The sequence below is a fragment of the Alosa sapidissima genome, chromosome 5 (assembly GCF_018492685.1).
Source record: "Alosa sapidissima isolate fAloSap1 chromosome 5, fAloSap1.pri, whole genome shotgun sequence".
NCBI classification, from domain to species: domain Eukaryota; kingdom Metazoa; phylum Chordata; class Actinopteri; order Clupeiformes; family Clupeidae; genus Alosa; species Alosa sapidissima.
In genome coordinates, this window is record NC_055961.1 from 28,597,269 (window position 1) to 28,669,357 (window position 72,089).

At 42.7% G+C, this 72,089-nt stretch overlaps 2 protein-coding genes and 1 long non-coding RNA gene across 3 annotated transcripts; 1 reads left to right on the top strand and 2 right to left on the bottom strand.

Annotated features, from left to right (window-relative positions):
* Positions 1-9,603: 9,603 nt before the first annotated feature.
* LOC121709196 (short transient receptor potential channel 7-like) lies at positions 9,604-20,352 on the bottom strand. The gene is made up of 12 exons (XM_042092382.1): positions 20,290-20,352; positions 17,317-18,085; positions 15,128-15,310; positions 14,696-14,860; positions 14,211-14,427; positions 13,668-13,901; positions 11,299-11,563; positions 11,015-11,210; positions 10,692-10,913; positions 10,473-10,556; positions 10,224-10,299; positions 9,604-9,899 (listed from the first exon to the last, which is right to left on the bottom strand). Exons 2-12 carry the CDS (start codon positions 18,082-18,084, stop codon positions 9,763-9,765), a joined length of 2,547 nt encoding a protein of 848 aa, XP_041948316.1. The 5' UTR covers position 18,085; positions 20,290-20,352; the 3' UTR covers positions 9,604-9,762.
* A 22,649-nt stretch (positions 20,353-43,001) lies between these two features.
* LOC121709393 (avidin-like) lies at positions 43,002-44,034 on the top strand. Its single transcript, XM_042092714.1, has 4 exons — positions 43,002-43,159; positions 43,410-43,620; positions 43,745-43,865; positions 43,957-44,034. The coding sequence occupies exons 1-4, from the start codon at positions 43,025-43,027 to the stop codon at positions 44,009-44,011; spliced, it is 522 nt and encodes a 173-aa protein (XP_041948648.1). The 5' UTR covers positions 43,002-43,024; the 3' UTR covers positions 44,012-44,034.
* A 23,974-nt stretch (positions 44,035-68,008) lies between these two features.
* Positions 68,009-68,962, bottom strand: LOC121709264. The gene is made up of 2 exons (XR_006031882.1): positions 68,814-68,962; positions 68,009-68,172 (listed from the first exon to the last, which is right to left on the bottom strand). It is a non-coding gene; the product is annotated as an uncharacterized LOC121709264 (long non-coding RNA).
* Positions 68,963-72,089: the final 3,127 nt, after the last annotated feature.

Sequence of the window (72,089 nt, forward strand, 5' to 3'; positions counted from 1 at the left end):
ATGCCCACTTCATTGTACGATAAAATTCGACCAAACGCCAAGCAAGGAAAGAGAGGAAAGATGGCATAGGGACGTGAGTAAGTGGGGACGCATCCCACTCGACATACACGCACTAGTGGTGGCCAAGGAAGGAGTGGCCGCTGAGGTGAAATTTGCGAAAGGATGGGATCTAGGCTTGATCTTCGACATGCCCGGAACAAGGCCGCACATTACTCTAAGAGTGGCCAGAGGTCACAGAGCAAGAGAGATGGGCCCAGTGATGCTCAAGGCCCTGTGCGTCAAGTGGAAGGACACAGGAAATGATCGACTCCAAACGGCTATCAGTAAAGGAGGAGAGCCAATGTTCAGGATAAAATTGGACAACCAAGTCACCGTGTGGGGAGTCCCACAGATAATCGAGATCATGGACACAGAACCGCAGGAGAGAGAGGAGATACCCTATGTTGAAGGATGTCCATATGGGAATCAATTTTGCCTCTACCGCCTATTCCCAGGAGCGGGGCGCCGCTGCTGGGACAAAACGAGACATGTACCGTTCAGCAAAGAAGACGCGGAATGGAGCATGTACATGCGGCATCTGTCATGGTGCCCAAAGAAAAGGGAAGCACAACCAGCAGTATATCTCCCGGAGAAGGTTTATGACATACCCTACGTCAAAGGATGCCCCTACGGCAACCCATACTGCATGTATGGCCTGCTGGGAGGAGCAGGATATCGATGCTGGGATAAGGAGAACCATGTGCCCATCGACAAGTCCGACCTAGAATGGGAGGAATATAAGAAGTACTACCTAGACGGCGAGGCGGACAAGAAGACAGGGAGGCCGGGACCGACCCCCTGGAAAATGATGATGCTGCAAGAGGCGACAGAAACAGACGCCGAACGGGCAGAGAGAATATTGAGAAAAGTGCCGCCTGCGGTATGGTCACAAGGAGATGGGGACATAGGGCTGGTCAAGTCAGCAAGCCCTGTGGAGTTCAGGCTGAAACCAGGAGCGACGCTGCCTTTCCAGCCACAGTACCCCATTTCAGCAGAAGCAGCTGAAGGGATAAGAGGGACAATTGAAGACCTCCTGGGAGCAGGAGTCTTAGAGGAAGTCCCAAGTGCAAGGTGCAACACACCCATATTTCCCGTGTTGAAGGCGGATGGAGTGCGATGGAGAATGGTCCAGGACCTCAGACCCGTCAACGAGCGCATTGAGGACTATCCGGCGGACGTCCCACATGCTAACGTACTAATGACCAACATCCCGGCAAGTGCAACAACGTTCTCCGCCATTGATCTGGTTCAAGCATTTTTCACAATACGGGTGGCCCCTGCAAGTAGGGAATTTTTCGCATTCAAATATCAGGGCAAGACGTTCCAGTACACAAGGCTCCCACAAGGGTTTAAGCACTCACCACACATCTTCAACCAAGCCCTCAAGGAGGACTTAAAGCACATCACCTGCCAAAGCACGATTCTGCAGTATGTTGACGATGTCTTGGTATGCTCACCGGACCAGGAAACGTGTGAAAGGGATACGGTCCACGTGCTGACCGTTCTAGCCGAAGGGGGGTACAAAGCATCAAGGAAAAAGCTACAATTCGCACAGCCCCAGGTGATCTACTTAGGTCGCCGGATCTCACATGGGCACAAGGGCATCGCCCCGGAACACATTGAGGCAATTGCCAAGGCACCGAAGCCAAACACGGTGAAACAAATGATGTCGTTCATTGGACTCATAGGTTTCAGCAGCGACTGGGTGGAGTGCTATGAACAAAAGATAGCCCCACTACGAGCCATGATCGTGCAGGCTGGAACCAGCCACCTGAGGAATCGTCTCACATGGACAATGGACGGAAACGAGGCGTTTGAACGCATCAAAGGAGAACTACAGCAAGCACCGGCACTTGCACTGCCGGATTACGGAAGACCCTTCTATCTGTACGTATCGGTCAGGAAGGAAGCAGGAAAAGACGCGTACATGACCGCAATTATGGCACAAACACAGTGCCATGGACGCGGCAAACAAGCCATTGCCTACTACAGCTCAAAGCTGGATGCGGTGGCCCAGGGCTACCCCCCATGCTTCCAGGGTCTTGAAGCTGTATATTCGGCTTACGTCAAAGCCTCTAACATCACCATGGGATGGCCAGTGGTGATACACACCAGTCACGCAATAGCACAGTTGGTGGAACAAGGGAAATTCTGTGTGACGCCTCAGAGGCAATTGAGGTATTACAACCTGTCACTCTGCCCAGATGTCACCATAAAAGCATGTGACACCGCGGGAAACCCGGCGGATCTCATCCCGCTTGAATATGAGGGCGAGCCACATGACTGCGTGGCTGATTCAATCGCCTTCTCAAAACTGAGGGAAGACCTGCAGAGCGAGCCATTAGGACAGGGAATCACCTACTTTGTGGACGGCTCTAGCCATAACTATGACAACAGGACACATGCAGGATTCAGCGTAGTGCAGATGACAGGTCCAGAAACATTTGCGACAATTATGAGTGAGCCATGCACACAACCATGTTCAGCGCAACTAGCTGAATTAAAGGCGCTGACAGCAGCGTGCTCTCTGGCGGAGGGACGGGATGCAACCGTACACACGGACAGCGCCTATGCCCACAACGTCTGCCATGTGCATGGCGCTCAATGGAAACAGAGAGGGTTCAAGAAATCGGATGGGAGCCCCATCCAGCATCTGGAGCAGATTCAGTTGTTGTTAGCAGCGATGATGCGTCCAAAGACGCTGGCAATATGCAAATGCAAGGCGCATTGTAAGGGACAGGACTACATTACTCTAGGGAATGCACAGGCAGATGAGGCAGCAAAGGAAGCGGCATTGGAGGCTAGAAGGTCAAATGCCGCCCCTAAATCTCCACAGAATAACGAACCACATAAAATACTGCTCAACAGGACGGGGCACAGCGTGCCCTGCCCTACAAAATGCCCCTACCCTTACAACACATGTATGTGGTGCTCCCGATGGTGCGATGACGACCACAAGCACCAGATAGATCCCGTCTGTTGCGCGCTATGCCAGAGGGCCAGTTGCCCCGAGTGCGGGGACAAGCCCTGTGAGGCCAGGTACTCGCCAGGCGTAATTAATCGTTTTTTTACGGCAACCGACACAGTGATACAAGCCCCAGTGGTTCGAACCTTGCCTGACGGACGAACGCTTAGAATTGTGGATCCCATGCTCACGCTTAGCGCTATCAAAGACGCACAGAGTGAGGCACCGCATGCCGAAACACTGCTGTGGGAGGAAAGGGGTGCGTCAAAAGGCAGGAATGGGGTATGGAGGAGTCATGATGGAAGGGTGGTGGCCCCAAGTAGACTCCTTGATCTCCTCATTCATGATGCGCATGATGTGGATCATTGCGCAAGGGGGGAGGTCAAGCGGCAGATACTTGACAAGGGGTTCTGGGCCCCATACCTTCAAGATCGCATCAATTACGTGCTAAGAAATTGCCACACCTGTGCCACGCACAATTACAGAAACAACATAACAATAGGCATAGGACCACGGCCCCTGGGACACGTGCCACTCCCAGAGGGACCGTTCAAACACCTGGTAATGGACTACATCGACATGGGTCGAACGGTAAACGCGTACAAACACGTGCTGGTGATAATATGCCGCTACTCACGATGGGTAGAAGCCTGCCCAAGCCGAGGGCAGGACGAGAAAACGGTGATTCGATTCCTAGCAAGGGAAGTGATACCCAGGTTTGGGATCCCAGAAATAATCAGCAGCGACAATGGCCGAGCGTTTACGGCCAACACATGGAAAAAAATTGCGCAGGCGCTGTGCATCAAGACTCGGTTTGGTTGTGTTTACCACCCGCAGTCCCAGGGGATGGTTGAAAGGGCGAACGGCACGCTGAAAAATAAGATAGCGAAGATCGTCCAAAGCGCACATGACGATCCAAATCTGCCAAACTTAAATTGGGTTGACGCGCTGCCAATCGCGCTGATGAAAATGCGTTGCGAAAAAAATCGAACCACGCATCTGACCCCGCACGAAATGGTGACGGGGCGGGCAATGCCCACACCACGGTTCAGAGGGGATCAGAGGCCTCCGCTGGAAATTCTAGAACAGGAAATAAGCAGTTACATTAAACAGCTCTCTCAAGTTCACAGGGCAGTTTTCAACGAGCAGAAGAGAAGAGAAAGAGCTCGGGAGCGGAGGACTGAGCCCGGACCGATCCAAGTGGGAGACTGGGTATACCTGAGGGTGTTCAAAAGATCGTGTCTCGACCCCAGGGCAGAAGGGCCCTACCGAGTGACCCAGGCTACCCCCCGGGCGGTAAGAGTGCAAGGATCAGATTTGTGGTATCACCTTAACTCTTGTTACAGGGCGGTGCCACCAGAAGGAGCGAGAGGTCCAGAGGAGGTGGAAGACGATGACAGGGACCAGGGCCCGCCAGGACCCCCACCAGACTCCCCCGGGGAGGATGATGGTGGTGGGGAACAAAGGGGAGGACCAGGTGCGCGTAGGAGTACGAGGCGGAGGATACTGCCGGCTCCTGCTGATGACCCTGGGCGGAATGTACCTAGGGTGCCTGCTGTTTTCCCTCCCCTATCTGTGCCTACAGGTGCTGGCGATGCTGGAGCCGAGCCAGGCTCGAGGATGGGAAGGCGACATCCACCTGAAGTGGGAGCCACTCCCGAATCCCAAGTATCCAGACCTGCCACCGCTTCGACCAGCGGTGATCCACCAGCTGACCCCACAGCCCACTCTCGGGCCGCGACCACACCCGACCTCACGGAGAGTGACGCCGAAGAAACGCCGAGGTCGAGGGAAGAAGCACCGCCACCGCCACACCAGCAAGGGAACGACACCATCGACTTTGGAGACTTCTACGCCGACTGGGATTACCCGTACCCAGCCGACGCCCCCGCCGACGACCAGACTGGAGCACAGCCATCCGCCGCAGAGATCGCTGAGGCCCTCGACGCGCTCAGGCTACCCGCTGTCCTTACGCCTCCCCCCCGGACACCTCCTCAACAGGGCTCGCAACTTCCTGCGGAGCCTGTGGAGAGACCGACGGACTCAGGGCACACCACGGGTGGCCCCCACTTCGGGGACAGCCACCCAGGGACCAGCCAGGAGACAAGACGAGTACTCCGAGGGATCGGCCTGGACGACTCCCCCGATGCCCACTGGACGGGGGGCTTCGAGGAGGCCATTGATTGGCCTCTTCGGAGAATCCCAGAGGACGACGAAAGCGACGAAGGGGGCACGGACTGCTACCCCCAATGACGCTCTGCAATGGGACGGAGAGGAGCTGCTCGGCGACAGAGCCCTGGACACGGACAATATTCTGTACATAGGGGAATCAGGAGATGGGGCGCCCACCCCAGAGTCAGAAGCATCGGGAAGCAACGAATACATCCCGGTGCTGGACAGTGCAACGACTCCAGGGCTGGACAGTGCAACGACTCAAAGCAAGAATGAGAGCAAAAATGTAAATAGTACAAGCACGCTTCTAGAAAACCCGTCAAGCAAGAATGAGAGCAAAAATGTAAATAGTACAGGCACGCTTCCAGAAAACCCGTCAAAGAACCAGACTGATGGGACTCAGGCCAAAGAAAGAAGAAAGAGATCAACAAGCGCTCTGGAGGCATGGGAGGACAATTCATGGATGCAATGGGCCAAATACACAGCAAAGACAGTGAAGCCAGAAGGAGGATGTTATGTGTGCTCAGCAGTGAGACCCAAGCTGGCCATACTACCAGCGCCAGGAAGTGGAGAAGAGGATGCGGTATATCGAGCGTCGGGAAAGCAGTACAAAGAAGACAAGCTGTCTCCCTTTGCATGTCTTGAGCAATTAGGAAGTGAGAAGTTACGTAAGTGGGGGACTGGCATAGGCCCCTCATCTGCAGAACTAAGAGAAGGAAAAGAAAGGCACAATACCCAAGAAAATGAGGCGAGATGTGCAAAAGACTACCCAGGCATAGGAGCCAGGGTAACGAGGAAAACACACCGCCTCTATGAAATACCAGAAGACGTAGAGTTTGAATGCTTTGAAGTACCCCCCAATGAAAACATGGCCAAGGGGGGCCCGAAGGATGTAGGAGCATTTGAAGGACGCTGCGCAGCAAAATGGGTCCACGAATCCAACAACTACCTGTTTCGCCTAGTAGAGAGGAGCGAAAACGGGAAGAAGATTGGAATCGAGGCAAACACCACGATGTTGGGTGTAAATTGGGTGCACGAACGGGATGTTCCGCTGGCAGACTTATGGTGGGCCTGTGGAAGAAAATGGGGACTGCGAAACACCCTTCCGAAATACTGGAGGGGAAAGTGTGCCAGGGTCACCCTGGCCCAGCAAACCTACATAGTCCCCTGGTCAGAATGTGACTCAACGTTGAACTCGACCGGCCCAGGGCACAACCAGCAGACACCCGTAGAAGGGAACCTGAGGAGAAGTCGGAGGAACGCCGACGATGGAGTATATATGGACATGTTCGGACAGCCCCACAACGTCCCGAGACAGTTCAAAGCACGAGACGAGGTGCTCGCCGGATTTGAAGCCGCCATCCCCGTCTACGGAGCATCCATAGGCATCGCCAAGAATGTTCAATGGATCAACTACATCCACTACAACGCCCTACGGTTCATGAATGCCACCATAGATGCGTTCAACGCAGTTGACAGAAGGCTGAACGCCACCACAAAGATGGCAATGGAAACTAGGATAGCAGTGGACTGGATACTGGCAAAGGAAGGTGGAGTGTGCGCAATCGTCGGAACAGACTCATGCTGTACGTACGTCCCAGGTGAAGGCGAGAACATGGATGACTTCACAAACGCGATGAACAGGCTCAAGGCCGTCAACAAGGAGGCCCACGAGAACTCTGGATTGGCACCAACATTTGCTGGAATCCCGGATATTTTTGCCCCCGTAACCCGGTGGCTAACGGACACCTTTGGGTCATGGGGGGGTAAGATTGTAGCATTTCTGGGAAAGTTATTGTTTGGAGCAGCCTTAGTGGTAGGAATGTTTTGCTGTATTACTCAATGTTGTGGTAAGGGTTGCTCCAAAGTGGTCGCTAGACAACTAGTGGTCCAAAACATAAGGATGCCCTGGGACGAGGAGGATGCGAGTGAGAGGATCCTTTTAGTACAAACTAGCGTGGGACAGATAATGGAAAGCGAATTCAACGAGGGTTATATAATGGAGAGCGACTTCGTCGCCCGGATGCGGGGGCAGGAGTTTCCTCCTCCGGAGTTTCCTCTCCCGGATAGGTACGAGTAGGGGTGGGGTCCTGCGAGTCACCCACCTCTACACACACACACTGACGCACGCTCACATACACAGCACTGACAGGTAATTCACAAGGCACGTGACTGCACGCCCAGGTGACAGAGTCAAGATACTAGAGTCAAGGGGTATTATGGGCTGTGACCTGATACGAATGAGTCGCCTTAAGTGATCTTGATTCAATTTTATATCTTAGTGCTTCGCTATACATAGACAGCAACTTAGGTTTTATGGAGGTTTAGCCCTCCACTGCAAGGCCATCCAAATCTGGATAGACGTAACCAAAGCTTGCTACTAGAAGCGATCACCTCACCCCAAGTTACCGCACGCCGGACCTGGCCCGCCTAGTGGTGTGGCAGGTGTGTGGCGCGGTCAGCGCTCGAGGACGGGTACGACCCCATTGGCCAGCAGGGGCAACCTAAGGCAGAGCATGGCGGCCCGTCCCCTCGGTGTAGCGCGCCTGCGGCCAGTGTGCTCACCCATTCTCACGCTAGTGTGAATGCCCGGAGGACTCCGGAGGAAAAAGGGGATGACGATGCGAGTAACAAAGGGGGGTGTAGTGTGACGCCTAAAGGCCAGAAAAGGGCCATATATATCATATATACTAAAGGAGCCATTAGGGGATGGGCAAGTGACGAATAGGATCATGAAGTTGTTATGTAATTCCGATTTGGCACCGATGGCCGTTGCATGAAATTTCTTTTATGCTCAAAGTGACTAGCACATTAGCCGCTTTGGGGACAAATCCGTCTCGGGTCCTAGCCATATGTTCATAACAAAGGAATTGGTCTTTCTGTCACTTGATCTGGGCGTTCAGGGCTTGCTTACCAATGTTATTTACTCTCGTAAAGGCAATGATGCCAACACATTGGTGTCAGAAGTTATAAGGTTTAAGATTTTACGTGCGCGATAAGATTTGTAGTAGTAGACACTATTCCCCTGTAACTCGCTCATGTGCACATAGCCTGAGGTGTCATGACAATATACGAGGTTATGACACACTCCTTTGTTTAAATGATGCTTATGCTGCATAGCGAGGCTAATTTAGCCTCGAAGGGGGGAATATGTGGTGATATTATCTAGACATTTAATAATAATGCTTGTGTGTGTGTACTGGTCTATTAAGGAGACCTTCCATTTAATATGCAAACATGTACTGGAAATAGTTTGTGCAGCTGTTATGCAAACAATGTACTGGAACATGTAGTCTGCCTGTTATGCAAACATTTACTGGAAGTCATGAGACTGGACGGTCAAAGGCTAAGAGTGGAAGTAAACCAGACAGGGCCTGGGGGAGAAAGGTGCTTACCAGAAGGGCATAAAAAGAAGGGGCTAGCAGAAAAGGAGAAGCAGGGACTTCCAGAGAGAGGAAGTGAAACCAGATGTTGAAGTGACACATAGAACCAAATCAAAACGTACCCTGCCTGGCAACAGATTACACATAGAACCTGGACACATGTATTCTGCCTAGCAACACACATTTTTTAATGTCTATATGAGGAGGAGTTTCCACCAATATCTCAGGTCCCAAAACGCTCTGATTGGCTAAAAGGGGCCTGGTGACGTTCCTGGGGATAGGAACGCCTCTCAGGCCCCCGAGAGTATAAAGGAGAGAGCTCAGGCACATTCAGATCAGATCTCATCGGGGTAGCAGCTGCCACTCACCACTCTATTGCCTGACGGTCCAGTCCTGACTCTGTTTGGATTGTATTATCACTGCAATACGGTGAATAAAGGATCAACAGTCTTCAGCTTCTCTCGTCTTGGTGTTCTCCTTCGGGTCTTTGACATCAGAGTGCTAGTTGGATTGGAGGTTTTGGAAGTGGATAGATTTCCACGACAAACGTCTCTGGTAAAAGTCCCACCATGTATCGGTTCTGTGCACTTATCACAGGTGATTTCACTAATTAGCTCATCTACCTTTCTGAAGCCAGACTTTTACACCTCTGGTTAAATATGTGAACTTAATAATCTTCAGCATAAAATAGTGCCAGCAACACATGCTTGCTTGTGGATTTTTGGTATAACTGTTCCCATGTTTTATAACTTTCATATTCATCTTACTAAAACTGTTTATTCTGCTGGCTCATACCATCAACAACACAGGATATCAGAGTGCACTCATCCACCTAGGCCAAATGCCCTGTCTCACAATGTTAATGGAGGTGAAAAATAATTCATGTATGCACTCCAAAATGCAATGGGTTCTGTTACACCCCTCCTATAAGTTTCATAAATGTCAAGAAGACTGACATGACAAATAAAGAAACAGACAGAGAAATGGCAGGAAAAAATAACATAACCTCCTTGGCATAGGTAACAACAGTGAATAATAGTGATTAATCATTGGCCAATAAATCAGAGCATGTCTAACATATTTTGTGAAATGAGCTTTGTGTAGAAACAGTAATCTTCCTCTTTATCTCTCTCTCTCTCTCTCTCTCTCTCTCTCTCTGTCTGTGTGTGTGTATGTGTGTCTCTCTCTCTCTCTCTTTCTCTCTCATGGTGTGTTGGTTTTGCTGATTTTGTCACTGAGCTGCTGTATCAGGTCAGCCAGTTCTCCTGTGGCCTGTGACTTCTCCTCCAGCAGCTCATAGCGTAGACTGGAGATGTCCTGTTTAATCTCCTTCAGCTCACCTGCAGGACAAATAGCATATTTAAAATGGGTTCACTTTGATGTACAGGAAAAGCACACACACGCACACACACAAATGCCTGCATGCACACACACATGCACACGCACACGCACATGCACACACACACACACACACACACACACACACACACACACACACACACACACACAGTAAAGTGTGTCTGTTTCATCTGGACCCACAGCAGCAGCGTTGCGGGGGTGACTCACAAAATTACTGTCTGTCTGACTCAGGGGGATTTGGATGCCCGCCAGCTGTCTGATGAAGAAAGATTACACACTCTGAGAGTGCAACTAGGTGGCCTCACCTTCGTTGACTTCGTCGTTTTCACTGTCGACTTGTGCCTTCAGGACATAGCGCTTAATGAGCCGTTTCATCAATTTCTAAAAATTACAACGAAATCAATGCAACGAGTCCAATAAAAAAAAGGAGATTCACATTTAGTATGAAAAGACACACACTTTCTTTTTATACTGATTATAAAAAAAACAATAAAATAACAACTTGTATTCATTTTCTAATAAGTAGAACAATATGAATTGTCCTTAGGCAGTACCTGGTAGCGTGTTGGGTGTTTGATAGGGTTTTGCACTGTGAACTCATCTTGTGCCCGATCCTGAGCTCTGAATCGGTTGAACTTCTGTCATGAAGAAAACAAATACAAACAAACAAAATTAACGAACACATCAACAGAAAATCTTGAACGGCAAAACTGAATCATGACCTAATCAAACACAAATCCCTTTTCACATAGACCTGAAATAAAATATCAGACCTTTGAGTGAGAGTTGACCTTGTCCATTTCGAGCTGATTTTCATGGTGGAATGCCTTGGACTTGCAAAGTCTTACAAGACAAGCCCTGGTATGCAAAGCCAAGTAGTAGAAAGACTTTGGACTTGGTACCAGGTTAAATGGTGGTGGCAATGTGCGTCCATCATCAAAGTACGAGAGCCACAGCTTGGCACGGGCAAACTTCCATTCCACATCTGCATCCTCCTGTTATGGTAAATGTTGCAAAAAAATCAGATCAAAATTGTCTGTTTATTTTATAGTGAAGTTATAGTTAATATTCAATCATATCAAAATAAAGGCCAAACCTCAATTTCTTGGTATGAATGGTTGATCATGGCTATCAACATGTTGAGCAGAACCACAACCATAGTGACGTTGTAGACACCGAAGAGGATATAGCCGATATTCTCAATAATCTTGTGATCGTACTTCAGAACCACAGAGATGACTTCAGACAAGCCAAAGATGGACCAGAAAAGGGTTTTGAAACTTTCCTCCACCCTGTAATAAAAAAAAAAAAAAAAACATTTCATAGATGCCACCTCAGATGGCCAACGTCCTTCTGAATAGAAATCTTGCCAGGACTCACGTGGTGAAAGCAGGGTTGTACTTGGCTCCTAGATAGTGCGAGTACAGATTGAACATGCCGATCATGAAGGCCAGGAAGACCATAATGAATATGACCATGAACTTAAATATGTCCTTCACTGTGCGGCCCAAGGAGATCTGCAGTGGTCCAAAGCTCTCATTTGCAGGTAGAATGTAGGCTATTCTTGAGAAACTTAAAACCACAGCAATGGAGTAGAGACCTTCAGAAATGAGCTGAGGGTCAGAAGGAACCCATTTGATCCTGGCTGAAAAGAGAACACAGGCAGTCACATACAACAGTCATTATAGCCACAAGGTGGCAGTATTTTACATTTTTACTCTCTCCCCTTCAGTCTTTTGCAATGATTTTGCTTTTCACTTACATTATGTGCCTGATCAATCATATAATGAAAGTAGATTTTTCGAAACAACTAATATTGTCAAAACATTAAAACAACAGCAACTAATCAAATCAAACAGGGCAGTTCCAGTGTTATGGATGTGAGTGTTGGCATTGGTAAACAAAATGCCTCAGAGCATGGACAAAATTAGTATCAGTGAATTCATTTGCATAACTTTTAATGTAACCTCTGTCCTCTGAATACTGACAGATCCTCAAATTTCATATAATCATTTACATCCTAAGAATACATGGCATTTTATCAGCGTTATGGATCTCACACTTTTATGAGAGATTACAGGTTTTCTACAAACTCTGAATTTTTAAGGAAACTGCCGAAACCATGATATATGTACCATGAAGTAAGTAGTGAGAAAAAAAACACAAACATGTATGCGCACGCATGCACAAACACACCCACACGCACACACACGCATCCACACACACACACACACACACACACACACACACACACACACACACACACAAACACAGAGAAGCACACATATACACAAAAGCAAACGCACACATGCACACACTCATTTACATACACAAAAGTTGCAAGATGGAGTAGGAGACAAATTGACAAGCATTAATTATTTTTGCGGAGAGAATGTGCAGGACTGAGCGGTGGTCATATTCACTTTCATGCAGATGTCAAAATGTTTCTATTTTCGTATTGAAGTGAATTAATGTGTAGATCCGAAATTCAAACGGTAGCTGTGACCCCAGCTAACAATTTATAGTTCCCAGAACATTCTGGGAAAGTGTTTGTTTGCAGGAACGTTCCTGAATGTTCCCTGAAGTTTAGGTTTTGGTTGTTTAATGGCAACATTCCCCTAACATACGGGGCAGTCACCTGACATCACCAAATTAGAGGATATTTCAGAACTATTAACGTGGACAGCTCCTATTAAGAGCATCTTAAGAGCAGTGCACGCGCGTGCACGCGCGTTCACGCTACAGGCATGTTCAGGAAACAGTCGGAAAAAACAACGATCTTAAGATGAATCGTAGAAAACCCTCGTAAGTGCATGTATCCATTGCTATCGGGAAACCGGGCCCTGAACCGTTGCACCCAAGAAGACAACATGTTTATGGTATATTAGTGTCAAGAGCCCGCATCAACCTAGCCCATACCCACACAGGCAAGCACACAGACATAAACACACACAGGCAAGCACACACACATTAACATAAACACACACAGGCACAAACACACACACACACATAAACACACACCCACACAAACACACACACACACACACACACACACACTCATTTACATGCACATGAGTTGCAAGAGTATAAGGCTCATATAGTTTATTGCTGGTGTTACTCATGTTACTCTGTGGGTATAAGCTAGGATCTGACTATTAGGATCTCACTTCAAATGCTGGCACATCGTGTTGTAAACCTTTGTAAATAGTAGAGCGTCATATTTCAAATTACACGTTAATGGTAGGTTGAACACATCTGCAACAGAAGGAGGTTGCTACGTTACAGTAACTCCAGCTGCAAAGTCAGCTGTCCTCTCCAGCCAACACGATAATCCAGTTAACAACAGTATGTCAGATGATAACAATTTGAGTCCATTTATCCCCTTTTTAAATATGTATAATATTGCTATGTGAAACATTTTGTTTCTGTATGGTTGCACACCAAAATCATTTATAATGTAAAAGGAGTGTAATTTTCCATTAAATTCAATCAGATCAGTTACAAACAATAAAATATAGACCTAAATTAACATTTTAACAACAGTTTTATTTGTGTGTGTATGGTAAGGATGGTCTTTGCATGGAATTGCCCAACAACAGCAAACTAAAACAATATAAAACATGGCACAGTGTTTTGTGTGGCATTACTGTTGCACTGCACTGCTCTAGAGTAATATAGCAATCCATCAACATGTCTTATTCTATTATAATACTATTGTGGTTGTGACTAGTGTGATTGGGAGTACTCACCAAAGGTGAAGTAGGCCACTTCCTCTGGCAGAGAGGCATTACTTAGGTCTGTGTCCAGCACATGTTGGTCCACATACAGCTGTGCCTTGGAAGCCCTTAGGAAAACAATGAGCCTCGCTGTGAAGGACGCCACAAAGATGGATAGCATGCCAAAGTCCAGAATGTTCCAGAGGTGCATGGCATACTCCCGTGGCCCATCGGTCCAAATCTCCTTGCACTCTGACCAGATCATTCCTTTTACAGACAGAAGACAGGAGTTTGCTCAACTGAATGGAAATGTAAATAATGTGAAGTAAAACCAGGAAATATCATGAAGGAAAAAAAAAACAATTAATTCATGTTAAGTTATGTGTGTGATATAAGACTACATTGCAGTAGTTTTCTGTAAATTTTGTTCTGAAAGTAGAGGTTGCATGCATTCCCATTTAGAATGGAGACCACAGCAAATACAGTGATTTTGGCCAAGAGATCAGTTGGGCTTGTACTGAGCTAAATAGCACAATCTGGCATTACACATTACACAGAGTCCTGGCACTCACTTACCTAGGACCCATTTCATGATAAGCATCTCTGTCCAGGAGAACTGTGTTGTTTTCACACGGAAGACTTGCCGAGGGTGGTCAGTAATGGTCTCGTTGGGAAGGTTTTTGACTCCCTCGAATCGGTCTGACGCATTGACCACAAGCAGACCGAGGAAAATGGTAAAGGACACTGCGTGGGCCACAAACTTCATGAATGGGCTACGAAGGATCTGGCCAAGCTGACGAGAGCATCAAACACAGACCATAAACACACTAAAATGGAATGCAAAATTGTATCCTGATATGAGAATATTTATATATCCACATCTTGAATTTGCCCTTGGGGATCAATAAAGTATCTATCTATCTATCTATCTATCTATCTATCTATCTATCTATCTATCTATCTATCTATCTATTTGACTTTCCACACAAAATAAAAAATGTGCTGTATTGAAATCAGATATTTGGGGGTGCATATGTCAGGTTTGTGAGTGTATCAGCTACCTTGCTGCATGGCATGATCCAATACGAAAGAGCGAGGAAGGGAAGCCCCACGGTCACACCCAGGACCGTCCAGCACTTGACCCCGATGGACTGCTGTCTGAGACCCTGCAAGTTCTCATACCACAGCGTCAGGAGCTGCTGCTGGCAGTTAGGATGGGCTACAAACTGGGCACCGATCAGAGCAGAGCAGGTAAATAATGAAATTAACTTATAAACAGCAATAGTGGTATTTTTAAACATTAAACTCTTTTCCAACACTTAGACACAAAATCGTTGTACATTTTTTGTTTACAGGAGGCATTGTTTTATCATGTAAGACAGAACAGATACTCCCTCACAGTCTCTCTCCCAGCCTTTTTCAATTAAATTCTCACTTGTGCACATCGTTAATTGTGTTCTGCCAAATTATATATTCTCAGCTGTGGGCTTTACCTTTTTGACCTCGTACTTGATGGCGAGCTTGACCCGGCTCAGGCAGGGCCGGTTGTGCTCGCTGGCTGGATTCTGGTCCACATCTCCGTTCAGAATGGCCTCCACTTCTTCAGTGTCTCTGCAGAGGTCCAGCACCCCAACCACAAAGTCCTTACACTGCATGGACAGCTTCCTGTAGTCATTCTACGGAAAGAACAATTAACACACACAGTGACATCAGTATAGCATTGTTACTATACTGTTGCAGCAAACAAATAATGGAGAGTACAGGAGCAAAATGTATTAAACAAAGGAAAAGCAAAGTACAGTGACACTGCACTGCAGGTTGTCTTCAAGCAGTCAGTCTACATCATATAGTAAAGTGAATTGGTTTGTAGGTGCATCGCATGGGGGAAGCATATGTGTGAATGCAATGAAAATGAAACGTCTCCCCTGGGTCACACCTCACAATGATGGATAGATGTAACACAATGGCTCTGATCGTTCCATCCAGAGCCTACAATCTCAAAACAACTCCAGCGCTGATGACGGGAAATCCCACCAGAGTGTCAGACACTTTCCGTCACTTTCAGTGATGTCAGGGAAAAGACACAGACAAGGCAAAAATCCATCTTCATTATCCCCAAACAGGAGAATTTCTTATTCTGTAATTATGCCTCAGAATGCACACGTATCTACCGCACAGTGTTTGAACACAAGAGAGTTGTCTCTGATTCCCTGACTTGGTCACAGGCGTGCGTGGGACGGTTATCAATCAAATGCTCAACAGCGGGGCAATTATACAAGGCTCTCCCTGGACCCTTTTCAATTAACGGCTTACTAATACAATGCGAGAAGTCAACAGACTGGATAGGAAAGTCCCGCTCTGGCCCTCCCTTGTGTGAATGGCTGGCGGAGAGAAATGAGACGGCCACTTCAGAGTTAGCACACACTTATAGATGGCAGAAGAGCAAAGGAGAGGTAGAGCGAGTGAAAGGGAGGGAGAGTGAGAGAGAGAGAGTGAGAGAGAGAGAGGCTTGGAGAGGATGCGTTAATGCTAAAGAGATTAAGCATGCATGGGCAAGTTTTAATGAGCTGCTTCAGGGATTCTCAGTTTGAATGGATGTTCCCACAAACAAACATCAAAACCACAGAAGACCCACTTGTTTAGTCAATTCATTTCAAGTTGTATGGATAAATACCCTTGACATGAATAAAAGTATCTGACACATTTTGTACAACATTCCCACAGCATGGCATAATTGTTTTGAGGATTTACGCCACAGATGTGTGAACTTGTCTGAATATATGGTTATTAAAAGGACACAGGGCACTATGGTGTCTTTCAGTTGCATAAGCATGGATTAGTGTCAAAATGAAAGGTCTTAGTGCCCCCAGATAACCCACAACAAACCTGTGAATATTACAGGTAAGCTTGTGTTAAAGAAGACCAGGCAGCCTCAATCAATATTTGTCTGCATCAGTTGCAAAGACAGAAATCTGTTTTTGAGTAACATTTCAAATAAGAATAATGAACGTCATTCATGATTTTTGAGGACATGACGTCTGTTATATTTCTGGTGAACAGGCAGTAGCGGAGTGGCAATCGGGAGAGTTGGGAGGATTCCTGGTGGGCCGGTGGCGTTTTGGGGTTGGGCTGATTACTGTAAAGTGATCTCAAAAAGCGCATGCTATTGCTGTTTGAATATTTTCTTTGCTGTGCTCTCCAGCAGCTTGCACTGTGCGACTGCAGCGCTTCACTTTTAACTCCCCGCGGCCCCTCCCCACAGCCCTGGAAATGACTACGATGACCTGACATGCAGGCTACCGAACCAGAGCGCCCTATACACTATCACTACCCACATTGCGTAAAGATTTGCCAATTTATCAAGGCCCTTCCTCCCTCTTGCATCCAGTTAGCGAAAGTTTTATTTATTTTGTTGATGAGAAGATGAAGTAGAACACTATCTGGACATGAGAAAAGAAAAGAAAAGAAAAACTGGATGTGGCAGATTCACAACCTGTCTGTCTCTGTCTGTCTGTCTCTGTCTGTCTGTCTCTGTCTGTCTGTCTGTCTGTCTGTCTGTCTGTCTGTGTCTGTCTGTCTCTGTCTGTCTGTCTGTCTGTCTGTCTGTCGTTCTTTCTGTCTGTCTGTCTGTCTGTCTACTTCACAGCTTCACCTAACACTGCACACTTCACATTCATCTCACCTTAAACTCAGTTTCGATGTTGGCCAGTTGTGTGAGCTCGTTGCTGAGCTCTAGGGCGGTGAGCACAGGGTCCTCGCTGGACAGAGACAGGTAGGCTGCGCTGGCCAGGCCCTTGTAGGCGTTCATGCGTGAGCGCGAGTGGCTGAAGGAGTCACGCCGCTGCCTGTCCGCGCACTCGCCGCACTTGCAGAAGTAGTCGTGCGGCTTCTCGATGCGCGCGCCCTTCAGCAGGAGCGTGTGCACGATCTCGTACTCCTGGCAGTGTGCCGCCAGGATGACCGGCGTCACGTCCTGCGAGAAGCGCGTGCCGTCCTCGTCGTACGCGTAGAAGTCCTCGTCGTCGCGCAGCGGCTCTTGCTCCAGGGGACTCAGCGTGAGCCGCAGGCCGCCCTCGAAGGCCGGGTGAGCCAAGATGGCCTCCACGATGCGCACATAGCCCTTGCTGATGGCCAGCAGGAGGGCGTCCCCGACACGGGCCAGCCCTTCCCTCTTCAGCAGCAGCTCGGTCACCTCCAGATGCTCGTTGCCCACAGCCAGCTGCAGGGCGTTCTGGCCCATGTAGTCCACGCAGTTGACATTGAGCGTCTTGGACTCCTCGAGCATCTTGCGCACCACAGGGATGTTGCCGTACTCTGCAGCGTCCAGGAAGCGCTCTTCCTCGGCCGTCAGGCTGGTGGCACGCTCATTGAACATGTAGGCCGGGCCGCGGATCGCCTGCCGCCGGCCCTTCTCCCTCAGGGTGGTGTGCCTCCTGTTAATGGCCTCCATTCTATGGGGAAAAGCATTGTGGGGAAAATTATATTTTGCATATTCATGTGGCTCATGCTTTCATCTAAAGTGATTTACAGCACAGCACAGATACACATTTTCTTTCTTAGAGTTTCTCTCAGTCGCTTTAGCACATTTTTTCAGACAATAATTAAAATGTACCAGTACAGAATTAAAAAAAAGAACTACCAGTTCAACCTCCACGTACATCATCTAGTCCCTTGTGCACATCATAAAAGCAATTTCTCATTAATTCTACTACTTCTCATTACTTTGACTTACTTACTTCAACAACAAATGTTTTCATACATCCATGAAAATTGCATTGTTTGTGTACAATTGTCAAGGAGTGATAAACCAGGCAATGAATGAAAGCATCCATTGACAGCAAAAGATGATGCATCAATGTTATGGTTATCCAACTGATGATTTCAGAGATGATGTGCAAGTTAACACAGTCGACCAGAACACAATGGAGAAGATATTGATTAGGACAACACCAAGAGGCACTAAGCAATTCCCACATGTCATAAGAATGTCCTCCCCTTCTGATAGTGCTGTGAATGAAAATCCCTCAGTGGAAGAAAATGTCAGCTTAAATATGAATTGGTCAAACTGTATGAAGTGCATTGAAGGTCTTTGAAAGGCAATTCAATCAAAACATTTTTAAAATGCACACATACACTGGTGATATAATGTAATACCTACAGTAAGCTCCTAGACAAGACAAATTCAGACACTGAACTACAACTTGACAATTGAAATAGACCTACAGTAGGCATTATAGACTTCTGTGTATAATGTAAAGATGAAGATCACATGGATCCTAGTTTCATTAAGTGCATCTTAGGAATGGAGTGAAATGTATGGATTTTTAAATATAATTAACCTAGGGGAAAAAAGTAAAAACAAAGTAATGCAAAAACGATCATGCATACAGCAGCTGTGTAAAACAAAGGACTGCTATGGATTTATAAAGACAAAATGAGAGCATTGTTTTTTTGACTATGTTGTTTTCATAATTGTTGAAAGTCATATTTCAAATTGATTCGATCAAAATGATATTTGCACAGCCCTAATTAGGCATATGCATAAATATTAAATACTCATTCATCTAATCCATTCTCACCTCATCTGGATAGCTCCCAAATAACTTCCAGAAACTGAATAAGAATCACTCATAAGCTATAATAACAATTCCACACAAATATATCTGACCCATGAAGTGAAAACTGATGAGCTTCATGTCTTTTTATGACCAGGTGAAACCATGAACTGAATGACTGAAAGGCTACACCATTCTGAGTGCAAATACAATACAGTACATGTTGACTCATATGGTCCAGGTGTATAGGAACTGATTGTCAAATTTTAATTTGAGAATATCTTCGAAACACCAATGTCTCCTAAAGCAAAAATCCTTCACAATGAGATTTACCAATTGAAAGGCTGCCGAGGCAAATGAGATTTTGTATGTGTGTGTGTGTGTGTGTGTGTGTGTGTGTGTGTGCGTGTGTGTGTGTATACGTATTTGTGTGTAAATGTGTTGATAAGTCCTGAAAGCGTAATTATACCTGGTAAAATATCACACTCTGTATCCTATAGTAAGATCAATGTGATATAATAATAATAATAATAATAATAATAATAATAATAAAAATAATAAATACATGTAAAAAACTCTGAGAAACTCTGAGGGATATAGATGTAGTTCTTAAAGTTCAGAGCCAGAGGACGGATTTGAGTTGACAGACTGGTGAGCCAGAAAATGGGAGTTAATTGACAATCCAGGGGAAGTTCCAACTTCATCAGTAGTGCATGCAGCCGCATAAGCAATCCACTTTCCCCATCACAGTGATGTATATTCATGAAATGCTACTGGTTGTTAGATATGTGCCTTTCCCATCCATCCTCCCTATGTGTGTGTGTGTGTGTGTGTGTGTGTGTGTGCGTGTGAGTGTGTGTGTGTGTGTGTGTGTAAATGTGTATGATTAATAGATTTACCCAGAAATACATTTAAGATAATTGCACTGTCTTGGAAATATATCATATGCAGATTGAATATAAATACGAAAATTAGCTGAATAACTACAATGGCTGCTAAGTTATTTGAATATGTATTTATTTTGTTTTATTTTTAGGGAGAATGGTGTGAACAGTGAACAGAGTAAAGCTAATGCTATGAACAAAAAGAGTTGCACTTACGTTTGTGGAGAGCCAACCCTTTGGGAATCCCAATGATTATATGAGAAACTGTGAAGCACTTGTCCTGCCTGGCATCGTTTCTCCAAAAGTTCAGCCACCCCGCCCGGTTCCTCCGTGGTGGCCGTTATTGCGACTGCTTGTAGCGCGGAGTTGCTAATGGCACCGGCAATACCAAATTCAGTTGTGCGGCGCGCATCTGCTTTCCGTCGAAACAGGGCGCCAGGTAGCGTCATACACCGGTTGAGCGTGGGCGGCTCACCGCGCCGTGTATGTTCCATGCTATTGCCATCAATTATGAACGGGTGGTCAGCCAGAGGAGATCCAGACTCAAGCGGCGTGGGACACCTCCAGACATACTCTTTTTTAAGTTGAGGAGGGACAGCTATTCATCAGGCAAAGGAAAACACGCAACCATCATTCATATTGAAGGATTTCTCTGAGATTAAATTTCTGAATTACCAGCCCACATTTCTGCATACACAAGCTAGACATAAGCGTTCATAGATACATGCATGAAGTTACTACAAAGACATATAGCCAACAAATAGCATTACCCATTGGTTTGCCTTGGAGGAAGTCCAGAGCTTTTCACATCAATGTGAACACAATTTGCAAAAACTGAATCCTGGCTCTCCCTGTGCCTATAGACCAGTCTATACAGATCCCAGAGCAAAGTGAAGGCTGGAAGACCAATACCTCTTAAAAGATCTGAGAGAAGACTCAAGGCTTGAGGTGTGTTGTTGCTCCATATAAAATTACATTAAGATGCCACTTTCAATGCAAGCACATATCCTGTAAATCTCCTCATCGGTTTTCTGATGGATGGGTGGCTGTCTCTGAGCTTCACAGATCAGCTGTCAGGCTGCTTTGATGCACATCAAAGGGCCAGGCTTACCTATCTGAACTGGGAGACAGGGATGGGGTGTGCATTTTTAATCTAATGTGAACCAGGCCACAAACACAATTGTCCAATGTCCAGAGGAGAACGTAACTCAATGAGCCACCAGACCAAACGCTTTCCAGGGAAGGCATTAGGATGACATAATGTGCTCACTGGTCTTCTCCACAGCTGTCTGGAAGCTACATGATTTTCATGTTATCATAATTATGCATGCAATTGGCATATGGTTGCAATTGGTGTTCATCACCATAAATTACATCAAAGCCACGGGAACTGAAGCGGTGACAAATGTTGAACATATAATATGGGATTTAAGATACATCTGTTTTGCTTTTTGCATGGCATGACTACTGTAACATGTCATTTCTGTAAATGTTGTGAATCTAACATTACAGACATTCCTTCTCCGGTGTACCTCATCATCCGATAGCCAAAGCACACTGGAGCTCAGTGAGGGGCCGCCATGTTTATCCAGGTGGGCTCAGCAAACTGTTGCTTGTGCAACGAATCCCCCACAATATGTGATGTCCTTTGGGGGTATCTGAACAGAAGCCTAGCAGGTGTTATATAATACAGCAGTGTCCCAAAATGGACAGAGCTCATTTCCAGAATTCATTTCCAGATGTTGTTTATAAAATAATTTTTACCAATCTGTAAGGAAATCAGTTGTATATTTCATTTGTAAACTGGGATTGCTGCCAAATGATAACACTGAATCCGGGAACATTTAGTATGCCATATTATGAGCCATATTCTGTCACTTGCACACATTCAACAACAGAGTTATCAAAAGATCTGTTTGGTTATCAACATAGTAGGGTGTGTAGTGTGTGTGTGTGTGTGCAGAAAAAAAATGTCACTGCAATGTTGTCAGAGTAAGTGATTCATCACTGATTTACATTAGAGCTAAAAGTGTGAAAAACACTGTTTTTTAACTGGAGGTATTCACAACACCAGAATATAACATGACAGATGAGCTACAGGGATTATATACCTGCTCAGACAACTTACTTCCACCCCCAGCACATGCTTCAGCACAGTCATAAAACACTACCAGTCATTAACAAAGCAGACAGATTTGTCCTAATCCACACATGGGAGGAGCATGGGGTGGTGGTGGGTAATGGGACAAGGACAAATGAAATAGAGACCAAATGGAGACCAAAAGGAGACCAAACTGACTGGCGAGGCGGAAGGACATTGGAGAGTGTTCTTTCTATTACTTTCTTGTAGAGGAAAGGGGGCAGATGGTTTATAGGCTGTACTGTGAGCACTCTGTGTGGAACGTCAGAGTGAGAGCTTAAAAGCTGGTTCCACTCTCCCTGTGCCTTGATGGGCAAAACACTGCTTTTGGTCTTAGTGCTGATTGGATATGTCTGCTATTTTCATGGGGTTTGGCTCCCTCTGCTGTTACAACTGAGAAAAGAATGAGATCATTTTCTTGATGCCCAAATCGTTTCATGTCTTCAGAATTGCCTGAAACCAGAGTCCTCTCTTTAAATCAGGTCATCTGTAGATTCTATTTATTTGTCTAGTCAAGTTATAGGCTTTAGAATATCATAGTGTATGGGTTCATTATTGAACAGCATAATTTAACGACAACATTAGAATCATGAACAGGACCATGTACAAAATACAAAGACAGCCATAATGATTTCTCACATATTTATTCAACTTTCTGTCTCTGATACAGCAGATACTCAACAACATAGCATGACCTTGAATTATACTTCATAGATTGCTTAATCAGTGACTGAGCTCTCTTGCCCTCTCACATTGGGAAAAGTAGGAAGCCTCCAAAAGTATTGTGATTGTGTGCATCGTCATAGAGCTGGTAGTTGTTCTCCAAGCTAAGGTAGATTGTGTCGCCCTTCTCCAGCTGAAGAACTGCTCCGCTGGAGTAGTGGCGAAGCTGCCCGTTCTTGTCGTGGGTGAAGATGTTGATCACCTGCTCTACGTTCTTGTACAGAATGGCACCGCTGCTGTATGAAGAGGTCTCTGTGCCGACAGTGAACCTGAAGAAATAGACTCCTCTCACAGGGGCAGTGAAGACACCTGCGTGGATGAACACAGATGGACAACAGTTCTGTCTGTGTAAGTCCAACATCTGAGCATGTATATCCAGGAACAGTTTTATTTAGATATTACCTGTTGATGGATTGTAAGCATTGCCAATGTTTGCAAGGACTTTCTTGTAGACGATTTCATTGATGGTGTACGGGCTATTGAATGGGCCTAGTTTCCCATTTATCCCCAGAGCTGCAGAAAAGGCCACCTTTGGCACGTCTGCGGACACAAAAGATTAATTGTCAAACTATTTCGTCTTCTTAGACATCACAAAACCTGAGAAGCAATCCTGAATCCAGAGTTGATATATCATTCCAATTGTGTAATTACAAATGTGTCAAAGCAAAGCAGATTTCCTGTAATGATGTCAGTAAGATGGCCAACAACTATACTTCTGATGTGTTATACGTTGGCCGTCTTTCTCATTTCATGCTCTCCACAAGGCAAACAGCATATAAGCAGTGATGTAGGTAATACCTCCATTTTCCTTTAGCTTGTCTATCACAGTATTCAGATCCACTATTTCGGACAGAATTTCACTGATTTGGACATCGGTGGAGTTTGACCTGTTTTCGAGAACATCCAGCACAATGTCCTGGGCTGAAATCACAAATGTGTAAACATTAACATGAAAAATAAGAAAGATGTGTATTTCATATCTACCTCTAACTTAGTCCTTATACTCAATGTGCTGATATTGACATTGTCTGTGCCGAAACCCAGTTGACACACCTATCCCACATCTATCCCTATTACCTGCATTCTCCCTCTTCAGTCCATCTAACTCAGTCCTGAGCTCTCCCATCACAATTTCATGGTCGTCCACCTGAGCCTCGGTGGTGTTTGACCTTTCATCAAGGGTCACCAGCTCCTGGTCTTGAACTGAAGTTAGAAGTGGTTATTGTCAATGTGTGTGTGTGTGTGTGTGTGTGTGTGTGTGTGTGTGTGTGTGTGTGTGTGTGTGTATGTGTGTGTGTGTGTTACCCAAAGGCTCAAAGATAGATAGATTGATAGATTGATTAATTGATAGATACCTTTGTTTTGTTCCCTTAGCTTGTCCACTCCATCCTTCAGGTCCTGTACCGTGGCTGCCTGTGCTTGCAGCTTACTCTTTGTGGAGCTAATCTGCTCACCAAGGACATCCAGCACCGAGTCTTGAGCTGATATGAAGGCACAGATGAGATGAGACGGTGAGGGTTTGTCTTATCAAATAGTTCAATTGCTCTGCTTTTTCTGCTATCATATAATAGTCTGGAATCCAGGACATTAATGTCACGTCCCTACGGGTTAATGTTACACGTGTTTGTTTTGATCTGTCTCGCCTGTGTTTGTGATTGTATGTTTTGTGCTTCGTAATACTGCCGATGAGTTAACTGACGGCCAGACGCAAGTAATCAGGACTGAACGACCAGCTGATCGGCGAGGGATGTGTGCATTGGCTGACTGTGGTATAAAATCCCAGGTATGACTCTAGTGCGGTGGTCGGGCAGGGCTACGGGACGCGCCACTGCGGGAGAAGTTTTGTTTATGTGGACTATTAGCGTATAGTCATAGCCCATTGTGGTGTTTGGTCCTGTCTGTGTTCTTTCCCCTGTCCCTCTTTGTTTTATGCTGCCGGTGCCGACGGGACTGGACTGTGCTGGAGCTGAGAGCTGAGGAGCTGATGTGCCAAGACGATCCATAGTGGAGGGACGTAAGAGTTTTGAGTGAGTGACTGAGGCCGGCTACTGAGCTGGCGATTGGCTTAGCGATCTGTTTACATCCTCCTCAGGCGGTGGTTCGTTGAGGGAGATCAGCGGCGGCGGAGGAGATCACACTTTGAAATGGATACGACGTACTCAATCTGATTCCAAAGGAACGTAATTATGCCTAGCAGTGACTGTATGAGTGAGTTTAGCAGCATTGTTGGCCTCCGGTGCTGAGCCTGTGTATTCCTCTCCCTCTAGGCTGCAGCGAGTGGGAGGAGCCTCCTGGTGCGTGCGAGAGTGCTCCCCGGCCTATCAGCGAGCAGAAGAGGACGTGGGAACGTTCGGACTGAGTCTGCCAGTGAGCGGTTCGCTCGGCGCATAGGGAGAACTACTGGCCGCCAGCTAAGTGCAGGGATGTGCAATGGACATTTAATATGGACATGACTGTATAATTGTGGTGGTGGGTTGTTAGTTGATTTTGGTTGTGTTTGGTATTTACTGTTATTTGATTTTGGGGGATTCCATGGGTTGGCTGTGGCAGGGCCAATAGATTCCCCCATGTGTAAGATTTAATTTTCTGTTCTGTCTGTCTATTTTTAATGTGAGATTTAGCCTCCCTGCAGGAGGTGGTCTGAGGGCTGCAGCAGTAAGCCGTATGGGGATTTGCTGTGCTGATGTAGCTAGCCTTGTGGTGTTCTCTATCTTGAGTGGCTTGTACTGTAGTTTAGCCTAACCTTGTGGTGTGATTTATGCAACTGTTATACTTCGTAGCTCACTTGAATGCTGTGTATTGTTCCTGGTGTTGTAATTGCGTACTGCTGCAGAACGTGTGGTGGGAAGAGACTGTGGGGAGGTTATCTGTAATAAATATTGATAATCTGCACTTGTGTGTCCATGTTGCTTGTGGTCAGGAGGTCCTAAGTCCCTGTTAGGGGAACAGAAAATTGGGTTGTGTTCAGACTGAGAATCCCCCCCCCAAAATCAAACAGGCCTTGTTCGGTCGCGACATTAACCCTAAAGCACACAAACAGATTCCATCACATATACTTAACCATTAACTCACAAACACACTGAGTTATTAGGCTTATAGGTGTGAATAAAGTTCTAGAGATAGCGAACAGCTTGAATGACAGGTGGATATAATTTCTCTGTTACTTATGTATGTTTGCATTTACCATCTTCTTAAAAGCCCCTGAACACAAGCAATACATCATGTTTCTCTCACCATGTATTGCTTCTGCTTTGTAGACAAAGTGGCTGCAGTAAGCCATGTGTGTTACCTGCATTCTTTGCCTTCATCTCAACCATCTCATTCTGCAGCACCACCACTGCAGTTTCCTGTTGCTCCACCTGGTTCTCAGTGGAGAGGGACTTGCTAGCAAGGGCCTCCAGTTCTGTGGCTTGGGCTTATATTAGAAGACAAATAACAAATGACAAACATATATACCCATCCATCTGTCTATCTGTCATCCTTCCATTTAAGGCAGGATGTCTAGCCCAGCATATATGAGGCAATTCACTGTACTATACACTATACATCATCTGTGTGCATTGGGAATAGTTTAATAGTTTAAAAGTTTTATTTGTTAATTTTGTTATTCATTGTTAATTTGTTATTGGTTGTTAATTTACTGCCAACTGTTACCGTCCGTAATTCACGTCTTGGACCCAAGGACATTTAGAAGCTGTATATTGTCCATCTATACTATCGTCCTTCCTTTGAACCCTGCACCTCTGACTGTCTGTCTATCTGTCTGTCTGTCTCAGTGTCAAACACATAACACAGTCTCATTTGGTCCAGAGCTTAGGCTCAGTATTTTCATCCTCACTGCAGCCTACTAGCCTGGGTTTTCCCATGCTGCCTTGCGCGCGCGATTTAATTCACGCTGCTAGGCAGCCTGGATACCATGGAGCAAATTTTCCCGTCAGTTAGGGGACCAATCACAGAACGGAGGGAGGGCAGTAAGACGATGACGACACACCGTAGCCGTTATGAGCCACGTACAGACGCATTTGATAGACATACGTAGCGCCCAATAAACGGCTCTGGGCATTCGTAAACCACGTTTCAAATACGAGAAAATGAATGCCTAGTTCCCAGACCCCGTCTCATTTGAGACGAGGGTATGATGTTAGCCAGGCTAGCAGCCTACCTGCATTTTCTTTCTTCAGTGTCTGTACTTCAGAGTCCAGTGTTCCCAAAGCAGTCTGCTGGTCCTCAACTTGGATCTCAGTGGAATTTGACCTCATGGCAAGGTCCTTGAGCTCGGAAGCTTGGACTGAAATCGGATAAGAAAATACAGCATTTGATATGAAGTAACTTAGTGTTCACTTTGACATAATTATACCTTAGTTAAGGTCTGTCTCTTTTGGCCCAAACATAAATTATCACATTCATCTAATCTTTCCCATCAGCAGGCCGTCAAAAAACGTGTTTCTGTAGGCAGCCTCGGCTCAGAGATCTGTACACAAAAACAATTCCTACCAACAAGTCTTGTCCACCACTCAAAGGCAAAATAAAGTGTTCCAACCAATAACCGACGAGACGCGCGTTTAGGAGAGTTTCAATTGCACGGGAGGGAGGGAGTAGCGAGTTAGCTCTCTGTTTTGTTTGAACATCAACAGAAGTGACGTTACCCCGCAATCGCTGATACAACCTTTAAAGTGTTTATTTTGGCTATAGTAACAGCTACAGCTAAGTATGTAGCTCATTTGACCTCTGACCTGCATTCTCCTTTTGTATCTCCTCCACCTCTCCTGTCAGGTCCACCAGCACAGTCTGATGCTGCATCATCTGCTCCTCGGTCTTGGATGATCTCACCCTGAGCTTCTCCAGCTCATCAGCCTGAGCTGAACCAAACACAGAGGGGGAGTGTATACTTAGAGCATATTCAATACATGCTTTAGAGGAGAGTTAATAAGCTCATTCGGTACCTTCATTCACGGTCTTCACTTGCTCCAGCTGGTTTTCAGCAGCCTTCAACTTGGCCTCCAGGTTTCTCAGCTGTGTTGCTTGGGCTGCAGAGTACATTAAGTATTTTTTTTGTTGGAGAAAGAAAGAAAGAAACACACCACTGAAACAATTCTGAAAAACAGTGTCAGTGTTTCGTAATAATAGTGATAATTATGGCAATGTTTTTGTAGCATTGGAATTTGAGATTTAAAATAATTTGCCCTATAATAGCATCATCATCTAAAATGGCTCTAATGTTTATGACCATTATCAAGGCTCAGGAGGAGTTATTTATTTTGAGCAAAGACCTGATTGATTATTTATTTTTCATAAATGTTTGTTTCCTACCTTTATTTTCCTCCTGCAGACTGTCTACCTTTTTCTTGCCGGCCTGCAGCTGCATCTGCGCGACCTCCAGCTTCATGCCCAGCTGGGCGATGGTAGTCTGGTGCTGCTCTGACCTCCTCTCGCTGGTCTCCACTCTGGACTCCACTCCTCTCATGTCAGAGGTGACCGTGTTGAGATGCAGCGCTTGCTCGGCCGCCAACTTCCGCTGATCTTCTGCCTGACGCTCGCCGGCCCTGAGCCGCGTCTCCAGATCGGTCACTTCGGACTGAGCGGCCGATAGGCCCATTGTGTGCCTTACTGCCACCTCGCCCAGTTTCTTCACCACAGCCTGCAGCTCTCGTAGCTGAGTTTGGATGTCTGCTTGTTTAACTAGGCCATCCTGACTCTGCCCACTGTTAGCTTCTGTCCGACACCCAAATATTAACAGCACCAGTGCAAATGTAGCTATCATTATAGAACAAGGTTTTCAGTCAGTGAGCTGAATGGATTAAATCATGGTTGGTTCATCTAAATATATGGAGGGAAATATGAAAGAAAAGAACACTCTTGCTGTTTAACTGCGATAAGGCTTGTTTGCTCTTGATGATATGAACGTTCAGTGAACATTGCTATCAAAAATATATGTGTGTGGGAAGCTAACATGCTGATACAATTCTGTTTCCAAGCATAGTTAAACATTTGTATGGACATGTTGTTTCAAAATTGCCGACACCAAAGTGTTAAATTTCCCATGACCTTGCCCAGACATTTGGGGAAAAGGGCAACCCTCATTGACACTTTGCCTAGTGCTCTGCACAATTAATGACACCCCTTATAAAGATAAGGGTCATACAGGATTATATAAAAAACACTTTTTGATGAATTGGTTTAGCTTACTCCAGCATTCAAGACAATCTATTCAAAAAACAAAAAACTAGGGCTGTCAAAATAACTGATTAATTTTGATTACTTAATTTGAGAAAAAATAACTGATAAAAAAAAATAGCGAAGATTAATCGATTCTGTATGACCTGAGCCTTTCTAGTAACCATTAGACTGTAAAATGAAGGAGAGAGAAGAAAATGTGCTGCCTAGATCATTGATTGGAACATTTACTTTTAAAAAACAGCCTAATGGTGTTGATAAAAATAAAGTGTTGATTAAAATGAAGTCCTATGCGATGTCTACAGCAAGGAATTGGTATATAACTGGAGTTCGTCAACTCTAAAGTCGCACATCAATGCAAAGAAATAGTGTTGACATTGAGGGGAGTGTTAATTTATTTTCTTTGTGTCCCCTAAGTTATATCTGTGGCCTGAAATGCCCTGTATGTGAAAAAAAACTTCTTCCCGAAGCACTTTTGAATTTATTTCCTCAGCATATTAGGTCATATCATAGATTATTATGGCCATTATTTGAACAGTGAAAATAATAATAAAAGAGTTTTTGAACTTTAATGTCACTAATGCTGATTATTCAATGATTCATTTGAATTTAAATATTTAAAATACTTTCACAGCAAAAATTATATATGTGATTAATTTAGATGAATTAATCACAGAGACAGAGTATGTAACTAATTTAATTACATTTTTTAATCGATTGACAGCCCTAAAAAAAACTTCAAATCATTAAGTAAGTAGTTTCAACATGAATTTCCCCTTGGGGATCAATAAAGTATCTATCTATCTATCTATCTATCTATCTATCTAAAACCAAGTGTGATACAGTATTTGTACTTTGCTACTGTGCCAACCACCCTTTGCAAAACAAAAAAACAAAAACAACTCTTCTCCCATCATGTCTCATAAAGTTAGAGAATGCGAAGTAATGGGTATGAGACCATTCCTTTATAAGACAGAATCTACCAGATTTCTAGGTCGTCTCTTGTGTATTCTCCTCTTTAGCTCACGCAACTGTTTTTCCCTGAAGTTCAGATCAGGGGACAGAGATAGCCTAACCATGGCACAAACTTAAATTTGTATTAAAGCTGCAGTTGGCAAGATGTTTTTGACCATATTCACTGAAACCGACACTATGCTCTGACAAAACAACATAAATCAGCCAATTTTTTTAGAAAAAAACTCACACTTCTACCTCCACCTAGAGCTTGTTATTTGTTTTGCAAAAATCCACAGCTCTCGGTTCTTCTGATCCAATCAGAGCAATCCAGTCCCCTCAATCTGTCAGACTAGCCAACTGCAGCTTTAAGCATATCAAAACAACACAATTGCAATTGTATTAAATAGCATGGCTCATTAATGGTTTTAATAATGGAGATATAGCATTTTGGAACCGTACTCTTCATATTGTACCCTGAGAAAGCTCTCAAGGCCTTTGGAGGACAAAAACACCACATTACAGACCCTCCACTATACACGACAGTGGGCATCAGAGCCAAAACCAAAGCCATACTGATTGTTTTTAGCCAACAAGCTAGGGGGAAAGCATGTTGTTGTTAGGCTAAAGATGTTAGGCTTATAACAAGCTTCAACAGGGATTGTTTTATTTTAGCTATATCACCCCACTAAACATTAGACGTCTGATGGACGTGCAGATCATGTCTATATTGCAAAAACAACATTGAAAAGATATCGTTTGGACGTGTCTTTGAACAGTGGGACACATCAAATCCTAACCCTTGCAAGGCCTCCTTGTCCTTGCCAATATGATAAGCAAAATACTGCAGTAATACAACAAGTTTAAATTGAATGTCCCACCGGTAGAGGTTAATATCGGTGTTTTTGGAATATAAAATTAATTATGTCATTATCTCTGGAAAACAAAGTTTCATCATCTCAAGATAATAAGTCAAGATCTCAGGAAAACAGGGGTCTAAAATAAAGGACTTTCATTCTTAATGTTCTTGTAGCCTAAAATTTGATGGCTTTGTCATTACATCCTGAATTATGTGTAATCCTTCTGATTGAAAGAAGTTCACAGATATTACAAGGCCATATTACTAAACATATTTATAGTCACCTTTATTGTTGTGTGGAAGAAACTGTAGATTGTGAAAATATCAAAATTTAGCCGATAATTGTCTACATCGAAAATGTCTGTATGACTTGCACCTGTTTTTGTAAATGACCCATACATTCAACATACATGAGTGTAGGCCTTGTTTAAAGAAAAACTACTGCTGCAACTCATTGTAAATGGCATGTCACACTTTCAGTCCTCTTCATCCCCTACTCCTTTAACTCTTTGTAAGTATAAAGCCTTACATACAAGATACAAGATACAAGGAAGTTTATTGTCACATGCATATAGTTACTGGAAGTAAGAAATGCAGTGAAATTATGTCTGGTGTCAGCCTATTTGTGCATTTATGGGGGGGGGGGGGGTAAAAAGTGCAGTAGAAGAGGGGATTAGTAGATTAAGTGGCAAGGGCTGCATAAGAAAGGTGGGGGAGGATTGGGATTGGGTGGGGGGCACCAACAAGGAGCACCCAAGAGCAACAGGGGCAAGGAAAAACTCCCTTACCAAGGAAGAAACCTTGGGCAGATCCACGGCTCAAGGGGCTAACCCAACTGCCAGGGTTACATACTGCCAGGGATACTTACATGCTACTTTATCAGTGTTTAACAATGCAAGACAATGCAATACACAGTCTGAACTGATTGGAAATCAAGTTCAAGTGTGTGTGTGTGTGTGTGTGTGTGTGTGTTTGAAAGAGAGAGAGAGACAGAGAGAGAGAGAGAGAGAATAGGTGTGTGTCTGTGTGCATGCGTGTATGTGTGACTGAATTTTTGTGTGCACTGCTTCGATAAGACAAGTCTTCAACAAGAGAGAAGGGATACCATGGTAAAACCCTGATGCATGTCAGTAGCATGTTTCTGTGTGTATATATATATATATGTGTGTGTGTTCACCTGCATGTAGCATGTGTGTCTGTATGTATGTCTGTGTGTCTTTACAAGTTTGTGTACACTGTCAGTGTGTGTGTGTGTGTTTGTGTGTGTGTTTGTGTGTGTGTGTGTGTGTGTGTGTGTGTGTGTGTGTGTGTGTGTGTGTGTGTGCGCGTGCGCATGGATGGATTGTGAAATCATGTGTGAGTATGCATGGATGGATTGTGAAATCATGTGTGAGTATGCATGGATGGATTGTGAAATCAAGCGCCCCTGGACACACAAGCCTTCTGGAATGAAATAATAACATTCAAATATGACAACCAGTCATTCATACCCTCCTGAGTGGTCCTTAAATAGACCTCTTTCTGGGAACAAGAATGACACTCACACAAAAAAGGTTTCAATAATTCATATATATGTTTTATTTATTGTTTTTAATTCCCATAGATTTATTACCATTTTCAGAGTGGTGACACCAAGAAACCACTAAAGGTGCTAACATTAAAATCGTCATGGCCATAGATTCTGAAATTCTGGGGAAGCCACATGTAGACAGTATCTCCCACATCCAGCTGCAGGACAGCTGCGTTGGATGCATATCTGAAATAGTTATGAGTGTCCTTCTCAGACACAAATGTAATGGCCTGGGTATTTTTGTACAGGTAGGCCCCTACTTCTTGATTTGAGTACAGCTGTCCGCAAATTGTAAATCTGAAGTAATAGATTCCCTTTACTGAAGCTGTGAAGATACCTGTGTGAATCAACACAAAAAATGTAAAAGAAGTTAAAGACCCAGTGGCTATTATGTATACACAGTGCAATTAACACACACAGCCTATTTGTGCTTGCTGTATGTTTGTAACCATCATTGTGTTTTAAAGACCCACTACAGGCATCAACTCACCCCTCCTCAAAATTGCATATTCAGATTTGTTAATGAAAAACAAAACATCCCTTCAAGGCCTTGAAATGACTTGAATGTAACTGTTCACCTTTGCTTCATTTAGTATTGCAGAGCTATGCCAATACAGACACACAGGCAGGCTATACCAGGCACATAACTGAAGCTTTCTTTTTAAAATAATGGTCTAGTTTTAGTTTTAAAAGACTGGTCTAGTTTCAGTTTTAAAAGACTATAATGCAGCCGGCGTTTTCACATCTGGTGAAGCCAGTTCCATTAATTACAGTGAAAGCTAGTAGTTGCAGCATACACTCCACCAATGGATGTGCCTGGTGTAGTCTGCCTGCTACTCACAACTCATCACATAAGGATGCTTTGGGCTAAAGCCTGCAATTTACCAGGATTGGCTGCTTGGCTATGTGATGTAGGAAACCCACACAGTCTGATTCTGTCTTTTTGATACTAAAGTTTAAAGTTAAAATTGCCTGGTATTTAGCAGATATGTTTATCCAAAGTGACTCTACAGCAAATATAAATATATAAAATATACATAAATAAATAAAATATCTAACAAAGTTGTTCCCTGATTATCTGTTTATTTGTATTGTATTCTAACTTGTATCTTGATTAGAGGTCTACAAATCTGCAAAATGACTGTAATCCTCTATATTACCTGTTGCTGGATCATACTGGTTTCCGGCGTTTGCGAGGACATTGTTGTAGACAAGTTTCATGCCTGAAGAGAAGGGGCCCAGATATCCATTCCCGCCCAAGGTGGCTGAAAATCCAACCTTAGGTCTTTCTGTGATTTTCAGGACACAAGTGAAGCATCAGTCACAAAATCACAAAAAAAGTAACCTTGAATCTCATTTCTGTTCTCTCCAGTGTTTTACCATAATTTCTCACATGACTTGAGATGACCATAATTTCTCACATGAAGAACATCAGACACATCACCCACAGCATGGGTTATTTTTGGCAACTGCCATTATGAATACCAATGGTCTTAAAATCAAGTAGCCAACGTGTCCTCTTTACTCGTAACTGAAAATGGCAGTTTAATGTCATTTTACCGGCATTCTCCTTCTTTAGGTCCTCCACGGCTGTCCCCAGCTGTGTCACCAAACTCATCTGACTGCTCAGCAGATTCTCAGTGGTAGTGGATCTGATGATAAGGGCTCCTAATTCCTGAACTTGAGCTGCCATCACAGAAGCCACATAAATCATTCAACACATGCAAAGGACTTGTGTATATTGGTACACAAACAATATTGTGATCAGGTGTGCACCAGAGGCAAAAGAGTATATATATATATATATATATATATATATATATATATATATATATATATATATAAATATGGGAATGAAAAGTGTAATTAGTTGCATAGCAGGTACATGGGATAATTATTAATTGGCTTTATGAATACACATAATGGTAAATGGCATATTGGCAAAGTGAAGTACAAGTTCTGTTTGCTTGTTAAACAGTGCCATCTATTGGTTGATTTTAATATTCATTATATAAACTGAAATGAGGTTGGATTGCAACTAATGAACACTCTCATTAATCTGATTGTTTGTTTTGTGTTAATTGCTGCCTGATTATAATACAGTCTCCTCTCACCTGCATGCCCTGTGTTCAAGACGTCCATCTCATCTTTCAGTTTCTGCACTGCAGTCACCTGTGTTTCCATCTGGCTCTCCAAGCTGTCTGATCTTTCACCCAGTGCTGAGAGCTCAGAGGATTGAGCTTACATGTAAAAATGGGCCAAAGTGGGAAACCAAGTGATAGTTCTGTGATACATGTATGTAGACAATCTCCATAAACAAAAAAAGCATATCGATTTTATATATACACCGGTATATAACATTACATATATTACATATATCACATATACACAGATTCTCTGACTGCATTATAGTCTAAAGAACATTCTAGCTACAGTATGCATGTAATACCTATTTGACTGGTAGATATATGAATACTACATAGCTTACATTTCATCTTCATACAGTCTAGAAGCTGACAACATTACCACATCATCTTGGCACTGTGGTCAAACCAGCACAATGAAAGAATTGGTATTTAGCTGTTGTCAATTTTCAATGTAGTAAGTACCCCTTACATTCATTTGTCAATGTGCTTGGCACCACGAAAGTCTATCGCCACAGGCAGTGCATCGAAAAGTGACGAAAAGTCATGTTTCCTGTACACCAAATATCAGGTGTTCTAGCTGCACACTGGTCATAACAGATTCCATTCCCTGTTTAGTGTTGTGTCAATAAATTACCTGTCAAAAATGTTGGTTTGCTTACTGTAATACTTATAACATCACAAATCTGTGATATACAAAAAAATGTCTGTCGAGTCTTTTTAAGAAATCTGGAGTTATGCTGAAGGAAATAAGTTCTGCATGTTGTGGAAAATGTATTCTTATATACCTGAATTCTCTTGTTTCAGTGCCTCCACTGTAGACGTCACCTGCACCACTACTGCCTGCTGTTCCTCTAACCATGTCCCTGTGGAGTTGGATATGTCATGCAGGACTAACAATTCTATGCTTTGGGCTGACAGCAGGAGAGAGCAAGAGAGAAAGAGAACACATGCGCACACACACACACACACACACACACACACAAAGAGAGAGAGAGAGAAAGAGAGAGATGATTTCTTAATGACATGTAAAATTCTAAATGTCAGATGAGCCCATATTTGGTTATTGACAATCCCCTGTTGTAATCAATGGCTAAAAAACAAAGGATACATTTATATAAAGGGCATGATCTGAAACATAATCTCTATGAGGTAAACAACACTGTTGCATTCTGATCCATGTACTGTGCAGGTCTATACAGCTTGAATAGTAATACGCCTGGACATTTTCATCAATACAGGGGCCTAGTCATGCTAAGAGAAGACTGCTAATGACTGCAACAACATTGACTTGTGCCCCTTGAACTGAAGCTGGTCCTGAATTGTTTTTATTTATTGAGATCATGTTTTTAAACTCACACTGAAATGTCCTTGATAATGGCTATGGGGGGGGGGGGGGGGGGGGTAAACATGTATAACAGCTTTTACAATATATCAGTGAAAGTTATGCAGTAACTTATCGTTTCAATATCAATACAAATATACTGCCCTCCTCCAATATAAATTAGATACTTTTCTTCACTATTGAGGTATTTATTCAGACACCAGAATTTTTTTTCTCTATTTCGATTCAACATTGTCATGTAGATTTCACATCTTACCAGAATTCTCCATTTTCAGATCCTCCATCCTGGTGGTCAACTCTAACATTTTACCCTGTAGTTTCTCCATCTGGCCCTCAGTTTCTTCACATCTCATGTCAATGACCTCAAGTCCAACAGCTTGGTCTTGATAAAAGAGAAGGAAGTATAGTATACTAAATAGAAGTTTAGTATGGTAGAAGTAGAAGTATAGTATGGTACAATGTACTGTAATTTGCATGTCATTTGTGTGCAATGTTGTTTTGTTGAATCTCCATCATCTATCATTGTTCATTATCATTACCATTATGTCAGTGATAAACCATTTTCTTTTTACATTTTGACTGGCTCAATAAATATATGAGGATATACTGTATTACTCTAGGGAGTTGCCTGAACCAAAGTTATCTTTACACGGCCAACATAGTCTTCTGATACTATTGTTTTTGTGTGTTTACCTGCATTTTCTTTCTTTAAATTCTCTACTGCAGTCTTCAGGGCTACCACCTGACTCTCCTGTTTCTGAACCAGTATCTCAGTTGAGTTTGATCTCATTTCCACAGCCTCCATATCCAATGCCAAGCCTGTAATGAATAGGGAAACAGAATCCTGATATTCCAAAGGAAACATGACATAAAAGACCACATAGTATATAATCTGCATGTTGCTTCTTAGGAGACCCCTGCCATTCTCATGAATGAGATCCCTTTGGAGGGTTTTAGGATCAATATCAGGGACGGAAAACAGTATGATTTTCATTTCGGTTCATTCTGAGCAAAGCTCATTCAATAACAAGGCTAACTGTTAAAATCACTGTGCTTCAGGCATGGGGTGAGATTTGAAAGTAGGCAAGTAGGCCTATATAATATTAAATCTTAAAAAAATGTCTGAACTTCAGGCACAGAAAATGTCCTTGCTTTAAGCCCTGTAATACCCTAACCTTAACCTATGAGTGGTGCTACCAACTGGATGACAGGCCTATAGATATTTTCCTAGTGTCTCTGGTACCCTATGTTATATGTAATTTTCAGTTTCAGTAATTTTCATGTTTCAGTAATTTAGGCTACATACTTTGAAAAGGCAGTTAGATAGTGTTGGATATGAAAATCCTTTTATCAACTAGTACTTCTAGCTTATTATAGAGGGGAGACACTGATTCATAACATCTGACTGAATTCACCATATAAGGGGTCTGGGGAATATTGTGTGGGCAGGTCACTTTCCAAGTCTATGGACTTTTGAATAATATTCAAATAAAGGTTAATCGGAACGATAAATACCGTTATTAACCGGTTATCTAAAATTCAAAATAACATTTTCACTCCGGAACAGGTGAAATTGGTTTTGTTCCCGTTTCCAGTTACGTTCATCTGAAAACTGTGTTCTTTTCCGGTTATCGTTTTTCGTTCTTTGAACCGTTTCTAATCCTTGATCAACATTAAACCTCACTATTCTGTTTACAATACAGATATACTGATTTCCAAGATGGTCCTTTTACCATTGCATATGAATTGACTATTTGTCAGAAACGACACTGTTTTACATCATTCTGTCTCTCTTGTGTGCGATTTACCAGCATTGTCTTTCCTTAATATAGCAATCTGAGAATCCATTTCCATCACTGCTGTCTGATGTTGTTTCACCTGACCCTCCACAGTGTTGGACTTGTTCTCCAGGGTCTCTAATGTGAATTCTTGGGCTGGAACAGTGACAGAATGGCAGAAATCTTTATTCAAGCAAACCAATCATTTGCCATGTGCCTGTGCTGTAACTTGTGACACCAATAAACTCTACCTTTCTGCTGTCTTTTAAGCTGTTCCACCTCATCTTCACTTCCTCTCAGTCGCATCTCCATGCCTTTCAGGCAGGCAGCTTGGGCTGCAAAGAAACACATTCATATTGTTCATGTGTTTTGTGAGTTGATGACTGTTTTGTTTACCGTTACTATTTTTTGGTTCATTATCAACATTACCTTCATACATTTTCTTCATCTCATTAAGGAGACGCTCGCTATCTTCCAGCCTGGTTTCCATGGCTGCAATTATATTAAACACAGTGATTAAAAGAAAACACCAGTGCTGTGATTGTATCACTTTTGACTTTTTTCAGCCTTCTTGAAATAGTGCTTGCATTCACATCAAAAGATCAAAAATGATGATCTGTTTTTTTCCCTGAGAAGATCGGCATCTCATCTCATTTGGCAAATAATGAGCTCCTTTCCATCCAGGTTTTGATAGCACAGGGCTGATAATGATCTTTATTCTGACAATAACCAATAGTTACTACAGCAGTAATTTATAGCAATTCATTCATAGTAATTCATCACCTATAATCCTATTTCTATCAGAAGACTGACAGTAGCTGTTAAAGGTCTGGTATCAGAATTAGTTTGGTCATCTTTTTTTACCTTAATATTTGTCTTTAACTGGGTAAAATACCAAGAAAACTTAAGTCTACAATATGTGTGAGTTCTATATCACACTTATGCTTTACAACATTAGGAAGATCAGACCTTATCTGACACAAGATTCCACACAACTTCTTGTTCAGACCATGGTCATCTCTAAGCTGGACTATTGTAATTCACTATTAGCTGGCTTACCCGCTTCTGTAACAAGATCATTACAGCTGATTCAAAATGCTGGAGCACGCCTGGTCTTCAATCAGCCAAAGAGGACACATGTAACTCCTCTCCTAGTTACTCTCCATTGGCTCCCTATAGTAGCCAGAATTAAATTTAAATCTCTCACTTTGGCCTATAGGACACTAACTAGATCTGCTCCTAGTTATTTTAATTCAATAATCAAGCCTTACATCCCCAACCGCCCACTGCGGTCTTCTGGTGAGCGTATGTTGTGTCGACCAGTCATGAAAACTGGGTCTAATTCCAGACTCTTTTCTTCAGTGGTTCCATGTTGGTGGAATGAACTGCCCAGTGCTCTCCGTTCCTGTGGTAGTTTTGGGTCGTTTAAGAGGGGTCTAAAGACATTCCTATTCAACATATACTTAGTTGTTTAAGCGCTTATGTGTTATGGTTTATATAATGTTGTTTTATTTTAATTGGGCTGTTAATTAATTTGACATTATTGTTTATTATTGATATTCTCCTTAATGTAGTCTTAGCATGTCATTGTTTTTATATTATTGATTGAATTGACATTATTGTTTTATTATTGCCTTTCCCCTTTTTTACATTGCTTTTTATTAGGCTATTGCTTGAATTGATATTATTGTGAACTATTCTCCTTACTATATTTGACCTACATTTTAATCTGTTCCCTGTTCAATTTTAAATATTATTATGTTGTTTTGTATTTATGTGTCGCTTTGGACAAAGGCGTCTGCTAAATCCATAACCATAACCATAAAACAAATGAATTTTAGAGAATACCTTTATTTTCCTCCTGCAGACTGTCTACCTTTTTCTTGCCGGCCTGCAGCTGCATCTGCGCGACCTCCAGCTTCATGCCCAGCTGGGCGATGGTAGTCTGGTGCTGCTCTGACCTCCTCTCGCTGGTCTCCACTCTGGACTCCACTCCTCTCATGTCAGAGGTGACCGTGTTGAGGTGCAGCGCTTGCTCGGCCGCCAGCTTCCGCTGATCTTCTGCCTGACGCTCGCCGGCCCTGAGCCGCGTCTCCAGACTGGTAACTTCGGACTGAGCGGCCGACAGGGCCATTGTGTGTTTTACTGCCACTTCGCCCAGTTTCTTCACCACAGCCTGCAGTTCCCTCAGCTCTCTCCCAACATCGCCCTGGCTGACATATTGCTCATCAAGGCTCCTATCTACAACCTCCACTTCTCCATTATGTTCTGCCCGGACGATATTCTTTCTGATACCATCAGTTTCTTTAAGTTCAGCCAGAGATGACGAGAAGAGCAGCAGGATCAGCACACATTCAACCCTCATACTGACATGAGATGGTTTCTCAAATGGCATAGGGGGCTACTTTTTATACTTAATTCATTCAATGTGGAGAATTTATTTTACCAGTCACATCTGGTCAAAAGAGTCAACAGTGAAAGATAAGGTGTTCAACTCATGTTGATATGCCCTTGACTGCAGCCATGGGAAGGATAAACATGGTTGCCTTGCACCTTGTACATTTTACTAAGCAGTGTGCTCATTTTACTAAAGTGTGCCCTCATTTAATTTTTTGTAAAATGAGCACACAATTTAGTAAAACGTGCGCACGATTTAGTAAAATGTGTGCACGATTTACTAAATTGAGCGCACAATATAATAAAATGAGACCTCAAATTGGTATAACGAGAGCACTATGTAGTAAAGCGAGCACAATATATATATATGAAATTGTGCACACAATACAGTAAAATGAGACCAGAATTAAGTAAAATGAGCGCACAATTTACTAAAACAAAAAAAATGTACTACTGGGCTTGATCATTATTGGTGCTTATCACCCGGAGAGAAGAAATACTGTTTTCTGATTGGTTGGCATATAGCATACTTACGGAGCCCTAGAGGTGTCATCGCAAAATGTTTTGCATGTTGAGAGAATGTGCGCTCGTTTTACTAAATTGTGCTCTCGTTTAAATAAATTGTGCTCTCATTTAACTATATTGTGCACTCGTTTTACTAAATCGTACGCTCGTTTTACTAAATTGTGCGCTCGGTTTACTCAATCGTGTGCACAATTTACTATATTGTGCTCTCGTTTTACTATAGTGTGAGCTCATTTTATTAAATTGAGCTCTCATTTTAAGCATAGTAAAACGAGGGCACAATTTATTAAACGAGTGCACTATTTACTAAAACGAGCGCACGATTTACTAAAACGAGGGCACGATTTATTAAAACGAGAGCACAATTTGTGAACATGGTTATAGAACATTGTGTGCACGATCTACTTAAACGTGGCCACAATTTATAAAACGTGCACTCAATATTGTCTTGACACATGTAAACATGAGCACGTTATAGTATATTCGAGATCTCGATCCACTAAAACGCACCCACGAATAATTAAAACGTGGGCTCGAAGAAATTAAATTGTGTGCACAAAAACGTAGTGTGGTGTCAAGGGGTATCCCCGGGAATACTTACAACCGGACCCGCGTCACACAGAGCAGGTTGTTTGCGCCATGCCCCTTTTGAGGGGAAAACATTCCCTCAGAACAAGCCAGAGTGAACCGGTAGACATGTACCAACCACACATCTAAGAACCCCTCCCTGAGTTTCTTTTGCCTACCATGTCCTCAAAAAAAATCCTGACAGAAGAAAATTATGGCTACAAGCCATAAGAAGAGAAGACCGTATGACACTTCTGGTCACTGAGTGGGGTTGTTGCACCACTTCGTAGCCTACTCGGGAGACTGAAGGGACATGTTTTTATATTAATTGAATTAAGCTTTTGTAGGTATCTTTCACGGTCAACGACCGGCAAAGTGGTTATGTATTGAGTGGTCATATTGATTTGTGGTATTTTTTGTTATTATTTACTCCTGCGATTTCTGTACGAATTACGTTTATTGACCCTAATTTGCGTTGGAGTTAATGAGAGGGGTTGTTTGTTTTCCCCCCGAAAGGGGCGGGAACGTTTGTCACGAGTCAAGTTCCCGGATGTGCCGGTCTAACGTATTACGTCGGGAGGTGTCGCTTGTAGTGACGTAGAGGGAATCTCATTGATTGCAGTGCACCTGGATATAGCCCCGTTAGGTAGGCTGTAGGTGGGAGAGCAGATGATTGTGTGTGTTTGCACAGGCCCCTTGCCATCATCGTCCAGCTGAATGTTTGCCGAAGTTTTGAGTGTTTGTTGAGGTCCAAGTGTATGCAGAGCTGTGGTGTTTATCGCGAACGGTGTGAGCTGGGCTACATGGCCTGAGAAGCATCGTGAAGTGAACGTCACTGTTTATGTCTCCCGTTTCATAGTCCGTATCAAAGCTTACCTCGTTGTGTGCATCATATTGGTGTGCGGGTGGGTTATATGGTGAGGCCCATCGGGCGCTAGAGGCCGGGAACCTTATTGTATTGAGTATTAGGCTACCACTAATACGCAGTAGCCTATTTGTACCAACAGTAGGTCTACGTGTTGTAATTGTTTAGGAGCTTGTCGCTGTGATGTGCTTCGATTGCCTTCTAGACCTCACAGTTAACGTAGGCTTTAGTCAACAATCCAGGAGGTAGTGGAAACCGGTCATTACAACAGAGCCCGAGTAGCCTATGTAGCCTAGTAGAATTTCCCCATTATGGGTCTCCATAGCTGACACCACAGGTGCCCCTGCTACAAAGAGTAGAAGTCCGCTATAAACCATCCTGACCACCTAAAGGCTTTAATTAGCTGGCAATACGGTTATCATCACATTACCAATATGAACTGTTGCAGACAGCTGTAGGCCTAGCAGCTAGTCCATGCCAAGGTAACACGAAGTTGCCACCACAGCACAGCGAGCGGTGAGAAAATGTCGGGAATTACTAAATGTGAGCACGGAATACATATTTCGAGAGCTCAATTTAGGCCTACAAAGGGGTCACGTTGTATTAATTCGAGGGCTCAATTAAAGGAAAACGTGCTCACAAATACGACCAGAAAAAATATCACTTAAAGTGAGCTCTCCCGGGCTCCGTACATACTTTTATTTTAGCAAACATTGAAAACGGGTCCCACAGACTCTAACACCTTACAATAAACCTAAACCTTTTTAAAAAGCTGTCGGCCTTCACAAAATGGTCACACATGCTCATCAGTCATGGCCAATTAAACACTGGCACACCTGAATTGATCCTTACTGATTCCTCTGATTAATGGTAGCCTATTAAACGAGCAGCCCACCACGTGGTTTACAGAATGGGCGGGATGAGCATTCGTGTTGTTAAGTTGATTCTGGTTGTAGCACTCTGTGCTGGAGGTCTAGTTATACACTGTGCTAATGGAGAGGTTTCATTTACAAAGCAATCTGAGGCGCGGTATGGAGTTACTAAGGTAGCCTTCACCCTTATGATAACCATGTGTTATGCGTTAAATTTCCTGATTGTGCGTAATTGAATGCAATAGCCTGTCCTTAAGCTTGCAGTTACTAAATCAAACTGGGTGTTTTATTCATGATGCAAGCTGCCACTAAATAATCCGACTACAGTTAGCCCTATGTCTTTTTAAAAGTAACTTTGGTTTAGGACGCTTTCAAGTGACCTAAGAAAAATACGTCGTTAACGCAGCTGAGTTTGTTCCACAGGCGAGCTACTGTAATGTTACCGGAGTTTGGCGCAATGACTTGGGCTCGCTGCTCCAGCTGCACGCCGTGGGTTCCGTGATGAAAGGAGTTTATGTAACTGCTGTTGAGAGCTCCATTGGGGCGGCAGGATTCCATGGGCAAGCCGGCTTGACGGGTTTCGTCAGCAAGGGGGCGCAACCCACCGTCACATTCTCGGTGTTGTGGGAGAAGGGTGAGCAAGCTTGGTCAAGTGTTGTACCTTGCCAGGTCATCGCCATCATATAATTTAGCTGATTCACAGTTTGAAGAAGACAAAAGCGCTCTACAAGAAAATGTGACTCGGTTTTGTTTGACAGGCTCCTGTACCTCGTGGGTGGGTCAGTGCTTCACTTTGCCGAATGGAGAGCGAGTGTTGAAGACTCACTGGATGTTACGCTCCGTTGCCAATAGCCCAAAAGAAAACTGGATGAGCACCAGGTATTATCCAGTCAGATAAACTGGAATTGTTTCCACCATTTTGTCGTTTAAAATGATTTAACGTTATAATTTTCTCTTGACTCTTATCCAGGTTTGGTGAAGACCATTTTACATTTCTTCATGTTGAAATTCAAAACTATTCATGAAAAATAAAGACTAGTGTCAATCATTTCAATTAGTCATTTGTGGCATCCTTAGTAATAAATATATTTCCCATAAGGGTAGGATGAGCCATCTTCCTACATTCTTACAAATCCAAGTCAGTAACTGGGCTTATATTTCCCTGTAGCCTTTGTTTAATTTTGCTGTTAATACACTACAGGCCATTGGAAATGAAACAAACAACTGAGCTATAGTTGCCTACCTCCAAGAATAGCCCCGGAGACCATTTCTTCCAGAGTGTGCTTGTAGATCACATTTTACCCTCTGAAATGTATGTAGTCATAACCACAAGGCATAGCCTACCCCAGCAACATCTGATGGAATTTTGATTGTTTGCTGTGCTTCATTCCTCATCAATAACACATGTTCATAATATATATTAGATGTGTAATAGAATATTAGATGTACCTGAATGTGCTTTGTAAAAGGCAATGTAAGGTGTACTGTATGTGTGTGTGATGTAGATAAGAACACACTAATCGCTCATCTTCTGTGCCCTGCCTTTTGTAAACACCAGAATAAAAAAATAAAAAATTGAATAACTTTCCGGTATGTCCTCACAATATGATGTGGTTTTATTACTGTCAACAGGGACATAAGCGTGAAGACCGAATATGAGAAGAGGGTGAAGCGTCGTCAAACATCAAGGGTCTTTATTTTTACATTATTCTTTATTTTTGTCTTTTCACGGCAAAAAGGTGCTCAAAATAACATCAGCTTTCCCCTTCATGAATGACTTCAGTCCCTTAAAGGAGCCGTATGTAAGAAAACTATTTCAATTAATCATAAAATGGCCCTGATATTTCACTAGACATGAAGAAATCATGTTCATTTCAAATACTTATATCACTGACAACAGTAGTGCGGCCAGGATATTGTCATTTAAAAAGTGAAGTTGCAGCCCTCAACTGATGTTGATGTTGTGTTTTGTCATGTCATGTTGTGTTTTGGCCTGATGCGCCACCCTCCACCTATCTACTAATCACGAAGTCAGTAGTGTTTCGCCATCCGGGTTGGCAACCTCGAGTCAGGGGGGAGGGGGAGGGGATACACCGCTCTTCAGTATTTTGAAAGTGATTGCAGTACCAGTTTTGGCCACAATCTTACATATGGTTCCTTTAAATTTTACTTAACTTTCACAGCCAGTACCTACCTGGGCCACAATTAAAGATCAAATAGCATGCTAAGCAGCACCCCCTGCTGAGTACATATACATGCACACAATACATCTTTGATATTCGGTCACAAATAAAAGATGATCTTATGTGCTTCCTCCTCCTCCTCCTCTCGTATGCCCCTGCCACTCAGCCGAGTGAGGCATTTACATGGGGAAGAGCAGGAAGCCACTGAAGGTGTTGTGGTTGTGCTCGTCATCAAAGAGCTGGTAGTTGGTCTGCAGGCGCAGGGAGACGGTGTCTCCCTCCTCCAGCTCCAGGTTGGCGCCGCTGGAGAAGTGCTGCAGGCTGGAGATCTTGTCGTGCTGGAAGATGCTCAGCACCTGCTCCGAGTTCTTGTAGAGGACGGAGCCTCGGCTGTACTTGCCCTGGTCGCTGGCCACCGTGAACCGGAAGAAGTAGGTACCCTTCACTGGCGCAGTGAAGATACCTGTGAAGATGACCGAGATTATCACTATAAACTCGTTCCTTAACTGCCATTTCTTTCACCACCACCACTATTTGTGCCTCTGGTATGCAATAGTCATGTGATCTCAATTCATCACAATAGACCTCTGAAGTTGGCCTACAAAAAGCTGCCATCTTTGAGATCTGGTATCTTGCGATTTTTCCTGTGGGAAAATAACATGGGACATTTTTAATTATTGCACCGGTTAACTCTTGCGGGGATCGAAGAAGTCTGAAATGCAGATGTTTTGCTCAACACACTTTTGTCCTCTGGCTTCGAGTGGGTACTGTGATCTTCAGTACGTAAAGACAGCAAACTTAGGTTTTTGCCACCTATTTTTGCCATAGGTAGTCCAATTAACACCAGGATCTCCATATATGGGGAAAGATGGCAGCTTTGGTTTCTTTTTTTAGGCGAACTTCAGAGGTCTATAGAGGGTAGCTTATTTTTGGAGATGTCCAGGATAAGCATGTAGTGTTGAGAGACCTGGCCTCTGTTTGAGAACTATAACAAATTGCACAAATTGTACCTGTTTCGGGGTTGTAGCCATTGCCAGTGTTTGCTATGACCTTCTTATGCACGAGTGTTGTCTCTGTTCTGAATGGTCCCAGTCGTCCTGAAATACCCAAAGCCGCGGTGAAGGCCACCTTTGGTCTCCCTGTGGGCCGTGGAATTACACCATCAGTTTTCCCACGGTAAAAGTTATGGATCGAAGTATATTATTTGTATTCCAGAAAGTATGATCTATCTCTGGTATATTATGTGGAGGGAACAATAACAGATTTGTATAAATTTCTGATTAAAAGATGAAGGATGCAATGATTACTGTGGGAGTTAAAAATGCCCATGGGCATACAGCAGCAAAGTAATTTGTTGGGAACAATGAGAAAGTGTTTCACAGTGTTTTGACTCATTTTTTTGTTTGTGTCTGCATCTTTGTTGCAATCATTTTTTTTTTCATTTTTGGCTCATTTAGGAAAGTAAACAACTGTAACAAAAGCCTGAATCAAAGAAACAGGACACAAATATGCGTGAGATGTGTGAGAAATGCAATCATGTTCATTTGCCTTCAGATTTGCACCATTGTTGCAAAACTATGAACATGATTTTCTTCCCTCAAGAAGAATACCTGCTGCAACTTTCAAAGATTTTAGAGAATAAAAATAAAAGCTCTCTGCAAAAGCCTTAACCCTGAAATATTCTCTTCAGTGAAATGACATGGCTTGACAGGAACACGACCCAGTTATCTGTTAGGTATAAAGGTCTATGTCAGTGGTGTGGATGGATCCCCCGTAAATAGTGGTTTCATCGGTTCATACCAGTCTCTGTCTGGAGTCCCTCCACTTCAGCCTTCAGCTCCTCCACAACACTCTCCTGTATTTCAACCTTTGTCTCAGTGGAGCTGGACTTTGCCTCCAGAGCTTTCAGTTCCTGGCTCTGGGCTGGGAGAGAAAGAAAGAAGTGCAGTGCAATAGGCTGTATGTGGGGGTATTTGATAGTGCTTTGAGGTCCCACCATTGTTATTCTCAGGGCTGAGGCTGAGAGCGTTGCTCTGGACACATCGGTTCAAGGTTCAAACACTCACCGCCACAGTTACAAAGAGAAAGAGTCTCTCTCTCAGTCATTTCTCTATGCTCAGCTTTCTAAGCCCTTTGTGTACTTCACGTGAATACTTATAAAACCCAATCAATTAGGATGAAAATAAAGTTGATAATTACTCAAGAGCTGCTTTTTCCAGGTGAATGACAGGCCATATATGTTTTTTTTTAATAGGCTGTATTCCCTGCAAATGAGTTTCACCAATATTATATGAAGGCAATTATCACAATACCGGTGCCATGCTGCTGCAGCAGCTACAGTCTTATACACTGAAGGAAATAGGATGGAAAATGCAACCTATTAGGAGATGACTGACAGAGATGGTATTATCAGGCTCTGGTAGAACACAACAATCTGTTGATGCCAAGACATTTAAGATAATAGTATGTGTCATGCCAGATCAAGATGTGTTTCACGGGGGCTAAAGATGGTTCTCTTTCAACCCAGCCATCATCAGTCATTCAAATATCAGCCGCTCCTTGACTAACTGAAATTGACATTTGGGGGGCATAATGCATGCACACATGAGCAAACACAGGCCTTCCTCTCCATCCCAAACTCAGGCATACAGGGAGACAGGCGACCAGAATTAACATTTCATCTCATTTGAGAAATGATCACATTCATAAAAAGCTGCCTGCCAACTTTCCTGAATAGCAGACTGACACACACACATGCACGTACGCACACACACACACACACACACACACACACACAGTGGATGTGTAGAAACACACGCCCACACACAGGCCCGTAGCAAGCGTGGGGGATGTGGGTGTTATGACGTACACACTTTTGCTGGAACACGATTCTATCCCCCACACTTTTTGTCGGATTAAAATGAAAGTAAAATATGGAAATAAACGCTCCCGTAAAGAGTTGGAACCGTATCTACCATAACGCACACACAGAGAGACACAAATAGGTCTGTTGATTTGATTGAACGGTCATCCAGCCAATCACATCAAGTTAGCCAGTGAAGAACCAAAGCCGCTCTGATCAAATTCAAAGTGTGCGTCTTTCAAGGCTGTGCTGCTGCTTGGGTCTGCATTATAACGTCTGCAGTGAGCAGATTTCAGGTAGAATTGAAATTATAATTGTTATTGTATAATTATTATATAATTGCTACTGGAGATCTTAATGTCTTAAATACGATCGCGTTCCATTTAGAACATCTTATTTTGATCTTACAAACGGCGGCGTCAAGACACATTTGAGTTCTACATCTGATAACTAATATTTCCAGCATGTAGAACTCAAATAGAACGCTTATGAGCGCTCAATGTGTGCGTCCCTGCAACAAGTGAAACTGGAGATAACGTGGGCTAGAAGCAACAATAGTTTAAACAACAACGTGGCTTCCTGTAACTACAGTATCAATGGAAAAACCATGGAGACTGCTAATCATAATCTTTAAATTGACATTAATTAAGATGGCTATGCAGCACAATTTATTTATATTCCCTTTGCATATGTTTGGGTAGACTTCAAACGTTTTTGAATTTGAGCTTACAGTTCTGTCACTATTCTGTGTCCTTTACATTTATTTAATAGGTATTAGTGATACCTCGAAATTAGGCTGCTGTCTGTTAGGCTAACCCATATGCACAAAACATAATTTCTGAAATGATTTCTTGATTTATAACATGAGATATGTCTGCATGTAGGGTAGTGTCAAATAGTGAAGTGATAGCAAGTAGATCATGTAGGCCTACATGTCACATGAACCACACATAAGCGCTGCTTCTTCTGTCCCTCTCAAACTGCATTAAATGGTGTGTTTAGCAATCAGAATCTCCTGGACACCAATATAGTCCGCACCCCTCAGAAAATACTTACAACGTCCCTATAGGGAGTTATTTATAATTTGGCCAGATTGTTTCATTTTCCTATCCCACAACCCCCACACTTTTAAAAAGATTGATACGCCTCTGCCCACACACATCCACCCACACACACATGCTCACATTCCGTCTGCTACCATCTTTCCATCTCTCATCAATAAAGATGACCACCCATCCCAGACTTGCTCATGCATGTCCAATGTCAAGCCACTGCAGCCTTGAGCAGAGCCACAGAGGTCACGGTGCATTAGCAGGGAATAGTTTCGCAAGACTCTACACTAACTCTGAAGGCTTTTGTGTGCTTGTGTCTCATTCTCTTCCTTCAGAGTCACCATTGCTCCCCTCAGCTCCTGTTCATCTCCTTTTAGAGAGAAATAAGCTGTTCATTTTATATCCGCACTCGCAGTGATCATGACCATGCTTCTTGCCCATACGTTTTGCACAGTAAACCCAATTAGTAATAATAATCCACCATGTCATCATGTTATAGTGAATGCATAAGCAAAACTGTTTTGAAATTTTAAACGCTATCAGCCTTATGAGATAACAGCTGAAAACCATATCACCATTTACCAAAAGACAGACACATTTCCCTCAAACTATAAACATTTTTTTTTGTTTTCACACATGATTCTAATGTTTTGAAATTCCCACGTTTTAACTGTCTGCAATATTTTCTGTTTTAGAAAGTAAAGACATATCTCAAATCCAATTAGCAGACAATTCTCCAGCTGGAAATTCTATGTGTCAAAACTGTTCACACACCAATCAGACCCTCAATCTACATAGACACAAGTGCCATGTATCAGTTCACCTGTTTTAGAACATGTGGATCCCCAAAGACCTTTCTTTATGCATGAACATTTTTTTCATTGCTGTATATTAGAACATACATTAAACATGTTTGCTATTTTCCACAGTCTTTTATAGGTTATCAGTTGGATATATTCATAGTACATTTACAGTACTGTAGTACCTTTTAACTGAATTTCAGTAACAGTAACTTTACCACAGAGCATTTATACAAGTACTGTACAATTATAAAACTTGAAAATGTGTACATTTGTGTTATTGTGGTAGTGTTTTGATCTCACCAGTGTGTAATATTATGCTGTATTGTATGTGTTTTTTAAAGCTTGTTTGTTATGTCTAATGGTAATGTTGGATTTTTCAGCACGGTTTAATGGTTGTGAGGGGAGAGCTTTGCTTTAACCTGAAAGCGCTAAACTAGTTTAATGAGTGTTTGGATTTGTGTTTAGAGTTTTGGTAAGTGTAGTCATAATTTCAAGAAATGCACAACTGTAAGAGCAAAGAAATTGAAATGTTAGGTGCAATTTAGTTTTTACAATATCCTCTTATAGTGCGGTATGTGGACTAGTTCATAAACATACCATTCACATCAGAGAGTGTGACATGAGCAATTATTGTTGTGTATTTATTTTCATTGGTATTTTACCTGCATACTCTGCCTTGAGTGCCTCCACTGCGGTCTTCATCTCGGTGACAGCACTCTGTTGCTGCATCACCTGGCTCTCCGTGGATTTGGACCTGTCATCCAGGGCTGTCAGCTCCTCAGCCTGAGCTGCAAATCATTAAGTTGTGTGCAACATTCGAAGATACACAAGCTGTCAATACCTCACTCGGTTGGGGGGAAGACCTGTCATCTGATAGGCGTTCAGGGATCGCCTACATCTTGACACCTCCATGCAAGTTTCATGGTTTGTGGCAAATTACTCTAAAACACCTTCAGTTTTTCAAGGCTTGTTAACGTTAAGGAAATATGATTTGTGCATGTGTTTTGTGCATGTGTTACATGATAATTGTACGTCTATCACATACAGACAGATTGAGGATAAAGTATGTTGTCTGTAGTAAGAGTCCATTTAAATTCAAATTAAGGGTTGAAGGATATCAGAGAGATCAACATGAATGTAAAAGTACATTTTAAGAAAATCCCCATGAAAGATTAACCAGTAAACACAACCAAATGTGTGTCCTTGCCTGCTGCACTTCTGCTTCGATAACTAAGATGATGCACAGCTCTAAACAACTTCATGATTGAGGATCTGTTCTTATTGTGCTGCACAGTTAGGCTCTGGTTGATTTGCTCTTATCTGTTGATCTATAAAATCGAGTGGAGACACAAGCAGTCACTCTGCGGTGGCAAATACCTTGGTTATCTCTCCCCAGCTCCGCCACTGTGGCCTTGAGTTGGACCACCTCTGCTTTCTGCTCCTTCACCAGGCTCTCAGTGGAGCCGGCTCTGTCAGCCAGGGCCTCCAGGCTTGAGGACTGGGCTAAGAGTGGTCAATATTTCAAACATGCATACCCAAAACAGTGAAGCATCTGGGTGAGCTTGACTTTATTTGACATCAGTATCTTATATCAATAATGAATGGGGAAAGTGAGAGCATACATTCAGAGAGGGCAACAGGGGGATTGTGGTTTGGATATGCAGTACGACAAGTCCTATTTTGGGGGTTGCTTTAGGTCTGAGGTAATAGGGATGCATTACCAATGACTCACCTGCATTCTCTGACTTTGCCACTTCCAATTCAGCCCTGAGCATTCCCAGCGCTGTCTGCTGTTCTTTAGCGAGATGCTCAGTGGAGCCTGACCTCTCATCAAGGGCTTTCAGCTCGGCAAACTGACCTGTAATCCCATCCAACCGCATGTTTAGATTGCGACTGAAATGCGTTGCTATTTCTGTTCCTCGTTCGAAATGAGAGACTTCATCAAACACATTTCAGGGTTCGTGTTCAAGTAACAAATTCTATAATTGGAACCACATGAATATTGTAATGCTGAAATTCTAAAAGAAAGTTGTGGACCTGTGAGACCTTCATTCCGACAACTTCTTAAATATCACTTAAGTATCCTAGTCACATTCTGTGTACATTTTCAGTCAGTGGGGCTTTTCATGCAGATAGTCTTGTATGCTGCCGTGAGGTTGGCTGATATTACTGTGAGTTCACTGCACCTGAGTTTTCTGCCTGGAGTTGGTCTACGGCAGACTTCAGCTCCACCACCTCAACCTGCTGATGGTCAAGCTTATTTCCATTGGGTACTGACCTGTCTGATATAACACTGAGCTCCAGGGCTTGGGCTTAAGAAACAAACAACCAACAAACAGACAATAAATAAACAAAAAACAAGATCAATAACACAATACTTTGAAATATGTGATGTAGAAATTAATCATATCATATCCATAGATATTAGTGACAAATGATCTATGCTCTTTTCTCCAGCTCATAGACTCTGGTATTGATGGTGAGTGACCACCTCTGTCTGCTGTTCCTTCATAACATAAGGAATTCTTGAATTTCCCCTGGGGATCAATAAAGTATCTATCTATCTATCTATCTATCTATCTATCTATAAGGCTCTCCATGGTATTGGACTTATCGCTGATGGTGGTGATTTTCAGAGTTTTATAAAAAACAGATTTAAAGTTCATTTGATTCACCTGCATTTCACTGTCTAACAACTGGATTTTCTTTTTCAGATCCTCCACAACAGCTTGCTGTGTTGTCACCAAACTCTGTGTTGAGCTTGACTTGTCACTCACGACTACTATTTCCACATTTTGAACTTGAGGTGAAAAAAGTGAGAGGCGAGTGCAAAAGTCTATTCAAACCTGGCAGAGGAAAGTTTTTTTTTCACTTAATGGCAATACATCTTTTCCCTTCACAAATCGTACATAGAAGGTTGTACTGTTACCTTCATTGTCCTTTCTGAGCTGTGCAAGTTCAGCTTTCAGATCAACCACCATGGCATGTTGCTGCTCCATCTGACTGCCAGTTGAGTCAGACTTGTCAGTAAGGGTGTTTACTTCCAGAGATAAGTCTTAAATAAATAACAAGACAGAGAAGCAGGTGCTTGTTTTTACTGTTAAATTGTTTACTTGGAAGGCTCTTGGATATTATCACCTAGTTTCCACCAACCAAAGCAAAGCTAAAAGCATGTGATTTTAAATCATAAAATATCATTTCATTAGTTTTTGATTGTGAACATGCTTACATCTTCTGTGTAAATGTATAACTGCCAAAATACATCATATCACATTGAAGGCTTACCAGCATTCTCCTTCCTCAGCTCCTCCACTGTTGCCTTCAACTCGATCGCCACACTCTCCTGTTCCTTCACCAGAGTCTCCGTAGTGCTCGACTTCTCACTGACAGCGGTCAGCTCCTGGGACTGGGCTGTGTAGAGATGGAGATTAGAGAAGATATTCATGAAATTCACAGTGAATTCAATCTTTGGGCCCCATTTGCAAACTGTACAAATTCATGATCTCAGAATTAAATAGCTGTCTTCTCATAATTATATCATAATTATCTGTGTGTGAGAGCAAATCAATATTATGTACTTCTATAAGCCTAACCCTAGCTATTTTGTTTCCAAACTCTAGTAATCATATGCTCTGATATCTCTACACATAATGATATAACAGATGAACAGGAAAATAACTATGTCCGACTTAATACCACACACACCATAAAGTCAATGAAGTGTATTATTAGAGGTAAGCCCTATGCAACAGTAGACTCTGTGCCATTAATGTCGTACACTATCAGGATAAAACAAGATGTATGAATGATCACATATGCCTGAAATGAAAATGAATGATGTATTGAGAATGAACACAGTCTTAATGTTATTTTCTCTGGTAAATCAATCTGCAGATGTCAAATACATCTCATTTCCACCCATGAGTGACTTCAAAACAGTGCTCTTTCTCCAGGATTTCTAAATGACCTGCATTCTCCTTCTCCAGCTCTCCCATTGTAGCCTTCAGCACAGCCACAGCCACCTCCTGCTCCTTCACCCTGGTCTCAGTGGAGTTTGAGATCTCACTGATAGCAGTCAACAACAGGTCTTGGGCTGCAATTCAATTAAGAAATATGACATTCACTTGAAAGGCTTTCAAGACACTCTGGTCTTTTTTTTGGGTGTGCTAATGCGTTTGCTTTTTGTTCCACTTATTGATCAGACCAGAGCATGTTTTGAACATGTATTGATGTCCTTTTTAACAGAACATTCAGCACTGAAAGCCCTGGGGAAAAAACACATTTGTTTAGTGCTTTAGTGTTTGTCAAATGCTTGAGAACTCAAAGACAACATGCATTTCTGCTCTGCTTTTCTATGTGAAGCTGCCATGATGAATGTCTTTTTCAAAACAAATCCATGAAATGCACTGTATTTTAGAACAGCATCATTGAGATCTGTGGGCTGTACTGAACCTGTGTTTTCTCTCTTGAGTGTCTCCACCTCAGCCTTCAGATCCTCCACAACAATCACCTGTCCCTCCACTTGACTAGTCTTGTCCCCAAGAGACACCAGTTCTTGGGCCTGAGCTGAAAGCACCAAAATTTATAGTTTATAGTTTAGTTTAGATAGTAAAGTAAATATATGCAAGCAATGGAAGGTTGTGATGAACAACGGCAACAGACACATTCTGATGTACGTGAAAACCCTTATAATGGATCACTTTAGTTTAATTCAGAATGTCTACATTGGAGCAGTCATATGAATAAGTAATACACGACATAATGTAATGCCCTTGGACACATCATAACACACTACACACCATAACCTCAACCTCATCCCATGCCTAACAAAGTGCATCTTGTGACAAATCATAAATATTTACACAGTACACAAGTATTAAGTTAACTCCGCTGTGCATCGTACCTAACTACGCCCCTTACTAAAATCACTGTAACCTACGGCTTCTCAGGGCTTATTGCTTAATTATTTCATACCAGCATTCTCCTTCCTCAGCTCCTCCACTGTTGCCTTCAACTCGATCACCACACTCTCCTGTTCCTTCACCAGAGTCTCCGTAGTGCTCGACTTCTCACTGACAGCGGTCAGCTCCTGGGACTGCTGTGTAGAGATGGAGATTAGAGAAGATATTCATGAAATTCACAGTGAATTCAATCTTTGGGCCCCATTTGCAAACTGTGCAAATTCATAATATCAGAATTAAATAGCTGTCTTATCATAATTATCTGTGTGTGGGAGCAAATCAATATTCTGTACTTCTATAAGCCTAACCCTAGCTATCCTCCTTTTCTAGCATATTTACTTCTATCAATAAGTGCAGTGCATAGTGTAATTTCTTCTTCTTTTCCATCTTTTTGTATGCGCATGTGTATTCCAAGGGAGTCAGATTTGCCTTTTTCCATATAGATTGATACTACATTAAAAATGCCTGAGGAGTGTGCTAATGCATCCATCAATAAGCACTTTGCATTCCAAATGAGAGATCTGAGGGATTCGGAGAAATGTCAATGCAACTGCAACCTCACACAGAAACGATCTCGTCTCAGCACGCCTTGTCTACCCACATAGTCTTTACCTCCTTTTGCATCAAAACAGGTGATGGTGCAACACACACGCTTCTTTTGAACTAGATAAATGATACTCCACATTTTGTTGCACAAGAATGGATGAGCCTGTCCCACTCCTATCCCCACCCCTTGTGGATGCATACTTCACATTGAGTATGTATACAGCGCAGACTTGATAAATGAGCACGCTCTGTTACCGGGGATGGGTGATAACAAGAAGCATGTGAGCCATATTACCTGTGCTCTCTCTTTGTAGCTGTTCCACTTCTCCCTTCAGCGCCACCAACACATTCTGCTGCTCTCCAATCTGGTTGGATTTGTCCGCAAGGACGCCTAATTCAAGCGTCTGGGCTGAAATCATAAAGGCAGAGCTTAATAACAGTGCAACTGGAAACCCACGAGGCAGCGTGATGTTTGACAGAGGCGTACAATGAGAAGCTTTGGCTCAGTGGCATGCACAAATCAACTATTTCATCCTTATATAATACATCAGGAATTTTGTCTTTGAATGCTTTTTATGAAATGGGTTAGAATTTCAGAATGCAGTAGTGAACTGCACATAGAAAGAAAGGCAAAAAGAAAGAAAGAAAGAAAGAAAGAAAGAAAGAAAGAAAAAGAGAATTCTGTGAGGCTTTGCAATTAAGCTTTGAGGCGGCTAGCAGTTTTGAATAGAGACAATTGAGTAATCATATGCTCTAATACTTGTGACATACTGTACCAGGTATCTGCATGTCTGACTCTAAACAATATGCATAATTGATCTTGGTATTTGTTACCGGCGTTCTCCTTCTTCAGTTCCTCCACAGTAGCCTTCCTGGGCTTGGCCTGGGGAATGAGCACATCTCAACAGATTTAGGATCCCAAACTCTCAGAGTAAGATGAATCGCAAAGGGTGATTAAAAGGTGATGTTTACATTTCATCCTAGGGTATGAAAGTGATCTTATAAATGTGTTGTAATTGTGTTTTGTCATGATATGTGATGTGATGTGATGTTATATTACATGGAACAGAATGTTGAATTTTGAGTTATTTCATAAAACTCTTTTGCCAAAACTTTGACAATGATTCATGTCTGCACATGTTTGACTGTGCAAATGATTGAATATTGACTTAGACACATTTTGAAGTAAGCTCACCTGCATTCTCACTCTCAAGCATTGCCACTTTAGCAGTCAGGTCCACCACCACAGTCTGTTGTTTATTTAGCTGAATCTCGGTGGAGCTGGCCTTGTCACTAATGATAGTGATCTCAGCAGATTGCGCTTGAAGGGAAGATAAAATACCCATATAAACCACTCCACTCCACTTTAGAATTGGTGTTAAACAAAAAAAAAAACATATAAGATGTGCTATATTATACCTGTGTTCGCCTTTTTCAGCCACTCAACTGTAGCTGTCAGATCCTTGACAGCAGTTTCCTGTTCTTTTACCAGGGTCTCAGTCATGCTTGACTTGTCACTGATGTTGATGAGCTCCTTGGACTGGTCTTGAATCAAAACGGAGAGCTACACCTCAAGCTTCTAACATTTCAGTGACTCTATAATTGCGTTCATATATTTATATTATTATATAGACAATTAGACAGAATTAATGAGATGTATGTCACTAATGATATAAAATAAAGTGTACCTTTGTTTTCTGTTTTTAGTGCCTGTACTTCCGCCTTGAGGTCCAACACCACAGTCGCCTGTCCTTCCATTTGACTTGTCTTGTCTCCAAGATTTACCAGTTCCTGGGTCTGAACTTCAAACACAGCGAGAGAGCAAAATTAATGTGCACCTGTCACAACAAAATGTGAGGAAAAACAAATAACATGCTGTTGGGCTATGGGTGACTGGGCATGGGTAATTGATATACTGTATTCAACTGGCTAATCAAAAGTAATCAATACCTTCATTTTCCCTCTTCAGTTCCTCTACTTTAGCCTTGAGATCCACCATAATGACATGCTGCTCCTTAATAAGGTTCTCAGCGGAGGTAGTCTTTTCACTTACAGCACTTAGTTCCAGTGACTGATCTTTAATCACAGGACAATGATAGGTAAATAATATGCACAACAGGAGTGCATCAGAGTAAACAAAACAAGCAAATGTATCGCTTGAAAGGACAAGAATATCTGCATCCTTTATTGGCCAATGTGAACGACATGGTAACCCTTTACTTGAACCCCACTTTATAAGGCTAATATAACCATGTTGTAAAGATGTTATGACAGCATACCTGGCCTGTCATGACATGGATATGTGGCTCTAATGGCACAGGGTCATTTGTATATTATGTAAGGGTATCTATATCATTATAATGCAGAGTTTTTACCAGCATTCTCCTCCTTGAATGTCTCAACAACTGTCTTCAACTCTGTCACTACAGTTCCCCCCCATTTTATAAGAAGTGTCCTTAATATAGACTTTATGATTATGGCGTAATGTTGTTGGTATTTGAGCTCAAAATGTCATCTAATCAAATTATAACTCTCCATTTTGAGGTATTGAAGCAACAGAGCCAGTCAATTAAGTCTTACTTGTAAAATGTGTAAAGACTCAGACGGTTTAAAGTGGGATGAATGGTAGAATGTACTTGGAGCTTCAAAGGAATGTACGGTCAACTTTCACATTTGATGAGATTGACTGTCCCTTTTGGAGGACGTTATAATAATTTACCCACTTTCTCTATCTTCAACTCTGATACAGTAGCCTTCAGTGTAGTAGCCAAGTATGTAACAGCAACATGTACTCATGTATCATGTACGTATTAACAAAGTATGTTACCGGCGTTCTCCTTCTTCAGTTCCTCCAGAGTAGCCTTCAGGTCCACCACTGCCGTCTGCTGCTCCTTCACCAGGCTCTCAGTGGAGCTGGACCGGTCACTGATGTCAGAGAGCTCCACAGACTGAGCTGCAGCCAGGAGAGGGGAAACACATTTCAAGATGTCACCGAACCGAATGGGCCTCTCAGCAACAGATCAAGCCAATCAATAAAGAACGTCACATTTCGAGATGCTTTTTCGCTCTACTGAGCTGCACCTTCATGCTTGTCCCTGAGTCCTTCAATCTCAGTCTGAAGCCCAGCCACCACTGCCACCTGTCCCTCTATCTGACCGGTCTTCTCTGTGAGGACCACCAGCTTCTGGGCCTGGACTGCGATGTTATCACACAATGAAACATCAAACAACAACATCATAATGTAACACATCCACTATGAATCTGATTGCTTGTTTGATGTCAGTGTTAATCATGAAACACAAATCAAATCACTGGACCTTTTAAAATGCAAATAGCCTGCAAGCCGTGTATGAGCCATGTAAAGTGAACATAACTGTCTTTCAGAAGCTTTTGAATTGTCCCATTGGGGATAGAAACTTACGGGAGTTCTCCTTCTTCAGATCCTCCACGGCCGTCTGCAATCTAACCACTGTGGTCTTCTGCTCCTCCACCAAGATAACAGTTGAGCTGGTCTTATTGCTTAGTAATTGCAGTTGAATGGCTTGCTCTAAAGTCACACGAAGGTCATGACTGCATTGCAATGAACACTGATGTACTGTACTGATGATGTAATAAATATGGATGGTCGTGATCAAGAGTTCAAATTCAACTGTGAATGCATTACGTGCCAATGTAATTTAAATGGTAATAAAATGCATTGGGAGATAACCCCCCCCACCCCGACCTCTCTCTCCAAGATTTGCTCTGACAAAATGTCTGAGAATGTCACCTCTGATCTGTGCCATGTGCCACTGAGATCTATACGTATACAGTATTTTTTTTATATATATAAAAATCTTGCACCTGTGGTTTGACCCTTCAGTAGGTCCACTGTGTTTTTCAGGTCAACCACCACGGCCTCTTGGTCCTTCACCAGATTCTCAGTGACCTTTGACCTTACATCAACAGAGTCCAGCACATGACTCTGAGCTGCAGCCGCAAAGGAAGACACACAAGATGTCCGTCATCAATCAATATACAGCTGAAAGAATTGATAAAAGCCAGATATTCATGGAATGCTGTCTTCGATGGCTGTCAGCTATTGACCAGACTTGTATGAGTCAGAGGAAAGCAGTAAATAGTTTATTTTCTTGTGAAGCATTTCTAACCTTGCTTAGCTCTCTAACCTGTCTGAGAGTCATATCATACACCACACGATCGCGTCTCATTATTGTTCATCTGTGTTCTCATCCTTGACCTGCTCCACCTCGGCCTTTAGCTGTGCCATGGCCATCCCCTGTAGTCTGGCTTTTACCAGACCAAGCTCAATCTTTTAAGATTGAACATTGGTCTGGGGAGTCCGCTATGTATTTTCTACTGCACAAGAGGTGTGATCAATGGGCATAGTTCAAATGACTATGTACGCAATTGGATAGTCATTCACCAATCTGACCAACGAACCAGGTGACGTTTGCAGAGCGCCGCTACCGTCATCATTTTAAACCTGCCAATAGCGCGCCGGGTGGATAAGCCAACTTGTGATGGGTCCCGGCAAAATTGTAATGGAAGCAGCAGAAAAAGATGCACAGGTTTCCAGCCTGAGCTGCAGGGCGAATAAGAAATCACCAGCAGATCAGGCTGAGTTCACCCAGCCTACATCCCCTGTGTCTCCATCTGACTCTCAGCAGAGCTCGGCTTCTCGACCAGGGCTGTGATCTCTGAAGAAGGCTGTGAAGGCTGAGAGCTTGAGCTGCAACACAGTGCATTAAATTTGCAACCGGCTGACTCATTGGTAACACTTCGCAATAGGAATATGATTGACAGCCAAAAGCACAACTGCTTAAGGTAAAGGAACATGCACAGTGTGTCTCTGCTTTGAGCAGTGTGTCTGCATATTGGAGCAACCAAATCAATCGCTATTCAAACCTGCATTGAGATTATACCAACCTGCATTCTCAGTTTTTAAGTCCTCTACCTTTGCAGTGAGGTCTACCACAACTAGCGGCTGCTCCTTCACCAAAATCTCAGTCAAGATTGCAATGTCAGTGATTATAGTCAGCTCCGATGAGAAACCTATAAAAATTGCACAAGAGAATTGCAGGTGATTTTTGTCAACCTGTTGTTTTATATGCATTTTTTCCCTTTTGTCTTTTCATGGGGCGCATTATTGTTCTCATGTCCGAACAGTTTAGTTTCAAGGACGTTCAGGTCCATTCTCTTGTGTGTGTGTGTGTGTGTGTGTGTGTGTGTGTGTCCTGTGGCTTTGGTGTCTTTGAGAGAGTGCTGCTGCTACCTGTGTTGTTGTTCCTGAGCTCCTCGATCTCAAACTTCACCTGTTGCATGGCACTCTGCTGCTCGGTCATCTGGATCTCAGCTGTGCTGGACTTGGCACTAAGAGTTTGCAGGTCATTGGACTGAGCTAAAATCCAGGGAACGAAAAGCAAGTTGTCAAATGATTGTAGCATGTCGTGGCACCAGAGGCAGAAGTCTGTGTGTGTGTGTGTGTGTGTGTGTGTGTGTGTGTGTGTGTGTGTGTGTGTTCATGTTGCCCATTTAATCTAGGACATGGCATATGTTCAAGTATTGTGACTTAAACTAGAGATGAAATTGTGTCATCATTTACCAGAACATTTTGTGCAGAGTACAATTCTTTGTTTTCTGCTTCCTTTTAGAATATGGAAAGAGATTGATTTTTTGTTTTTATTTCTTTGATGCCATTGGTCAAATGCATAAATCCCTAATTTATAACAAACAAAACAAGGCAAAAAACAAATAAATGTATACTTTAGTTTAGGTCTATGACACAATGCTCAGTATGAATGCAACATACTGTGTGTTTACTAATCCTTTGCTTCATGTACCTTTCTACATGCATGGACACAAATGCACATGCACTACATTCAGTCAGGATATTGCTTTAGAAGCTCTCCAATCTGACATGCCTTACCTGCATTCTCTTTCCTCAGCTCTTCAACGTCACCCTTGAGGTCCACAAGCACAGTCTGCTGTCCCTCCACCTTGGCATCTATGGCATTTGATCGACTATCAAGCATTTCCAGCTCCATACTCTGAGCTGGTGGGACACAATTTCCAGACATTGATCGACTTTATTGTCCATTTCACGCACTGTTCTGTGATATAGGCCATGGCTGGCAGTGTCTCGACATGACAGCTCAAAACTACTGCTTTCTGTCCACCTCAAAGGGAATCAAAGCAAAGTGCAATGAACCTTACCCCAGGTAGGGATCAAACATAAAACTTTGGCATTTGTAGTTTGATTTCAAAACAACAAAAGTTTAATGGTCCATACAGCTATTATTCTCCTTTGGAATATATATATATTTTTTTTTTCTTTTCTTTTTTCTGTATATCTCATACACAGCTCAGCACACACATCAGAATCAGTCAATGGAGCCTTATTCATTTAAGTCTCTCACATTTTGTAAGTAAAGAAAATCAAAACCTTTTATCATTCTCTTGAAAGTAATAGCATGACTCTGACTTGTGGTACATGTCAGCTATATAATGCAGTTTGGCTTGCTTGTTGATGACAAGGCAAGTAATATTAATATGTATATGTAATGCAATATATCTCAGCGATATAATGCAGTTTGGTTTGCTGATGACAAGGCAAATACAATAATATATTATAATGGGAGTCCCCAAGTACCTCACATTAAAAGAAATTCAACAAGAGGCAATAATGATTTTCCTCAAAAGGTCACATTTTTACCTTCATTTTCTCTCTTAACTGTGTCCACCTCAGCCTTCAGGTCCAGCACCACAGTCATCTGTCCCTCCATCTGGCTGCTCTTGTCCCCAAGGGCTATCAGTTCCAATGCCTGAGCTGAAACCATTAGCTTCCACAGTGAATACATTATCATAAAACCCATTTGATTTGTGACTTTCATGTTACTTTTGGGGGTCAAGTTCTTAAAATACACATTACATGATGTGTGGTTCAGTAACCCCCCCCCCCCCCCCACACACACACACACACACAAAAAACAAATCTTGAAGAATAAAATTAATTTGGGAATAAAATGAATTAAATAGGTTTTTCACCAGCATTTTCTCTCTTCAGCGCCTCCAAGTCAGCCTTCAAATCAACTATGACTGTTTGCTGTTGTTCCATGAGGATTTCGGTGGTGTTCGACATGATAACAAGCTCCTCCAAGCCTGAGGCTTGATCTGCAATCACATACATAACCATAGTAGCCATGGCAAGAAAGTTTGGGTGCAGTTTTAAAGACTTTGCACTTAACAAGCTCAGTTCTTCTTTCAGCTGCTCATGACTTGCTGATCCTGAAAACACTGTAGCTCTTAGTGTATTTGTAGTTTATTTATATTATCACTCACCTGAACTCTGTCTCTTCAACAGATTCACCTCTGTCCTGAGCTCCGTCATCGTTATCTCCTGGTCATCCAGCTGGGTCTCTGTAATGTTCTGCCTCACGTCCAGTGAGATCAGATGCAAAGCCTGAACTAAAATTACGACGAAAACAACATTTCAAGTCACATACAGTACCCCTCATGCTTTCAGCACTTCCATGACTTTAGTTTAGTTTAGTCCTGTCCAAAAGCATGTATAGTTGGGTCAGGTGTTTGTGGAAAACCTGTTATTTCTACTTTGAGATCATATAGGATTTAAATCCCCAAAATAAAATTCCACACAAGTTAAAACAAATGAATGATATTGGATGAAACAGTGGTATGGCAATGAATATGTCTGCGTTGTCTGAACTAGTTTAAGTGATTTACTTAATAGTTTAAGTGATTAACTTAGAGATAACCATGTTATGATGTATAACATTATCACATCATGGAAGATGCTGTATGGTATAATTAGTAGTTATTTCACATATGCTTTTATTGCATCTAAATGAGATGTTTTGGTTCTTACAAATACTGGTAACTTAATAATAGTCAGAACACTGGGAATCAACCATACAGTAATAACAGGACATGACATGACAGGTTAATAACAAGGGTGTAGGACTTTAGGAGCGGGGTTCAGGGAAGGTGCTTTAGTACACAATCTCAGGTGGAGGGAGGACCAATTGTTTACCTGCACTCTCACTCTTCAGTTTCTCCACCACAGCTCTCAAACCAGTGTCCTGTCCTGAGCCTTCAAACACATGTAGGAGAGAACAAGGAAACAGGATCTCTCAACAAATCCGCGCCATACTTCCACTTGTTTAAATGTTTGAAACATATATATATATATAGGTGGAGGTGGAGGTGGATAAACTGCATTTACTTGCGTTTAGCCTCCACTACAACCCTGTATACTCTCTCTCTCTCTATATATATATATGTGCGTGTGTGTGTGTGTGTGTGTGTGTGTGTGTGTAGTGTGTGTGTGTGTGTGTGTGTGTGTGTGTGTGTGTAGTGTGTGTATGTGTGTAGTGTGTGTGTGTGTGTGTGTGTGTGTGTGTGTGTAGTGTGTGTGTGTGTGTGTGTGTGTGTGTGTGTGTGTGTGTGTGTGTGTGTGTGTGTGTGTGTGTGCACCTCCCGTCCTCAGTTCCTCCACGTCAGCCTTCAGCTCCACCACCTGGGCTTCCTGTGTCTCCATCTTATTTATGGTGATGTTGAGCCTCGCATTAAGGAAACTGATAGCCAGACCTTGAGCTAACGTACACACACACACACACACACACACATACACACACACACACACACACACACACACACACACACACACACACACACACACACACACACAGAATCATTCAAGTTTTGGTGTACAAACCTTTCAAAAGCTCTCAGAAATTCACAATATCATGTTTGCCTGAAGCTACAGGTTCTTTATACAATACCCTGACTCTCTTTCCTCGCTCTCTCCACTTCATTTTCATTGGCGGTCAGCCTAACCTCCATGTCTTTTAGCTGAACGGCTTGTCCTTAGATAAAGAAATAAAAAAAAAAAACAGAATCCACAGTTCATTAGCACTCGGTTTGTTAATACATATTTCCTCCTAGGTTTGAAATGCATAATTGCTTTTTTGTCATTAAATTACCTTCATTCACGGTGTTCAGCTTTTTGATGAGGCTCTCGCTGTCGTTCAGCATGGTCTCCAAAACTGCAGAAACAAATTCCCTCGTTGAATGGTCATCTAATTTTTATTATGCTTTCACTGCTTTTTCATTCTCCCCTCAGCTCTGAAAACACTTTGCATTTCAAATGTGCAAAAAATCAAGAGCGTCGGTATTGATGAGAAATAGTATTACTGAAAACACATAACTTTAAAGGTCTTCACTGAAATTTAAAGAGCTTCTTGAATCTTATCCTCACAGTTATTTAAAAAATGAAATCAATTTCCCAAAAGAAATGAAGAGGAAAGATGCTTCTCATTCAATGGGGCCATACTCTTTTCCACCCAGTGGAAGTAGTTAAATCGGTCCTTCAGCCTATGACTACATGCGCATCAGACTTTTTCCGTACACAACCAGTGCATTTACCTGAGTTAGCCATCTTCAGCTCATCTGCCTCAAGCTCAGAGCTCTTCAGCTTCATCCAGAGGAGCTTGAGCTGTGCTGCGTGCTCGATTAGTCTGGGCTGATGTTCCCTCAGCTGACCTTCGCTTACCTCCAGCCTGCCGTCCAGCTCCTTCACCTCCGAGGCAGTGAGACCCAGCTGGATGCCCTGTTCCACCATCATGGCCCTCTGGCTATCCGCCTGGCTCTCGCCGGCCTTCACCGCGGCCCGCAGCTGGGCTAAGTCCACCTGGGTGGCGGACAGTGCGATCTTCTGCTGCACGGCCAGCTCACCGATCTCCCTGACCAGGGCGCGCAGCTCCCTCACCTCCCCCGGGAGGTCAGATTTACCCTCTGCGGGGACGTCCACTCGGGCCTCCACATCCTGTGGATGTTCCACACTCCTCCTCACGGCTCTCCTCCCTCTCTTGACTTGTGATGCCGATGCGCACGCTAAAAGCATGAGTCCAACGAAGACAGCGACCCTCATCCTGAGCTGAGATGCGTGACTAACCAGATGAACTGAGGAAGCCAATGGGCCCTCAATATTGTCCCCCTAATATACATGTTGGTTCTGTATCCATGGTTAATCATTAAGGAGGGCTATTTGAATGGTCATATTTTTAGAAGATTGAGAGGCCTCTTGCAGCAGGCCCTCTAAAGGGGATAAGGCCATTTGAAATGTCCTTTGACCGACTATGCATAGGGTCTTGTTTTAGTCTATGAGAGACCTTGCTTCAGGTGTTGGCTTCCCATAATGTAAAACAGAGTAATCTCCATGCTATGCTATTTAACATGCCTGGACTGCTGTTTTCAGGTGCATTCAGCCATTGCAATATTGCATGAGTTATTTTTTCTTTCAGGATGAGATACAATTTTGCCTGATATTATTGCTGATGGATCACACTGTATTTTAGAGTTATGAGAATTCTTATTTAGCACTTCTCATAAAACAGCTCTGGTCCTTAAAACTGATTGGCCAAGATGTGTTTGAATCCACAATATATTTCCTTATCTAGTTAAACCTGTGAATCTCCTCACTTAGAAAAAATTTACAGCTCATCCTAGGGCTCTTGAAGTATTATTTCATGTACTTTTTACGAGCACCGCCATTAATCCCCCCCCCACCTCCCAGCTTTATATTGTAGCAATCATGACCGTTTCCAGCCCTGCCGTTCTGGTTAGAACCACCTCACTCTTACCTAATCTCACTCTACAATTGTGTTCATTACCTTTACTTGAAAGATTACATGCAATTTCCACAATCAGGGGAGAGAGATTAAGATGATAAGCGTGCAGTTCGTGCTACAAACTTTAACTACTAAATTGATGGTAATGCACTTGCACCTGTTTTACAGTCCTGCTCTTTAAATCATTCCTTGATGTTTGCAAGGTGTGATTCAAGAAAATCTGTGTAAATTGATTGGCAATTGAATGTAAAAGTAATAAGATAACTATTAAAGTTGCTCTGATTGAGCTGTGTGTGTGTGTGTGTGTGTGTGTTTGTGTGTGTGTGTGTGTTCACAAAATATGCACACACAGACATAGCGCTGCAAGCTTCTTCACCACATCCTGTCCCTGTTGCTATGAAAGTGCCAATCAGTATGATGACGATCAAGCCCTGTAAAGTCTGGTACACATCATAATAGCTTTGCCTCTCTCATGGGTTGTAATACATAATCAAGGTTTTTACACCACCATATTACAAGAGAGCTTTATTGCCTCTGGCTGTTGTAATTTGGTGTGTATTAACAATTTGCAGTGGGCAGGGCTGCTTTCCTGCTCATCAGTTGTCAATCACAACACACTCCCTATCATTAGAACATGCCATCAGAACATCTTGACGCAGGTTTACTTTTTCTTCACTGTCTCTGTAGAGACTCAATGACGGTCGATGTGCAACTCCATGACATGGACGGCCCTGTCCCTGCACAATGGTGAATCATTGATGTTAAGAATTAGATGTGAGTATGTGTGTGTGTGTGTGTGTGTGTGTGTGTGTGTGTGTGTGTGTGTGTGTGTGTGTGTGTGTGTGTTTGTGTGTGTGTGTGTGTGAGAGACTGTGAGCCTGTGGCCATGGAGGATTGGCTGGGCCTGAAGTGCCATTCTTCATGTGAACTACTGTTGAATAATGAAATGTCTGTCTCTCTCCTCTCTCCCCCCTCTGCAGTAAGTGATTGAGAGCCACACACTCTCTGCGAAGCAGGAGTCACATTTAAATATTTTAAGACGCTGTACAAATATTATACTGCACAGGCGTGCGTGCCTAAAACCCAATTCAAATGCTGTCTTAGAGTTTTATCATGTTTGTGTAAGCTCTGTTTTGTTTAATGAGTGTCAGTGATTGATTTGCCCAGGTAAAAAAATAAATATCTTGAAGGAAAGTGTATGCTTTTACTTGTTACTTTTTAAAGGGAGAGGAACAGTAATTATTTTCTTGAACCCCCTGCGATTATGAGTTTGTTGTGACAATGTCAAACATGTCATAGTAGATGTCATAGCATTAGTCATCATGTCAGTCAGTGTTCAAAGATATAACAACCTTCAAACATGACACCCTTAACAACCTGCGTCATACTCAAACAAGCTGCCGTGCTATGAAACAATTTTGAGGCCTGTCCTGACAAACCCTGACGTTGTGGTGTGAGTGTTCCACTTAAGTCCATGATGACTAATGACAATGACTTACATCTCCTGAGATATGTGTGGAACTGTTATGTCAGATGTATGATGAAGCGTTCAAATATAATCTTCCCTTGGAACCTTTGTTCTGGTATGTTCAAAAGTGAACAATACAGGGATTGAACAGTGCAATAACTCCACTTATTATTAAATATTAGGGGAGAGTGGGGTGAGTTGTGCCAGTTTTTACTTAAAGCGACTTTAAAGGGAGGCCATGATAGTAATGCTTCCAACTACAATATGAATATATTTCAGGATGTGGTGCATCTCTGGGAACAATCACTTTCAATCTGAAATATAGTATTTAAGAGATATAGTTTTCGGAAAAAAAGTGGTCTTGTGGCACAACTTCCGGGGTGCGGGGTAAGTTGTGCCTTTGAAGAGAATGCATTGGGGTAAATTGTGCCATCGATTATTGAAGTAAAACAGTATATTTTGATCTCAGACACTGTAATGCTTTATAAAAGCTAGACAAATTCAATACAAAATTACTCATTTAAGGTTTATTTAAAGTTATTTTACAACATCAAAGGCCAAGTTTCTACAAGCCTATTGCGCCACATGAGCACATCAAAGGTCATTTTCCATTGTCACACCAGTTTCATCCATGTTGTAGATCTTGTGTGGAGGGAAGTCATACCTGAAATGAGATTAAAGTTTTGTTGATCAGAGAAGTTTACAGCAGATTTAGGTGGTTGGATGTGGTTGTGTAGATGTCAACTCTGCCACTGCTACTACCTAGAGATGATGTTCCCCCTCTCCTTCCCAGGCTTCCTGGTCAATGTGTGTGTGTGTGAAGTTCACAGCATTTCATGGGACTTAGACCGTTAGAACATTACTCCTAGTGCCTTTATATGTTCTGCCAGCTCCTTCTCCGTACAGTATGCCCTGCCTGTCTTCCTCTTATAACTCTGTGGCATGATGGTATATTTCTATTTTTGGTCTAAAATTAAGAATGTCACATAGTTTTAGTGATAAAATGTAAGAATTAAATGTGGGGGTGAGTATAAGTGGAGGTGCCACTGGCACAACTTAACCCAGGGCCTTTGGCACAAATCACCCCAACCCCACCATTTTGGAAAAAATGCATCATCCATCAGATATGAGCTAACATCATGCTAGCTGTATAGATTTATAATGTAGCTTACCAAAGCACTAAAACATGTGTGAAATGTTTCAAACTTGTCTATAACTGTTTTGACACAACAATCAAAAAAACATGATCATAGAAATTTTACTTTGAAAGGCAAAAAACAGTTCTTTTAACTTAAATGTGCTTACCTCTCATGCAATGAGGCTCTCTTCTCTGCAGGATGATTGAAATGGCTGAGTCTTCAAAAATGTGTGGTCACATGACCAATTTCTTCTATGGTTTCCTAGAAATAGGGGGTGGCACAACTTCCCCACTGGCACCAATCACCCCACTCTCCCCTACAGTTTTTTTCTGAATGCTTAAACACAACAGTGATTCTTATAGCACAATTTCTAAAACTATTAATACCACTCACTGAGTTCGCAAAACTAAAAGCACAAAGACTCTTTTTTCGGAACTGTAAACACAACTCATGCTTTACACTCAATTTCCAAATGATCAACACACTCCTAGCAAATCTATACACATACAAATACACTATTTTGAAAACTCCACACACAAAAAACTGTAAGCACATTTACATCTTGTAAAAAACTGTAAGCACATTTTTTGTAACTATGGCTTTTTTTTTTGCAAAACTCTACACACAAATAGGAAAACCTTTCACCCAATCAGCAAAACATTGTAGTTCTCTTGCAAAAGCTAACACACCTTGCTTAACTCTTCACACCTTTGTAAAAATTATGTTTTCGTATCAAACAGTAAACACAAGCCATCACAATAGTAAGCACACAATGTACCAACTACACACTGATGGTGTGAATAAAAATCACCTGGCTTTTGCTTTCTCTGTGCACAAGGTAGACTATGTCAGTTTGAGGTCATACTTTTGTCATAGTTCTGTAAACATATAGGGATCCAAACTTCAAGTATTGGTGTTTACTGTATTTACACACATCCAAACAAACACAAGTGTGTTTTTCCAAGTCAAAACACAAAATAGCCATTTCACTGAGACAAAACAAATCAGTCTACATCAGGTCATCACTCTAAAAATTCCGTCTCAATGTCCTAGTCCAAGGCACCAGGAAACATATATTCTGGAATGATGTATCCAGGCCTGATATGACAATATCCCACATGTGGACTGTTTCTTTTGTCTGTAAAAGGGCTATTTCTTTCTCTATTCACTCTTCCTGCTCCCTCCATTGTACCCACTGTACATTACCTGTGGCTTATTTATAGTGCTTAGGCTGATTGCAAAGTGAACTAATTATCTAAAACAGTTTTCACATGAGAAAGTGTGCCAGAGAGTTGGCAAAATAGCAGGAAGAGTGAGAAGAGTAAGAATTAGAGGAGGCCGAAGAATAGGACGTGGAGGTGAAGAAGTAAGAGGAAGAGGACGCGGAGGTGAAGAAGCGAGAGGGAGAGGACGACAAGGACAATGAGGTGAAGTTAGAGTAAGAGGACAAGGAGGAGCTAGAGGAGGACAAGGGGGGGATAAGAAGAATAAGAAACAGAATTACTGATGACATCAGAGCTACAATAGTGGACCATGTAATCAACCATGGAATGACCCTGAGGGATGTTGGCCAACGGGTTCAGCCTAACTTGAGCCGAAATGTTTCCATAGGGCTGCTTTGGTCCACAACTGGTTTACAGATCACCCTCTCTTCACTGTACTCAACCTCCCTCTACTCTCCATTCCTGAATCTAATTGAAGAGTTATTCTCTGGCTGGCACTGGAAGGTCTATGACCGTCATCCCCAGGGTAGGAATTTCACGACGGCCATGGCTTGCGTTGGCCGTGAGGCCCCTTTGAAAATCAGGTTTACAGGCCATGGTGGCCTTGGTGCCCCCTTCTTTCAATATTCTGCTTTGCCTCCTACTAATAGCGTTCAATATTCTGCTTTGCCTCCTATTAATATTATACTAATAATAATTTTTATTTAGCCTGTGTGGCCTGTCAAAATAATCTTAGCATTCACAGCGCAGTGGAGAAAGTGACAGCGAAGAAAGAAAGTGCGTCCAAATTCCATTAATCTCAGTTGAACTACTCGCGAAGTAGCCTATTCATCACACAGACATCACAAGTATCACATGAAAGAGCTTTTTCTCAGCTTTTAAACGATGTTACCCGATAATTGCTTAGTTGAAGGGTTCGCGAGGAAAGTAAATAATATAATTCAATTTAATCATACATTCTACTTAAGGTTTTGCGTCCCATGATCTCCCAACCCATTCATTTCGGTGGAATACTTCACGAACCCTTCTTTTAACACACGACAAACCATATATCAGAATAAACAGCAGACCTTACCGAACACAGAGGTGTAAAGCAGTCCCCTGCAGGGTTCTAAATTAACACCCGCCAACCCGCCAAATGCGGGTTAAAATTCATTTTTGCGGGTGTTAATAAAAACTTACTAGCCAGTTTGGCCGGTGATGCATGAGGCATTACATGCATGATACATAAGGCTCGGTTTTCGGTCATATATCCCCCGGCAGTACTTCCTACATTTCCCATGACCACTGTGCCGTAATGCTACGTCGGCTGCACGCAGTTTGCAGTGAAACCAGCGCGAGAGACCATGGAAACGATGGGAGCGTCTACCAGAAAACACAAGGAATTAGAAGAACGAGGAGCCAGAGCAGGGAACATAGACTGAAAGAGGAGGGAGTTAGCCAGTAAAGTAAAGTAAAAAGTACCTAACACATGTACATAACACAAATGCATAATGCATTACGAAATATTAACGCAATTAACGCATTGTGTTTAGCTATTTCCTTTGTGGGGGGCTGATGTCATGTAACGGAGACCGCAAAACCTGAAGCAGATCATTTTATTGTCTATGGAGTTAGCTGAAGATGGAACGTGAGGAACTTGTGGGCGAAAATATTCAGTTTTAAAAAGGTAGCCTGATCAGTTATCACCACCACCACACGCATCACGCACTGTGCATAGGGCACCAAGAGACAGAGGAGGGACCAACATTTAGCCAATAAATAGTAGCTGTACTGCAAACTGTTTTTCACTCTTGTTAGAGAAAGTATACAATGTCAACATGCACCAACAGCATGTTACATAAAGATGATACTTTTCGGGTCCTCTCTATAAAGATCCAACTTGAACATAGGCCCTATGCTACTCCATTTAATTGAGAACGAGTCTGAGTGTGCAGGAGAGGGAGAGAAAACGAGTGGCAGGTTCTAGCTGGCTTGTCATTGTTGATAATAATTAATATCTCCTTTTTATTAAGTTAAGATTAAACTAAATGCGGCAGTGGTTGGGACAGACTTATAGGGGCGAGAATAGGAATGAAGCAGGGGATGAGGATATCGACAGAGAAATAGATAGATAGAGATCCCAAACATGAAATGAAGTGCACTTTCTGTGTATATTTTGTGGTATGTATTCATGCCAACAATGTTAATACAATGATCAAATGCATTCAGTGACACTC

Bases quoted from the DNA above. Each gene is read 5' to 3' on its own strand.
- LOC121709196 (XM_042092382.1), bottom strand. From the start codon at position 18,084: ATGGAGGCCATTAACAGGAGGCACACCACCCTGAGGGAGAAGGGCCGG. The intron at 11,211-11,298 runs GTGAGTCCTGGC...TTTTTATTACAG, and splicing joins TACAACCCTGCTTTCACCAC to GGTGGAGGAAAGTTTCAAAA. The intron at 10,300-10,472 runs GTACTGCCTAAG...TGTAATTTTTAG, and splicing joins AACACCCAACACGCTACCAG to AAATTGATGAAACGGCTCAT.
- LOC121709393 (XM_042092714.1), top strand. From the start codon at position 43,025: ATGGGCGGGATGAGCATTCGTGTTGTTAAGTTGATTCTGGTTGTAGCA. The intron at 43,160-43,409 runs GTAGCCTTCACC...TTTGTTCCACAG, and splicing joins CGCGGTATGGAGTTACTAAG to GCGAGCTACTGTAATGTTAC. The intron at 43,866-43,956 runs GTATTATCCAGT...ACTCTTATCCAG, and splicing joins GAAAACTGGATGAGCACCAG to GTTTGGTGAAGACCATTTTA.